Here is a 71,338-nt window from a genome sequence, read left to right on the forward strand (position 1 = left end):
AATGGTAGGGCTGAAGTTGAGCCTGGTGAGGGCCTGATTACTGGGCCGAGAGGTTTGGGCCGACTTGATTGAGGAGTCTAGGCGGAGTCCGGCCCTATGACTGAGCGGGCTGGGCTTGACTCTCGAAGGGAATATTGAAGCCTTCGGATCATGGACTGTTTTCATGGGCCTGGCCTTTTAGGCCGGGGTGAAGAAATCCAGCGATCATCAATTGCCCCTTTATCTCCTCAGCAGTTATTCCATGACTGGTGAGAGGATAAATCTTTAAACTCTATTCATGACTGTGTGGTCTGAGAACTGCTCTTGTCGAAAGTATCCCTTTCTTGCCTTTTTATTATTTTTGTCTGAGCGTTGGATTCTCGTGTATGTTTTTTACCCTTGAGTATTTATGGGTTATCTTCTCTCGAGCGTTTTGCAGGCTCTTTGTTGCTTGGACCTTTCTCTAGGTCAGCTGAGTTGGTTTGGTGTGAGTGGTCAATTCTCGAGGTCGGTGCCTCTTATAATTGCCCCTGATTCTCTGTTTGGCTTTGTATTTTGGTATGCAGTTTGCTTAGGAATCGCCTTGCCTTAACTCGGTCTGCCTATTGGGTTTACCAGTACTGCGCTCGTTTTCTTGAGATCGGCATGGTGCTTTGGTACTTTTGGCTGTTGTGTGAGATCAAAGTCTCTCTACCTGATGACTCGAGGTCCTTTGGGAGGTCGGAGTTTAGCTTTTCATTTATGATCCCGTGCCCCAATCTTTTATGTGAGATCAGAACTATGTTCTTCTGAGTTGTTTTTGCTTGTGGCACCGGACGATCTTGGGGATCCCGGCCGTTTTTGCTCCGGGAGATCTTTGAGATCTTCGCCGGTCTTCTACCTCAGTGAGGTCTTTTACCTCAGAGTGAGGTCTTCTGCCTCATTGAGGTCTTCTGCCTCAGTGAGGTCTTCTGCCTCAGAGTGAGGTCTTCTGCCTCAGTGAGGTCTTCTGCCTCAGAGTGAGGTCTTCTGCCTCAGTGAGGTCTTCTGCCTCATTGAGGTCTTCTGCCTCAGTGAGGTCTTCTGCCTCATTGAGGTCTTCTGCCTCCGTGAGGTCTTCTGCCTCAGTGAGATCTTCTGCCTCAGTGAGGTCTTCTGCCTCAGTGAGGTCTTCTGCCTCAGTGAGGTCTTCTGCCTCTCTGAGGTCTTCTGCCTCTCTGAGGTCTTCTGCCTCAGTGAGGTTTTCTGCCTCAGTGAGGTCTTTTACCTCAGAGTGAGATCTTCTGCCTCATTGAGGTCTTCTGCCTCAGTGAGGTCTTCTGCCTCAGAGTGAGGTCTTCTGCCTTAGTGAGGTCTTCTGCCTCAGAGTGAGGTCTTCTGCCTCAGTGAGGTCTTCTGCCTCATTGAGGTCTTCTGCCTCAGTGAGGTCTTCTGCCTCATTGAGGTCTTCTGCCTCTTTAAGGTCTTCTGCCTCATTGAGGTCTTCTGCCTCAGTGAGGTCTTCTGCCTCATTGAGGTCTTCTGCCTCTTTGAGGTCTTCTGCCTCAGTGAGGTCTTCTGCCTCAGTGAGGTCTTCTGCCTCAGTGAGGTCTTCTGCCTCAGTGAGGTCTTCTGCCTCAGTGAGGTCTTCTGCCTCAGTGAGGTCTTCTGCCTCAGAGTGAGGTCTTCTGCCTCAGTGAGGTCTTCTGCCTCATTGAGGTCTTCTGCCTCATTGAGGTCTTCTGCCTCAGTGAGGTCTTCTGCCTCATTGAGGTTTTCTGCCTCTTTGAGGTCTTCTGCCTCAGTGAGGTCTTCTGCCTCATTGAGGTCTTCTGCCTCTCTGAGGTCTTCTGCCTCAGAGTGAGGTCTTCTCATGCCAGGACCTCAGTAAGGTCTTCTTATGCCGGGACCTCATTGAGGTCTTCTCATGCTAGGACCTCAGTGAGGTCTTCTCATGCCAGGACCTCAGTGAGGTCTTCTCATGCCAGGACCTCAGTGAGGTCTTCTCATGCCAGGACCTCAGTGAGGTCTTCTCATGCCAGGACCTCAGTGAGGTCTTCTCTTGCCTGGACCTCATTGAGGTCTTCTCAGGGAGGTCTTCTTTTGCCAGGAGATCTTGGGGATCCTGGTCTTTGTTGCTCCGGGAGATTTTGGAGATCTTCGCCGGCCGTTTTTATTTTGTTTTCCCGGGAGTTCTAAGAAATCCCGGTCTTCTTTGTTTTCCCGGGAGTTCTAGGGGATCCCGGTCTTCATGCTCCGGGAGGTCTTTTAAGATCCCCACCGGCCGTTTTTATTTTGTTTTCCCGGGAGTTCTAAGGGATCCCGGTCTTCTTTGTTTTCCCGGGAGTTCTAGGGGATCCCGGTCTTCATGCTCCGGGAGGTCTTTTTAAGATCCTCACCGGCAATTTTTATTCCGGGGTGACCTCGGGGCCCCGCCGACTGTTTTTTGCTCCAGGAGATATTACGGGATCCTGGTCGTTTTTGTTCCGGGGTAACCTCGGGGCCCCGCCGGCTGTTTTTTGCTCCAGGAGATCTTACAAGATCCTGGTCATTTTTGTATTTCCGGGATGACCTCGGGGCCTCGCCGGCTATTTTTGCTCCAGGAGATCTTACGGGATCCTGGTCATTTTTGTATTTCCTGGATGACCTCGGGGCCTCGCCGGTTGTTTTTGCTCCAGGAGATCTTACGGGATCCTGGTCATTTTTGTTTCGGGGTGACCTCGGGGTCCCGCCGGCCTTCTTTGCTCCCTTAGGAGGTCTTGCGCAAGGTTCAGGCTCATTGGCCTTACTGTCGCTTCGTCATCTCAGCTGGTTTTGTGCCTAACTGAGGTCTTGGATAAGATTCAGGCTCATTGGCCTTACTGTCGCTTCGTCATCTCAGCTGGTTTTGTACCTAACTGAGGTCTTGTTCATTTTTTTGAATTTTTCTGTAAAATAAGAGCTTGCACAAAGCGTATATAACGAGAATGCTCGTTGTTAATTTAATAATATTCATCAATAAATAATACGTCGCACATGTCACTTAGTTTCATACTTCAGATGAACAATTTATAAAATACTATGCTTGAACATGTAAAATATTGTGAAAAGTGTAAGTATTATTTACACTTTATAATTCTGAAATCAATAATAACTGCAAAACTATAAAGTGAAAGTAAAGTAGAAGATTCTTGATCTTAAATTTTGTCTGGTTGTGACGGTGATTAGTAATTAATTATTTGCAGGAGGAGTAGATTGTGGGTAAGCTAATTTTAGAGAATCATTTACAATGGCATTGTTATAATATTTATAAAGGATTTGGGTACCTACCTCCCGGTGATCAAAAGCCACGTCGACCACTTTTGCATGGATTGTGTGGGCGCGTCACTTTACTCCGATCCCACCAAACTCAATCTTAAAAATTGACAATTTTGGTGTTTGGCCGACCTGCTGTAGTCCGATCGTCGTGCTCCACTAAACCCAAGTTCGAGACTAGCACCTGTCTTCAAGCTGCCCAATAGGGCCGAGCTCCTTTCAGTCCTGCTGCTTCGATCGGCTGACCGACCCGTTTTCCCCAACTCATTTAATGAAGGGACAGAAAAAATAAACGGAACAGGAAAGAAGGAGACAAACGGAACAGGAAAGAAGGATACTTGTATCATCCGCTTGAACTTTCATATTCACATACAGACAAAATGTCAAATCATACTTCTTATTGGAATTCTCAGCAATTTGTGGACAGAGTGAAGAAAACCCACTTCCAAAAGGAACCAAAATGAATTGTTTTTCAAATGACACATGTCCTTTATGACCCAGCTCTTCTCATTCTCATTGCCATCCTTTTCTGTGGCATATTGCGTCATGTGCCACTGTTCATCTCCAAATTCCCATCAAATAACCAAAATCCACTCACAAAAATTAACCCTCATTTCCCAGCTCTAGCCACGAAGGGTCGTAACGCTCGCTTTGCCCAGTCTTACCATCCAACGGCTCTGATTTGGGGCCGGTTTCATTGTCCTTTGATTGTTCTCGATGCTTATTCCCTTCATTCCCTTCTTCCTCCTTATTTCCATTCCTCATTCCCCGGAAGCTGCCCCATCTTCTTTCTGTCAGCAGATTCTGCGCATCCCATACCCCAGCTACCGTCGATGGCTTTGGGTCATTGGAAGATCGGGAGCAACGTCTTCACAAACCCCAATACTTTGATCAAGTCAACAAAATTTTCCCTCGAAATTGATTATTTTACCTCTCACAGTAAAATCCCCACCCTTTCAAACGGACTGCCACCAAAAATTACAAAGGGGATCACGAATCTAACTCCACCAGCGCTGTTTTCAAGTTTGTCTTCCCCCAAACATTGCATTCCTTTCCCACTCTCTTTTTTTTTTTCTTTTCTTTATATATATATATATATATATATATATATATATATATATATATATATACGGCCGACCTCAGAATTTCAACAAATACATAAATTACTCACCCTTTTTTCCTTTTACAGAAAATATTCACCAGGCTTCAAAGAAAAAATCGGCCGTAATAAAACCTTTGTGCTTCGCCGGCGTTCCTTTCCGCCGCCGACGCATACGAAGTTGAAGGCATCGCAAGGGATCCCGCGACCTCCCACAGTTGTCTTCCCCATCCTCAAGATGACCGAGCTTTCTCTGCTGTTACAACGCACGGCTTCGGGCTTCGCCGGTGACACCCATGACTGGACGCGACATTGGATCGTCACCTTCCTGTGCCGGCTGTCCCGACGCCGTTCACCAGGCACGAAGTCACTGTTATCATGAACCCAAAGCAGCAGATTCCCAATTTTTCACTCTTTATGTGGATCTCAATGGGTGGATCTGGAAACTTTAGAGATAGTAGAATCTCTTTCGTTTCCCACAGACGGCGCCATTTGATAAATCTTTTCCTCCTCCTGGTCCATGATAGATCTGGTTTTCTTCTGGGTCCCTTCTTGCTGGGCTCCCTGGTGGGTCTCTCCATGTTCTACCTGGTGAAAGGACCTGTAAAATAAGAAAGAATGGTCAGGGGCCTACCGGGGGTGCCCCGGTGGAGGCCCTCCGACGCTCGAGTCAGGTTTCATGCGTAAGAGTAATGTATTTAGGCAAGGGTTGCCGAAAGAATAAAAATGGTGTCCAGGAAGGAGAAGGAAGAAGAAGAGAACCCCCTTCTGCGTGGCCTCTACCGTGATATATATCTGTCTCTCTGCCACAATGCTAGCTGTCTTCTGCCGCCTAGCTCCGTATGTACGGATGTGTCAGGCGCCTGCTCCATGCGTAACGGCCATTGATTCTCCTCTGATACGCATGCGGAAGGACCTACCAGCGGGGCATCTTGGTCATTTTCCCCTTTCCGGACTGGGTTGGATGGTAGGGCTGAAGTTGAGCCTGGTGAGGGCCTGATTACTGGGCCGAGAGGTTTGGGCCGGCTTGATTGAGGAGTCTAGGCGGAGTCCGGCCCTATGACTGAGCGGGCTAGGCCTGACTCTCGAAGGGAATATTGAAGCCTTCGGATCATGGACTGTTTTTATGGGTCTGGCCTTTTAGGCCGGGGTGAAGAAATCCAGCGATCATCAGAACGATTGACCATTAATTTTATATTTATTCATAATGACACTAAATGTAATTTCTTGATAAAATAAAGGGTAATTGTATTTTTTCCAAGGATATTGGGATTCGGTTAAATCCTTGTTAATTTTTAAGTATTTTTACAATTATTTTATTTAGGATAAACTGCAATTTAGTCTTTCTGATTTAGTGAAATACAACCTTTCGTCCCTCTGTTTTAAAAAACCTTCAATTTAATCCTTCACATTTTAAAAAAACTGCAAAATAGTCCCTACCATTAAATTTTCAGTTAACTTTCTATTTATTTTAATGAAAATGACTAAACTACCCTTTAAGTAAAAAAACTCAACCAAACAGTATTCACTCCATCCCAACACAGAAGAAGGAGGAGGAGGAAGAGGAGGAGGAGAAAGGATCGGGAGAAGAAGAAGAAGAAAAACCAAACAATATTCACTCCATACAACACAGAAGGAGGAGGAGGAGGAGGAGGAGGAGGAGGAGAAAGGATCGGGAGAAGAAGAAGAAGAAGAAGGAGGACGAGGAGGAGGATGAGGAGAAAAGGAAGAAGAGGATCGGGATGAGGAGGAGAAGGAGAAGGAGGAGAAAGGATCGAGAAAAGAAGAAGGAGAAGAAGAAGAAGAAGGAGGAGGAGGAGCAGGAAGATGAGGAGAAAAGAAAGAAGAGGATCGGAAAAAAAAGGAGAAGGATGAGGAGAAAAGGATAATTTAGTCATTTTTATTAAAATAAATTGAAGGTTAAAATAATTTAGTAATTTTTATTAACTGAAAATTTAACGGTAGGGACTATTTTGCAGTTTTTTAAATGTGAATGGTTAAATTGAAAGTTTTTTAAAACAGAAGGACGAAATGTTATATTTCATTTAATCAGAGACTAAATTGCAGTTTACCCTTTTATTTATACTCTAATTTATTTTTATTATTAAATTTAAAATTATCAATTCAGTAATTTACCAATAAAAATAAATTTACTTATAAAAATCTTATAATCTCCCTTAAAAAGGACAATTACAATTTTATTGCATTTGTACTCATTGTAGATGTAAGTTATAATATTTGCATATATCTCTCCATATCTCTTATATTCACCATTTCACACTCACGCATGTACATATTTTCAACATTCTTTCTATTAGGTTTTTTTTTTTTCGAAGATATAGTGAGTATCATTCAAAAGATTAAAGACCTAAATTACAGACAGAAATTAGATTTTTAGAGTTCAAAAAATAAAAAATCAACTAAAAATTAAACCTAAAAAATTCACTCATGTATGACTCAATCGTAACCAAACTAAAGAAGATGTTGTTCTTTAGCCGCTGGAACAATTATGACTACTGCTACCAACCAGAAAAGATCGAATAAAAGCTCCTACACAGTAGCTAAAGCCATGCAAAGCACACAGAAGAATGGTGGAGCCTCCAGCAGCCAAGAGAAGGAAGATCCATCTTTCCAACAATAAAAAGGAGTCACTCTTCTAAAAAAAAATATGTATGTTAGTTTTTAGAGTAGCCACATAAGACTAGACACTAGAGAAAGGGAGTCAAACCTCCACAATTGAGTCTAAATCCCTGCCCCTAGAGGCATAATAATACCACTCTCCAAATCCAGACAACACCAGCAAAAAGGCATCAGCTTCACGACTACCAATATTTCCTTTTGCCATTAGCGCTTTAAAAACTCATATTTGGAGAAGTAAAAAGAAAAATATAAAAAAACACCAAGCAGGCATCACAAATATTCTCTCTGATGAAACTCAAATCCGCAAGAGACAAAATCAAAAAATTTTTCAAATGAAAAATCTATAAAACTAAGCGAGGTTGGACGAGACGTTCCCGCTCGAATAAGGCAGGGGCAACCGCAGACCGGCAAAGAGAGACTTCCGGCCTTAAACAAAAGAAACAAGAGGATTTTTTTTCTTTATTATGCATTGTTACTTTTTTATTTAATATTATTTCATTTCTTTTATTTCTTCAGATGATTTTCATATATTACTACTATATGTTATAATTTAGATTATTATCAGATAAAAAATGGTAATTTTGTATTTAATCACAACTATACTCACAACTCTTAATTTTGGATTATAAATTTTTAATTTTTAAATTTTTTGTGATTATAGTTTATTTCTAAAATAATTTGTTGAATGGAATAAAAAAAGTCTAAAATTCTATATTTAATTATTATTATAGTCAAAATTTTTAATATTATATTTAATTTTTTTATTTACAATTATAATTAATTCTTAAAATAATTTTAATCACTTTAAATTAGTGTAAAGTATTTATTTACTTTTTTAAATAATTAATTAATTCTAATTAACAACATACTCTAAACGCACTTAATTCTTATTATTCTAATTCCTAACTCTTATCATTTAATTAATCATATACCCAAACACACTTTTAACTATTATTATTCTAATGTCTAACTTCTATCATTTAATTAATCATATACCTTAGAGTTAAAGTATCAGTTACATATATTTATTTAATTAAATATTAAAAAAGTAAATATAATATTAAAATAATCTTTTCTTTAATTATAGTTTTTAGTGTAACTTTTCTAACGCTGGATTGTGCATGTCGTTTTGGTGTGTTTCTTTTCCTTTTCATTGTTCTGGATATGTTGATCGGTGTGGTTCTTCTATTAATTTTTTTTTCTTTGGCTATAACTGAGATGGAGGTGCTGATGGTATTCACGATGGTGATTGTCGATGAAACCAATCTTGGATTGCTGTTCCATGTGGGGCTGGAATTTGAGGTTGGATATGAATTACTGTTTAGTGCTTGACTATTAGATTTTTAAATGCAGTAAAATTTGTAATGTTAAAATATATATATATAATATAAAATATTTCAGGTAAAAAAAAAAGAAATATTTTAAACAATATAAAGTATAAAAATAAAATCTTAATTAAAAGATAAACCTAAATAACCAAACTCTGTTACCAAAAAAGCCGTTAAGTCCCCAACCCTAAAATCTCTCTCAACTCTCAAGCCTGAGCACTGCCGCCCTCCCCTCCCCTCCCCCCTTCGGCCTCTCCGCCGATCGTCCCTCTGCTCTTCGCGCTGTCAATGCGTTGCTGCCTCTGCTGATCCTGGTTGCTGCGTTCGCTGGTCCTGGTCCTCGTTGCTGCTTTTGCTTTTTCTTATGAAATAGTTTCATGAAGTATTTTGCAATACTAGAACTGCAATCAGAACCGTAATTTAGATCTGATTGCTGGTACTTCACCAACCAAGACGGGGTTTTTTGGAAAAATAAATTGTTCACGGAGGACAGATTGGTAAATTTTAGTGATATTGGGCCTAAATTGAAACTTGTTTACAGCGCAAGGACCTACTTGGAATTTCAATTAACTTAAACCCTAGTTAGTAATGTCAAATCGTTGAACTACCATCGTCAAACTGAACGAAGCCTCTTTTTTCCCTGACCAAGAGAAAGCACACACAGGTATTTTCGCTGCTTCCCCAGTCTGAATTTATAATTTTTTCTCCTCTTCGTTTTTGCCGTTCTTTATTTCTCGTGATGGCTCTGCTTCCCCCCCTCCTCCTCCTTCTTTGAAGTTACGACATGAACATAGATGAGCATGCCGATGCTGGTGTTACATAATGTTAAATTTGAAGCTGTAATGTTCTCCATGCTAATATTCTCAACTGTGTTCTTGAATTCGTTGTGTTTTGGTAGCTGAGTTCCTCTCTTTCCTTCACTCTCTACGTACTGTTTGCTAAATTTTAGTTCTATGTATATATCTATATATATTTGCCCTCAGCAGCTGAATGATTCTGATTGTCCCCTTTTTTCTTATAAAAGAAATTCTTCACGGCCTTCACTGCAATTTTTTATTTTTTTTATTTTTTGGTTCTGGGTTGAATTTGGCGAACTGGGTTTCAGAATTTGGCAGAGTCGCAGAAGTTTAGAGGATTTTGAATTCTTGCGCATCTAGTTAATTCATTTCTGTTAATGAAAAATTATCCACATTTAGATTTGCGAAATGAAGGTTTTTCACTTTGTTATGGTTGTTTGCTGAGAAATGGTTCTCATGAGCTGACTGTATGTGTGTAATGAAATTGATGGTCATGGTTGCAGCCTTGTGAGGTGACTTTTTAATGTTTGGTTACAGGAGTAGAGTAGCTTTTTGTTCCGCCTTCATTACAGTTCCCCTAAGTAGTTTTTCTTTATGACGTGCTTTGACTATTTCTGTCTTTCTTCCTTTTATTTATTTATTTATGTTTTTATTTATTTTTAATTATTGACTTGATGTCATCAGTGTTATTTTTGGCAGTGATACTGATTTATGCAAGAAAATCAGAGGAGGTTGAAAAAAGATTCTGTTTGGGTGATGTAAAGAAACAAGCAGATTGTTCCCTTCTGAGAGAGACCGATCCCCTTCCTGTTTAATGGTCATTCAAAGGGAAAGAGTTACTGTTGGACTTATGGTTATTATATCCTTCTAAGTTTTTATTATTTTGTAGTGGTTAGGACAGAATGAGAAGTTATACGTCTTCCCCTCAGAACTCTATAATAGAACTTCGTTGTTTTCATGGCTTGCATTCATGCTTTAAAAAGTTTGGACCCAGTTGTTCAATGGTGAAAGCATCAGTCTTCAATTTGAAAAATTCAATGAAGTGCTTTCACGGAAATGAGTCATATTTACTGCGGATAGGAGATCTTCATTCAGGAAAAACATTATTTTCTTTGCAATGTAAAGGACTGCAAAGAAGTGTGTGCATTGATAGGGTTGATGAAAATGACCAAGATGAGTGGAACTCTGAAACTCATCTGTCGGGTGTAGGTAGAAAGTCCAGGGAGCAAATAAGCACAAAGAATCATGGATCTCCAGCATTATCCATTGATGGGCCTTTTGTTGAAAATGACGAGGAAACCAACAATGAAATCCTTCAGCACTTGTGTAACAAAGGAAGACTCATGGATGCATCAAGGCTTATAGATGTTATGGCTCGTAGAAACCAAATTCCCCACTTCATTTGTTGCACAAACTTAATCAGGGGCTTTGCCAAAGTTGAACAGATAGATAAAGCTGCCAAGGTTCTTAAGATCATGGTCATGTCAGGTGGGGTTCCAGATGTTATTACATACAACATGATGATTGGAGGTTTATGCAAAAGAGGAAAACTAAGATCTGCCATTGATCTTCTTGAAGATATGAGCTTGAGTGGTTGTGCTCCTGATGTGATCACTTATAACACAATAATTCGTTCCATGTTTAATAAGGGAAATTTTGATCAAGCTGTTCAGTTCTGGAAGGAGCAATTGAGGCGGGGATGCCCTCCATATCTGATAACCTACACAGTTCTCATTGAGCTAGTCTGCAAGCATTGTGGAGCTGTTAGGGCCATGGAAGTGTTGGAGGATATGGCAATGGAAGGATGCTATCCTGATCTTGTTACCTACAATTCATTGGTCAATTTTACTTGTAAACAGGGGAAGTATGAAGATGCAGCATTGATCATTTATAACATCCTGTCTCATGGAATGGAGCCCAATGCTGTAACTTACAATACGCTTCTGCATTCTCTTTGTAGTTCTGGGTTATGGGATGAAGTAGATGAGATTGTTGAAATCATGAAAGCAACTTACCATCCTCCTACAGTAGTTACTTACAATACACTGATTAATGGATTGTGTAAGTCTGGACTTGTGGACCGCGCCATTGATTTCTTTCTTCAAATGGTTCATGAAGATTGTTCACCTGACATTGTTACTTATAATACTCTTCTTGGTGCATTATGTAAAGAAGGAAAGGTGGATGAGGCCCTTCAATTACTTGGCCTTTTAAGCTTTAGCAGCTGTTCTCCTGGGTTGATAACTTATAATACTGTTATTGATGGATTGACTAGATGGGGCTGTATGGAGAAAGCAATGATGTTATACAGTCAAATGATAGAAAATGGGATCACTCCAGATGGTATTACCCATCGTTCATTGGTATGGGGGTTTTGCTCAGCAAATCAAGTTGAGGACGCTATCGAGCTGCTGAGAGAGATGGGAAAGAGAGACCACAGGATCAATATTAGTGCTTACAAGTTGGTGATTGATGGTTTATGTAAAAAGAAGAAGGTGGATATTGCAATACAAGTTCTGGAAATTATGATCTCAAGTCGATGCAAGCCAGATGAAGAAATTTATTCTATTCTAATTAAAGGCCTGGCAGATGCTGGTATGATCAAAGAGGCTAATGAATTGCGGCAGAAGTTGATAAACAAAAAAGTTCTTAATGATCAAATTATATTGGATTAACAGTTTATGCAAGAGGGGTGGTTTGAGCTCACTTATAGCCTTGGGGTTTAATGCAGGAATGTTGTGTAGTTATTTCCTTGAACCTAGCTCAGGATCTTTATGACATGCAAAGCATGTTTGAAATGTTTTGGCACATTATAGAGTTGTATTTTGGCACATTGTTTTTGTAAGCTACAAACCAAAATATAAATTCACCACAGGAATTTGGAAAAAAAGATACTTAGTTTTTGTAGGTTTGATTGCTAGTTCCGTTCTTCTCTTATCTCTTAGTTCATGAATCTTATTCTTTGTTATTTATTTCATCAGGGTGTTATGGGTATCCAATGGAAATTCAAGCACCTTTTTCCATGGCTTTAAGATGTGCTATGCTTTTAATGCAATACTTTCTCAACATTTATCTGCCTAACATAGTTTATTGGGCTGAATTGAACATCTTTGGGTGTTTGCGCTTACCCACTATATATTAATATGTTTCTCTTGCCAAGTGTATATTAGTCTAGGCACCATGTTCTCAATGCACACGGCTGTGGTAGAAACTGATTGTGGACATGTCCTCAATGCCAAGGAACAGAAAATGTTTCATTTAAATTGTAGTTCTATGTACAGAAAATAAAGACACCATGTTCTTGTCGTATTCTGCTATTTCAGTGTTTATTTGTGCGATTTGGTCTGCTTGTTTCCTCACTTCAAATTGAGTGAGCAAGGACTATTGAAGATTGATTTATTATCTTGTTTTCAAATTTAGTTTGTTTTAATTTATTTGATATTTGAATTTGTGTCATTTTGATGGAATTTCTTTTTATTTGTTTATGTTGTAGTTTGTATTTATGTGATCTTTCTATTTACTGTCTTTTTTATTTTTTGGTGTTATTTGTATGAGTAATGACTGATAATAGATTAATGTGTTACAAAAGTTATGTTTTTGAATTTGAAATTCAAGCTCGAGCTTGAACTTGAACTTTTTGATCTCTCAAATCGAGCTTGAGCTTGGAAACATATTAATGAGACTAAATCAAACTGAGCTCGAATTAAGCTCGTTAATATGTTAAATGAGCACATTATGAGCTGAGCTGGAATCAAGCTCGAGCTTCCAAATATTTTTTGTTAATCGAGCTGGGGCTTTCCAAAAGTTGGCTCGGATGGGTTTGATTTGATTACACCCTTACTTTTTTGGTGGCAGTGAGAACTGAGAACGAGCAAAGGTGATTCAATTTTGAAAGGAAATGTTTTTGATCTACTGAATCAATTCGAGCACATTTTGGATTCCAATCCTTTGTTGTATACATGTATTGTCCTTTTTTCTTTCCTTTTCCATGCATCCTATGATCTGAAATTAGGTGCATTAATCCTTTATTATGGGTTTCTAATCCAATACAGCGATGAAGTAGGGTTTATTCGCCCCGGTCCCTGCCCAATTCGTGATTCTAAATAAAGAAGTGGAGAGTAGCGGACAAAAATCAAAAGATGAGACCTGGAGCTCAGATAAGATTCCAATTTTTGCCTTTTTGGAACAGAGATCATAAGTTGGGGATTTCAATGCATGCACTTCTTCCATTGTATAAGGCTGCCAAGGATGCTTTTATGGATGCAATTGGACAGTATAAGCCGTGCATATGGGGATGAGATGGATTTGCCTAGGTCTTCAGCTATTGAAAGTGAGGTCATGAAGCATAGCAAGGCGCTCTGATTGTTAAGCTGTGACTTTGGCCCTGCATGGAATTCCACTCCAGGCATTTTTCCTTGTTATAATCTGTTCTAGTTGACATATCTTTCATAATCTGAAAGTTAGCTACTTTCAGTTTTTGTCTTTGCATGGATATAAAAATAATGCTATTTTACATATATTGCTTGTTTGCTTGTTGCTTGTATGCATCTCCCAGGAAGTTAATTTTGTCAAAGAAGCACCCCACATCATTGTTTAGTGATGAACTTCTATTCGCAAGCCTTGTTCTTTCCTATTCACCTAAAAGTGAACAAGCCTGGTGCCATAGGTAACATCAACTGATGTATTCTCTTGCTCTTAATTTGATGTTGCTTAGTTTTATTGTTTCACATTTTAGAAGTTTCTGGGTAATTGACCTGAACAACAGTTAGGAACTTTTTCTCCCATAATAAAGGACCTAATTTTTATGCTCATATTAAATTGACAGGTGGTGGGTGATCAAGATGATTGCTGAGAAATATTCAGCTATGCAAGAGATTGTAGTAAAGAATCTGATCTAGTGGAAAAGATAGCCTAGGTATAAGTTCAGTTTAACAGTTGAAATATTCAATACTATTAATTAATGAAGGTTCATAAACTTTTCGTAGTGATAAATTATAATGTTCTTTTATCAGTTGCATTTTTAGTTAATTTCTCATTACCCTTTGCAAGGACATGCCAGTTATTTCAATGAAAGCTAAATTGATGATATTGGTTTTGCAAACAAATTTTTAGAAGCATATGTTCCAGTGGGAGCCTACTAAGTTATAACTGTAAAAGTCCATCTTGATCTTTTTTATTTTTTATTTTTTATTTTTTCTGAACCATTTTACCTTTTCCCACCAAACTAATAACTTTTGGCACCTTAGTTTTTGGGGACATCCTCTATAATAACATGTTGGCATGGGGTGAGTAGTGTCAACATGATGTTCACTTTTTGCAGAGATAAAAAATGAACTACAGAGCATATCACGACAGGTGGTTGGTTTTTTACATGACAAGAGAACAGGCTAGTGTTCAGATTGTATGAATGCTTTTAGAGATATATGTATTTGCTTCAATTCTCTCCCTTGATGTGCATGGAAGTTCATATCTTTTTATAATTGTGTTAGATTCACTCTCCTCCTGACTCTAGAAAAACCTGTCGCCTGTATTTTCTGGTTCTGATCATATTTTTCCTTTTAATGATGTTCTTACTATTCTAGAAAAATATCATTTTTAACTTATTCATGGTTCTTCTAAACTATATAAACCAAATATGTGCCTTCAGGTGCTACTTGAGTTGAACAAATCCAAAAAAAGGGCTGGGTTACATGTTGCTGACAATTCTTGCTTCCATTATCGTGCAGTGAGTTCTCATCTTAAATTCTAATCCTTTCATTGAATTATGTAGAGATAAACACAAATAAATTAGAATTAGGAAGAAGAATTGCATCACTACGTAGTGGTTTGAGGACATCTTGCATGGGGATTTGGATATTTTAATTTAGCATGACTTACCTATTGATGGCAGCAGCAGCTAAATTTTGCTTGATTTGAATTCTTGTCAAATTGCAGCGACTGATGCTCAGGATTTTAGACCAGTCATGCCACAAACAATAATATGAAACTTCAGATCTTAATGTTGAGATGTATCAAATATGGAAGGTAAATGGTGTTCCATACTATGATATAATTATCATCATTTCTCTCTTCTTTTGAAAGCCAATCTTCCAACTTGTATCATGTGTATGCATGTAGCTCTTGATGCCTTCCCAGATACTGCATCTCGTAATTGTCATTTATCAAGTTCAACAGATATGTGCATGTACATGTTGGGCCCACATATGTACAGTTGTACACATATGTTAATTTATATTTAGTCATCCTTCAAACTCTAGTTGACAGTTGTCCCTGTACGACTTTTTTTCCTTGCGGTAATCTGTTTGTTCATAAGACAAGTTGTTTCTTGCTTGTTCCGGTTCAGTTGTGTGAAAATCCTAGTGCAACTAATTAAGAAAATAGTTGCATGCCCATATTTTTTACTTGGTTTATTTGACATTTTAATAACCTGGATACATGACAGGAAGAGCTTCTATGGAATGAAGATTTAATTAAACATTATGTAGGAAGAGAGGGCTATCTCTTGCGCTCAGACCCTGAGCTCATTCTCTCTTTCTCTCTTTCTTTCTCTTTTCTTTTTAGTTTTTCTTCTTTGTGGGGTGAGGTATGACTTATCCACAGTGCTCTTCTGTAGGCAAAAACACCTTCAGTATTGCATCTTTGAAATCTGTTTGTGTATGGTATTGCTTGGTAGATCCAGGATTGCAATTCACAACTACAACAGCTGGCCTCATTTTGTGACAATATATTATTGATGCACTAGTTTTAGATATATATATTTTTTTCTCTTTGTTTTTCTTTAGTAAAAGGAAGGAAAAAAAACAGACTTTCCAGGAAATTTTCAAGTGGTCTTTCAACCACTGCAGTCAACCTATAGTTGCATTTCACTTATCCTTGAATTACAGGCTCTAGGGCTGTTTCACCGATTCAATAAACTTATAATTGATATTTTTTTTTTTTTTTGAAATGGGAATAGGGGATGGGGGAGTAAAATGTACTTATTATCATACTAAATTTTATATTATTATATTAAAAATGATAAAATATATTATAAAAATAATTAAAATTTTTTATTATTATAAAAACTTATATTATAAATATATTATTATAATATATTAATAATGAAAAATAAAAATGAAAAATAGAATTATTTGTAAAGGCTGCCTGCAGACTTTTTTTTGTAAGAAAAATAAAAGTTTCCCGTGGCTCTGTACACTCCACAAACACGTTAAATGAGAGAGGTACGGTCAAATTTTTTTTTTATTAAAGTCAAATATTTTTTTTTATCAAAATTCTAAAAAAGAAAAAAACCTATTTTCTTAACTTATTAGTTGAATGGTTTTGTTGATCCAAATCTCAGGAGAATGAACTCAAAAAGAAGCAAAATGCTGAATGAAGCTTGTCCTGCTGGATCCTCACTCTGGAGCAACTGCCTACCTCAAAGCATCTAACTGGTGGCTCAAGGAGAATATATAAATATATTTGACGTCTAAAATGTTTTTTTTTTTTTTTTTTCTTTTGTTGAATTTTGATCTAAAGAGGATAGATTCGGTGTAACACAAAAATTACTCCATTCATAATTTGGATGTCACGGGCTCGTGTCTGAACATATGGACCGCAAAACAAGTACTAAACTATTGATTAAACTCTATTTTTGTTATAGAAAATTCATACATTTTAGGTATAATAAAACTGTTAAATTTAATTTTTTTAAAAAAATAGAAAATTATTAGTAGTAATAATAGATTGTTTAAGCAATTTTTTAAAATTATTCAATTCAATCAATTTCAAAAATAGGGAAAATATTTTGTTATAGTATATGTAATTTTAAACAAACACATGGAATAAAATTGTATAATAATAAAAAAAATTAAAATATTAAATTTAAAGAGTATTGGATAAAAAAAAATTAAATATTTAAAGTAATTTATATTTATATTCAACACGTAAAATAATAAATTATAATATAATTCTTAAAATTTTATATTATTAATAAAACATATAATCCTTTAATTTAAAGTTTACATTAAAATTAAATATATCTTATATTAAATATATTATAAATATTTATTATATATTTTGTAGGTGCATGTCAAAAAAGCAAAGCAAAAGTTATTTTAATGAAATTTATTTTAATTCAATTTCAGATTAATACTAAACAAGATTTTTAATTTCAATTTCAATCCTATTTATGTGTTAAATTAATTATTGATTTTTTATTAATTCATTTTCTAATTTAACTTTTAATGTTTATAAACTTAAACATATTATTAAAATTTCAACTCAATCTTTTTTTTAAATTTTAATTAAATTTATTTTAAATTTAATTTTAATTAAAATAAATAATCATAACTGAAAAAACTAAAAGATAAAATGAATTTTAATTTAACACCTATAAATCCTTGACATAAAACGGCATAGCATTTGGAACCATCACCATTCACCACCCATTTTCCATCTTCATCCTCAAACCAAACCCACGACATCACTCCTTCCCTTCATCACAACTCCATTTTTCTCCATAACCAGAGCCCCCTCTTTACCTGCACAGCCTCATCCCTTCCTTCACCACCGACCGCCTCAGCACTCTATTCTCCCTCAACACCACCCTTCTTTCACGACAGCCCCGTTAAAACCCAGTTCCATTCAGTGCTCCAGCGACCCGCACGCAGAACCCTCAGCAAACCCATTCTGCAACAAGAAATCCCCAAAAAATCTCTGATAATTTTCATATTTCAGGTTATCTTCTCTCCGGTCACTTGCTCTTCTTCTTCTGATTTCGTCTATCTGTTGCCACCTTTATTTATCGTCGTTTTGAGAAGTTGCCAAGACATCGATAGCATCCATTTGTTCCGAAGGGTACCAACATTTCAGGCCACCCGAATGGAGTATCCTTTTGTTCCCAGACAACGGCATTACACTTAAGCAGGGATAAATTTCCCCTCAGTTACCTCACCATCAGCTTTTCAGGTCAAATTGGGTATTCTCAGTTTTTCTCACTTTATTTTATTTTATTTTTATCGTTTTATTAATTGTTTATTTTTTTAAAGATGCAAAATCATTTCCAATTAACCTTGAATGCTCCTTACTTTGAGACTTATTAACAGTAATTTGGTGGATTATAATGGAAACATTCATATTTGGCATCTTGTAGTTGAGATGATCCAACTTGGAAATCACTCTCTATTTGAGTTGTATCTGAATCATGCTTTGATACTATGGTTCCGTGTATGAGATTTATGTTGAAGTTTTAGATTTATGTTTGGTTTGCTGTTGACGCTTGGAGTTTCATTAGGCTGTTATTTCTGCTCAATCCTTACATGTTTATTACATGATAGTGAAAAGAAGTGGTTACATAGCTTTGTTGTTAAAGTTGTTTGGCCTGTGAGTTTCATTTAAAATTTTAGGGTATACTGAAAACATGGATTCATGGTTACTGGTACTGTATGTGCAGAGTATTTAATAGAATAGAAGAATTGCTCAAAGGAAAAATTGTGCATTGAAGGAAGGAGTGCAGGGGGGTTGCTTATTGGCTCTGTTCTTAACATGAGGGCCTGATTTGTTCAAGGCAGTTGTTGCAAAAGCACCTTTTGTGGATGTTCTGATTACAACTGAAGAATGGGAGGTATTCTTTTCATTTTTAAACTTCTGGAACTTCTAGTTATATAAGAAAAAGCCATTCTCTATTGCATATATCCTACAATATTTTTTAAAAATTTATCATCCAATAATTTAATATTATCAAAATTAAATTTATTTTAATAATATTATCTCAAATTTGATATTTTTTTATTAATGTGTATAACCAAAATCCTAATATTCATTAATAAATATTAATTTTTCACTTTAAAATTTAAATATAATTATTAATAATTAAAACAACAACATATTATCTAACAATTTTATATTATCAAATTATTTATATTCTTTTTCATAATTATTTAATCTTTAATTTAAAATTTAAATATATTTGTTAATAATTCAAAAAACCACTTATTTTCTAATAATTTTATATTATCGAAATTATTGTTTTACATTCTTTATTCAGAAGTATTTAATATTTAAATATGTTAGTTTAATAATCTTATCTTAAAAATTTATTTTTTTGTGTTTATGTATATCTAAAATTCAAATTTTTTAATTTAAATTAATTTAAATAATAAAATCATTATCTACCTTAAATTATAAATTCAATTGTAAATAACTGTAAAATCTGGGGGTATATGGAAAATCCCTATATTCACCTCCTGTCTTCCCACTTTTATATATAGTATAGAAGTATAGATTATAGATATCCTTTTAATAATTTTAATAATAGATGTACTTGGCAAGTGCTTATTACCAAACATGTCAACTACTTATAAGTATAAGCATTTTAACCAGATACACAATTACGTAAAATTTAAATATAAGCCCTGCGTGTAAGCTAATTTTCATAATTTAATACAAATTTTGACAGATAATGTAATGTCCATTCTGATCAGACTCCAGTTCCAGTTTCGCCCATGCAGCCCCTTATCCATAACGAATGTGCTGTAATCCTATCAAAATCTACATAGAGATTTGTCTTCTGGAGCAAAAGCTAACAGCTAAATTCTCCACTGCGAGCTCCAGCTTATCTTTCTTCCCTTGTAGATCTCCAGCTTCAGGTACTGCTTGAGTTTCTTTCTCTGGCTCCATAATCCTCTTGCAAAGTGATCATCCTTGAACTTTCAACACCACCAGAACCAGTAACATGATACTGTTTTCCATTGAGTTTGTTCCTCATAGCATCCCCTTCACCACTCTACAACTTAAGCCCACTTCAAATTCACTTCACTATACTGCAGTTAGCTTCATAAACCCTAAGCGGAACGATGCTAAAAGTCTGAGAAATCCACAAAAGGTAAGGGTTTCTGCAGAAACAAGACCAACTCATGGCTTATCTTTTGATTTCAAAGAGATTCATCTGATGAAACTGCTTAATAGATCATTCAGGGCGGGGAAGTATAATGAATCACTTTACTTTCTCGAGTGTATGATTGATAAAGGCTATAAGCCTGATCTAATCATGTGCACCAAGCTTATCAAAGGGTTTTTCAGTTCAAGAAAAATTGAGAAGGCTACCAGAGTCATGGAAATTATAGAAAGATATGGTAAGCCTGATGTTTTTGCTTATAATGCACTGATTAGTGGGTTCTGCAAGGCTAATCAGATTGAAAATGCTAAAAAAATCCTCGATAGGATGAAAAGTAAGGGATTTTCGCCTGATGTTGTTACTTACAATATAATGATTGGGACTTTTTGTAGCAGGGGAAAGCTTGATTTGGCTTTGAAGGTTTTTGAAGAATTGTTGAAAGACAATTGCAAGCCAACTGTGATTACATACACAATTTTGATAGAAGCAACCATTGTTCAAGGTGGAATTGATGATGCTATGAAGCTTTTGGATGAGATGTTATCCAGAGGGCTTGAACCTGATACTTTTACTTATAATGCAATAGTTAGAGGGATGTGCAAAGAAAGGGTAGTGGATCGTGCTTTTGACCTTGTTAAGAGCTTGAATTCAAGGGGTTGTAAGCCAGATGTAATCACCTACAATATACTGTTACGAGCACTTCTGAATCAAGGGAAATGGAATGAAGGGGAAAAATTGATGAGTGAGATGATTTCAAGAGGTTGTACACCTAATGTTGTTACTCATAGCATTTTGATTGGCACTCTATGCCGTGATGGCAAAAGTGAAGAAGCTGTGAACTTGTTGAAGTCGATGAAAGAAAAAGGTTTGAGGCCAGATGCCTATTGTTACGATCCATTGATTGCTGCTTTTTGCAGAGAGGGAAAATTAGATTTAGCAATCGAATTCTTGGATTATATGATCTCAGATGGTTGCTTGCCAGATATTGTGAACTACAATACAATAATGGCTGGTTTGTGCAGGACAGGAAATGCTGATCATGCTTTAGAAGTCTTCAAAAAGTTAGACGAAGTGGGTTGTCCTCCAAATGTTAGTTCTTACAACACAATGTTCAGTGCTTTGTGGAGCTCTGGAGATAGATATAGAGCCTTGGGAATGATATTGGAGATGCTTAACCAAGGAATTGATCCAGATGAGATAACTTATAATTCACTCATTTCATGTTTATGCAGAGATGGAATGGTGGATGAAGCTATTGGGCTGTTGATCGACATGGAAAAGGGAAGGTTCCGGCCTAATGTTGTTAGCTATAACATTATTCTTCTTGGATTGTGCAAACTACTTAGAGTCAGTGATGCCATTGAATTGCTAGCAGTAATGATTGAAAAGGGGTGCAGGCCAAATGAAACCACTTACATCTTGTTGATTGAAGGTATTGGCTTTTCAGGACTACGATCCGAGGCTATGGAGTTGGCTAATTCCATTCACACTATGAATGCTATTTCTGAAGATTCATTCAAACGTCTAAATAAGACCTTCCCTTTGCTTGATGTTTACAAAGACCTCAATTACTCCAATGCAAAAGAGTAAAGACTAGTTTCTGTTTTTTCCTCTATATGGTTTTTGGTGTCTGGAATCACCAAATGCCAAATAGGTTAATCCAAATCTGGTATAGCCTTGTTCTCTGGATGGCTCTAAAGGAAGAGAAAGCATGTGAGTAACACTTTAGATTGCTGATGTCCGTGTATTCGTTAAGAAGAATGATTTTGGTAATATGCATATGTTAAAAGCATAAGTACCAGAATGCAGAGTTCGAAAAGTAACCGGTCAGGTAGAGCATAAATACTACAAGGTGATCTTCCAATTCTCTGCTGACTAAGTATTGTTTTTGTATTAAATTTTGGATAATATGAGGAAAGAAGATTCACAACTCTGTAAAATGGCTCGGTAGAACAAAACTGTTGTACATTACAATTTGTTGTGATTTTTCCTGTAAGTGCTAACCGGAGAATTCAGAAAATGTTTAGGCATCAAGCTTCTGTATCTGTACCTTTCAGTTTGTAACTTAAGTGTATTATTGATGTGGAAATGAGCAAAACACTGGAAATTACTTATCTTTTCTCTGTCATCTAGCTGAATGGTTGTCCTTCTGTTGCCATATAGATATTTCTTATCAATTAATTCTATGTTATGCAAAAAAGTGCAGCTTAAGATTTGTGGATATTAATGGAAACACAAATGTAGCCAAGTGATAATACTGCATAATTTTAGAAGGCTAGCTGAAACGACGAGAACTTTCCAGCAGTCCTCCGAAAGTGTTTTCTCAATCTGCCCAAAGTAGGAGCTGTAGTATCCCTGTGATGGTCTTTTTTCCAAATTCCTGTGGTGTTTATATTTGGGCAATTGACCTTTTCATTGTTTTTAAGACAAATGTTTAATTTGGCTCAACAATTTTGGTTAATGTTCATACATCAAAATGTGTGGGAGTTTTAGATGTGATACTAAATGTAATTTTTTATTTTTTTTAAATATATATGAAAAATAAATGATATTAAATTATATTTAATTATAATTAACTGATATATTTAATTTTAAAATTAATAATAATCTATCCGTTAAATATATATTTTATAATTTACCGGAAGATAAATTTTATTTCATAATGATAAATATAAAGATTTTATAATAAATATATTATTTTTAATTATTTTATATATATTGTTATTTTAGATTAAATAATATGTTTATTATAAAATATTTATAATTATTTTATAAAATAAAATTTATCAATATATTTAATAATTATTTTTTTTCAATTTTAAAAATTAACTAAAATTATATTAAAAATAAATGGAGATTAATTTATTTAAAATTCAAAAATTTAAATTAAAATACAAAATAATATAAATATAATTTCTTTTTAATCAATTTAACTTTATATTTTGATTTGGTAACTTGCAAAAATTAATAAATTCGATGCGGCAAAATACAACTCAATAATGTGCCACAACACTTTTTTTATTTCTTTTATATTATGTAAAATATAATTACATTTAATGGTCAATAAGTCAATAACTAAATAGCAGTATTCACAGTACTCATAGATTTAATCTGATTGTAAGTGTATCTAAATAAAAACGAGAGATTTCATATAGAAGAGAATATCAAAATTTAAAATCCATCGATCAAAATAAATTCGAATTTACTAAATAAACAAAACCAAATTAGTCTCTCCAAAACAAACAAATTGTACATGCCTAAGAAAAAAGAGACGTGGAGGTGAAAAAAAATAAGCCGTTGACATGTTACTGACTTCTCTCGCTTCACTTGTCTCTGCCAAAACACTTCAAACATGCCTTGTATGTCATAAAGATCCTGAGCTAAGTTGAAGGAATGAGAATATAGGACCAGAAAAAGGGGTTAGATTGTGTATGCACAGAGTGTATATATACTCTTGTATGGTGTTTTTTCTTTGACCTCTTTTTTGCTTGTATTCCCAAAACTTTCACTGTGATCATCACTTTTTTAGCAAATAACTCCATCTTGGGGCCTATTCTATTACACTCATTTCCTCCAAAGATGGAAATCTTCAGCTCTGGTAGTTTAGACACCTTTACCGACATAGGAGGTACTCATCAATTCTGTAGTCACAGTTTTAGAAAAGAAATTCATTTCTTCCTAATTTTTTAAAATCACTTAATTAAAATTTCTTTTATATTTTATAAAACTAAACTATTCTATAATATTATAAATTTAATTAAAAGTAAATTATTTTGTGAAGTAATCATAAAAATACATAAAATTAACATTTATCAAATATATAAAAAACTATATTTATTTGTTTTTATTTTAATAAATATAAATAATTTATTTCATTTATATTTGTCGTTAATAACTCGAAGAATAGAGAATAGAACATGAGACTTCTGATCGAAGAATGGAGACTTCTCAGATTTATTCATGTACACATACCAATATACTAAACCTAAACCTGTGAATGCTATTTTATACTTTGATTAACATTTCAAATTAAGAATAAACCTGTGAGTGCTTCATCAGTTCACAGTGCAGATGACAATCTTCAGCCCACACCACCTCTCTCTCTCTCTCCATTGAAAAATAAAATAAGAAAACATGAGAAAATGGAAGAAGACATGAGATCAGTTTAAGACCAATCACAACTCACAAGAGGAAATCTCTGAGAACAAACCAGTTCTTAATCACAGACAAAATCCCAGCATTTATATTAAAGATAATTAGAAAAAAAAAAAAAAAAAAAAAAAAAAAAAAAAAAAAACGATACTATGCCAATGCTTTCTCAAGCATTCTACAAAATTACCTCATAGAAACAAACTACACATTTACCAAAAATAAAATAATAGGAAGGAAGTTCACAGCCTACATATCATTATATACTTACAAAAATTTTATCACCAACTTCTTCCACAGATCTCTTACTTTGCCAAAATCACTTCTTCCTGATATTCCCTCAGAATGGTTTCTTATAGAAATTACCATTTAATATACAAAATTCATCCTCTTCCTTCCCTTTCCATTCCTCCACCATTCACGATCCATCTGATAGTCGTTCCTTTGAAACCTCGAGGTTTTATACCTCGACATGTACCAGCCAGCACCCTCTTTCTTCCTCATATTCCCGTTCCATGTCTCCAATTCCCCACCGGTCGTATCGTTGTAATTACTCCCCTGGTTATACTTGTTGTTCCAGTCGTCGTAATTATTCTTGCATCCATGCGAACCATTCCAACAGTTTTCCCATTCGTTATCTATCGCTGCAACATTGGATTGAGAAACATTGCCCTTCCAAGGATTTCCATTGTTAGCCTTTTGATCACAATCTTCATACAGGGGATCCAAAACAGCAGGGGCTGCCTTCTGCTGAAAGTCCTCTTCAGCCTCCCCCCAACCAGTGCATGAAAAAGATTGATTCGGCAGTAGACAACTACCAAAAATCACAACCTCCTCCCCGTTCTCTTTGTTGTGAGGATATTTAGGCTCCCGTTCCAAATCTAAATACAGTTCGGGGTCAATATTGGAATTCCAGTCAATTTCATCAATGTAAATATCAGGATCAGGCAATGATATGTCACAAGGAAGACCATTAATCTTCGCCCAAAACCGGTTTTTAGCATTGTGAAATGCTTCTTCACCAGCAGAGTCGTTCCACTTAACTACATTCTCATAGAGGTACATAGATTTTTTGGTTTCCAATAGCTTTCGCCATGGAACTAAACCAACTGAATAGCAGAATCTTTTCTCCCATGATGGTACAGTTGGCTGCCAACTGCCTGGAAACAAAGAGAGCAAATCAGAAGCTCAAGTATTCATACATAACCGAAAAAACATAATTATTATTAGAAACAGAAACAAAAATCGGGCGTCTAAAACAAATGACAGATGACAAGTAATAGAAAACGACAACAATATTCACAGATAAATGGAAAAACATAATTACTATTACAAACAGAAACAAAAATCCGGTCTCTAAAACAAATGACAGATGACGAGTAATAGAAAACGACAACAATATTCACAGATAAAAGGAAAAACATAATTACTATTACAAACAGAAACAAAAATCCGGTCTCTAAAACAAATGACAGATGACAAGTAACAGAAAACGACAACAACACAAAACATAAGCTCAAGTATTCACAGATAAATGGAAAACCATAATTATTACTAGAAACAGAAACAAAAATCTGGTCTCTAAAACAAATGACAGATGACAAGTAATAGAAAAGGACAATGACAACGACACATTCAACCCAGAAGGAACTATTTCTGAATATATTCAGTTTCAAAGGCCTTTTTCATAATTCCGTATATATCGGAGAATGCAACTAGCTGTCTAATTTAATTCACCACTTTAAGGAACCAGATTCAAAGGAAACATTTAACTCTAGATTCCCAATTCTTAGTCCATTGTTTTCAATCATGCCTGTGAAATTGGTTCAAGGAAGTTTCATTAACAAAAATAAATTCACATCCCAAACTGACAGTCATCATGATTCAAGACAAAAAGTAAGTCTTTCTTGGGGGAAAACCATAACACAATGAAATCTTTAACAAGACAAAAAGTACAAACTCTGAAATTCACTTTCCTGATTTTCACAAATCAACAAACACAGTACATTAAGAGAGTAGAACAAGCTGAAGGTGCCAAAATGGTTCTAACAATTTCAGCCAAAAGTACAACCAATAACTACACATCTACTTGGAGGTTCTAAGATTATGTAGGCATCAGAACCATAATTAACTGTAACCCTTCAATAAAATAAGGTGTTTCATCATCAAAGCTATCAATTACACACTATAATCCCTAACTCTTGGTTTGGCATGATTAATTTTGAAAGAAAAGCATTCAAATGAATTCTTACAAAATCATACAAGAATTCAACTTCCTCTAAAATGAAAATTTTTTAAGTTAAAAATTATTGAATTCTTTAGTTCCAAACAAAAAAAATTTCAAAGAAAAGAATTGAATTCTTATAAAATCTTTGATTCCAAACAAGGGCTAAAGGAAACACCATAACCAGAAAATTTCTATTGATTATCACAAACACCACCTCATTGCCACCAAAAACTTAAAGGGAAAAGCAATAACTCGACCAAATAACAAATCGCCAATTTCCCATAATTTCAGACTAAACAAAATGTAAAAAAGTCATTGTTTTTACAAAATCCATAAACTATAGCCACGTAATAGAACAGAAAAAAAAAAAAAACAGAGGCTCTCATATAGAAATCAAAAAAGAACCCACCACAATTACCATGAAAGAAAAAAAGTTTCGAAGAAAATCACAGATTCTTCCTCTGCTTCTTTACAGAAACAAAAAGATACCTTGAGGAGGCTTTTTATGGTTTGATCTTGTCGTCCCATGAACTTCTTGGAAATGAATTTCACCTTTATGTCTCCGCCTGTTACTCATAACCAAATCAGAAAGGCCAAAACACTTACAAATAATTATATAAAAAAAAAAAGCCAAAGGAACTAAAAACCAAAAATCAAACAGACAGAAACTGGGTTAAAAAACCAAGAAAGAATGCAAGAAGTGAAAATTCTCAAGGTTTTGCAAACAAAATAGAAGAAAAAGAAAAAAGGGTATGATTGATTTGTGGAGAAAGACTTGATCAAAGAAGAATCCCAGTAAAGATTTGGCCAAAGAATTGCAGGGAATTGAGGAGCTTTGTTAGGATGATCACAAGGGCAAAGGTTCTTAATTTTTGTTACGGGTACATGGTAAGAGAAGCTCTGGCCGCCTGGGGATTAATTTTTGTGGGTATTTATAGCCCTTTCGTTTTGTTTAATTACCAAATTGGTCACCACTTCTCTTACTGGGAAAGGACCGCGTCTCTGTTTATGGTATGGATTTTAGAAGAACGTTGACTATTCTGACTCTCACTCCTAGGCCTGTGTAATCTTTTTTTTTTTTTAATTATTATTTAATTTTTTAATATTGAAAATTTTATTAATTAATATCTTATTTTTAAAAAATATATTAAAACTTTTTAATATTTTAAAAATTTTACTAATTAATTTCTTATTAATATTAATCATTAAATATTAAAAAAAATTAAAATATTCTCCGTGGATAAAACTTATGAATTTATATTTTATAAAATTAAAAAATTAATATATAAATTTTTTATATTATAAAAATTAAATAATAAAATATTTAATTTTTAAAATTAATAAAAAAATAATTAATAAATTTTTTAATATTTTAATATTTTTTAAATTAAAAAATTAATCATTAAAATTTTTTATATTATAAAATTAAATAATAATTTTTTAATTAATTAATATTCTAAATTCAATAATATATTAATTTGAATTTGCTCTGAGCAGCTCTGCTAAGGCACAAATCGTATTTTTTCCAAAATTTTAAAGCTTTTTATATCTAAGATTGTGTAATTTAAATTTTTAACACCTTATTTTGGTAATTTATTAAGAGAAAAAAGAAAATAGTATTTTTTTATTTTCATTTAAATATAAAAAGAAACTATTACCTCATTTAAATATATTTATTTAATATGTGTAATAATATAGTAAAATTATTTAATTATATTAATAAATATAACATTTAATTAATACTCTCTTTATTTCATATTTTTTATTATTTTAAAAATAAATAAAAATTATGAAATAAAAAATACATATTTTTAAAAAATTATTTAAATATTTTTCATTTACCACTCATGAACATATTAAAAAATTTTAAATAAATGGAGGTAAAATAATATAGTAATCTATTTTTTAATTTTTTTAATTAAAAATTAAAAAAATAAAATTTAAAATCTTTCAAGTTTGAATCCTTTTTAATTATTTATTGTAATATTTAAATTATTTCTCTTTTAATGTCTCTGAATTAATTATAAGTAAAATTTTGAAATTTGCATTTTAGCTATCCACCCATTAAAAGGAAATAAAAATTTATTATTTTCTTATATAAAAAATTATTATTTATTATCATATGTTACCAAACATTAATATTTTAGGTTATTTTTTTTCCTTTATGTTGATTACAATTTTTAAGCACTCGAGATCTTCAAAATCTATATTACACAAAAATATCTACCAATACATCAGATTATTATTAATTGAAAAATGTCAAAGGACAATCATGACATCTATATTTTAAAATGAAAAATTATTATTTAATTTTTGTAATATAGTAAAATTAATTAATTAATTTTTGTGTTTTCAAAAATAAATTAAAACAATTTTAAATATTTGACTAAATGCCTTCAATTTATTATACCTGTAATACCCGGCTAGACTTCGGTATCGGAATTCCTACCGTCCGGTGGGATCCCGGATGTCGGAGACCTCTAGAAGGGTAAAATCATGTTTTTGTAAAATGTTTTCATGCTTTTAATGGTTTTAAGTATGAAATTAAATGAGTTTTGCATGGAAATAGCATTGGAGGAAAACCCAGGTTCGGCCGCCGAAAGTCAAGTTCGGCCGCCGAACATGCATGCGTTTTGGAGGCACGTTAGGCCCCCGAAAGCATGAGTTAGGGAAGTTCAGGTTCGGCCGCCGAAAGTCAAGTTCGGCCGCCGAACATTGCATGGATGCGGAGGCACATTCGGCCCCCGAACGTGGCCTGGCCAGCCACTATAAATGGGGCACTTAGCCGAAATGGGCGAGCTTCCGACCTTCCTCTTGCAAATCTAGTGTTCTTCCTTCAAATCCCCACCATTTTTCTTGAGTTTTAAGCTAGCATTGAAAGTTTTGAGCATTTAAACCAAGTTTTGGAGCTTTGGGAACTCAGGAGCTCATTTTCGTGGATCTCCAAGTTTAGGTCGTCTCCCTCTCGATCTTCAAGAGGTAAGAGCCGATTTTAAGCTCCTTATGTGTTTTAAATAAGTTTTATGCAAGATCTATGGGTAGAAATGCATGTTAGGTTATATGTTGAGTCTATGGGTTAATATTGATGTTTTGAACAATGTGGCTTGTTTGACTATGTTTGAAGTGTTGTAGTTGGGGTATATGACTGTTTGAGACCCCTAGGAACTTGTATGCATGATTTGGTTGAGATATATGCTTGATTTGAAGTTTTGGGAGGCAAGGGGTTCATGTGAACCAAGTTTCTGCCCTTCTGGCAGAAACCAGGTTCGGCCGCCGAAGGGAGTTTCGGCCGCCGAACCCCCTTTGTGGAGGCAGCATTCGGCTGCCGAAGTTGCCCCCGAAAAGAGACTTTCGTCTTTGTCTGGGACTTTCGGCCGCCGAAGGTGCCGCCGAAAGTGCCTGACTTTCGGATCTGTCCAGGACTTTCGGCCGCCGAAGGTGCCGCCGAAAGTGCCCTGTTCAGCCATTTCATGCATATCTCTATGTGATATTTTCAGGATGTTTTAGGGGGTTTTTGGGGAGTAGTTTAGAGTTATGTTCTAGCATGTTTGGTCCCTCATTTGAGTCCACCTGTGTAGGTTCGGACCCGAGGACCCCAGCAGTGAGTTCAGCTGCTTCGGTGTTGTCAGAGTCAGCCAGAGGTGAGTGGAACTAAAACTTAATCTTTTAAATTAAATGCTTTATCATGTTTCATGCATTATGATTATGCAATAGGATGATTGCATTAGTTTTCACGAATATGCCGCATTGCATAAATTGTTGTTGTTGTGGGTGAATGTCGGATGACCCAGTTAGTCCATGACAGGAAGATCAGGCCCCATGCTACAGGCCTGGCACAGAGTAAGAAAGACCAGGCCCCATTCTACAGGCCTGACACAGAGTAAGGAAAGACCAGGATCCCATCCTATGGTCTAGCACGGTTACGGGACTCGAAGACCAGGAGCTCAGAGGAGACCCTGGGGAAATGGTAAGTAAAGTATGTTCTGACAAGAAAGACCAGGACCCCATTCTACAGGCCTGGCACAGAGTTAACTTGGACTAATTGGTGACAAGTTCACCCAACCCTTATGTGAATTGTTTGTGTTGTGATGCATTCCATTTGAGCATAGTGTTAATGTGTTTTACTAGCTCTACTCACTGGGCTTCTAGCTCACCCCTCTCCCTTTACCCCCCAGGCTTGCAGGTACAGTGTAGTGCGGGAGTCCGGATAGAGTAAAGAAGTCATGCTTATGTAATAGCTAGCAATGGACATGATCAAATTGTAATGTAAAAGTACAGTATAGTTATGTAATGAGGTTTATGGATGATTAGTGTGTGCTTGACCATAGATTGTTGTATCCCTTTTAATACATGATCTTAGAGATTTTGATGATGTGTATGTAAACCAACTCAACAGATGTATGTCACCCATTGAGGGTACAGATGAGATCCCACAGAGGGATCAAGGTTATGTTTATGTTATGCACAGGTTGAGTTTGGTTGATGTTCATGGAAAGAAAAGTTTTAATTTTTATGCATGTTGTTGATCATGTATGGGATTATACAGGTTTACAGGTTTTATGTCAGGCTTGCTACGGGTCCCGGCGGCCTTAAGCCGATCTGGATCCTAGCGCCGGTAGCGGTCCGATTTTCAGGTCGTTACAATACCAGTATTAATCGTTGGCATTTTTTAAGGCTCAAGTTTCTGCATTTCATTGGTGTGGTTGTTGCATCTTCATGATTTGTTTTAGTTTTTAATACCTCTTTTTGCGGATTTCAAAATTTCTCAATCAGATTTAGATAAATATTTTAATTTTTTCAAAAATAAAAAATTTATACTCGTTCTTTCATTATATTCAAGTAAACAAATGATAAATTAGAGTTAATTAGTTAAATAAATTAATTTTATAAAGATGATAATGATGAAAATTGATACTTTTAGATTAAAAAATAGAATTTTCAGTATTTTTATGAATTTAATTAGAGAAAATAATGTTTTTTTTTATTTATTTATTTATTAATAATATTTAATTGTCTCTATTGCATTATTATCTATTTCTGTCAGCCAGATCCACATATATAAATGCATTCGAGCACTCTTTCATATTAGACAATTATTTAATTCTTCTGGTGCATTTACTGTTAAATAACCGAGTCAACTATTTTCTCTCACGTTATATTATTTGATTGAGTTATCTCCTGTTGTGTTCACGCCCATAAATTATTCGGTCTGTCTCATATATCCGGATTAAAATTTGCGGTAGTGAATTAGTCTACTGGAGAATGACTTGATGAGTTTTAGATTTGTGTTATTTTTTAGGATTTGGTCTTATCTCAAATATAGAAAGGGCGATAATCATAAAAATAAATGGTAAATTAATAAATTTAAAAGGTATTTAAATTAAGGATGTTGGAGCACCCTATGGTACCTTACAATTAAATTTAAATAAAAAATTAAATAAATTAAAATTGTAAAAGATAATAAATTTATATATTACTTTTAATCAATTAAAATAAAAATAATTTATAATAAATATAAATACAAAAATTTTAGGCAATATTGCTATTCTCCGTTCCTTTCACTTTTAGATTATTATTTAATTAAATAATTTTTATTTTATTTTTAAATGTAATATATTATAAAATTTTAATTCTCAATACATTAAAATATCTTATATTTTCTTAACATATTAAAACATATTACTTTTAATTAATATTATTATAAATATTTTAATACATCTTATAAAAATAAATTAATTAAAAAATAACTTCATTTAAATTTTATTAAAATATACCGACTTAAATTTATTCAAATGATTTTTAAACTACTTTTTACACACTCTAAGTTAAAATTAAATTAAATTAATTTTAACAATTAATATAAAGATAAATAATAATTAAAATTGTGACATTATAAAGTACTCAAAAGTGATGGCTCGAATGAGTGTAAAACACGCGTTTAGCGTGTGGAGGTGATTGGATAAGTAAGCGCAAACCTTTGCCGAAGTAAAGTGGTTTTCAAACGGGACGACGACGACGTGGATTGCCTCGCAAGCTCGTTGATATAATATAAAAGTAGATTGCCTCGCAAGCTCGTTGATATAATATAAAAAATGACGAGAATGCCCTTGCTGTAAAATTTAATTATTAACTCCTTTTCTCGTCTTAAAACGTTATAGAAAGCTGGCGTTCTCACCAGAATGTTCTCTTTGTTGCATGCTCTACATGTGCAGCGTAGGTGGTGATAATCCCAAACTTTTCCTTAAATTTTAATTATTTTAATTTTTTTTTGTTGTGTTGAGCAAAACGTGCATAAATCGGATAACAATTCTTTTTATTTTTTTCTATAGAAAAATAAATTTTATTTTTTAAATTAAAATTAAAAAATAAAAAATACATTATCTTATTAAATTTTTTTTAAATATAAATTATTTTATATAAATAAACTGAGGCTTAAAAAGTAATATTTACCACGAATATAAATAACCCTTCGAAGGAAAGAAAAGGATAATAATGGAGAAAGAAGGACTCCAATATAATAGAGAGAAAATCAAATGCATTACTAATAGATATTATGTTTTTTTTTTTAAAAAAAAAAAAAGAAACACAAAATATCTTGGAAGGAAAATACAAGCTTGCCCTTTCAAAATTATGTAATTCTAATTATATATGTATCATAGAAATTTCATAAAAGTAAAGAGTTATCTATGAAAAATTAATATAAAACATTAATCAATTGAGCCCAAATGAAATGGCCTCAATCAAATTAATCAATTGAGCCCATAAGTCTTTCTTGCAAGTGCAAGACCAAGTCCATGAAGATTATGCTTTTGAACCAAAACTCTTTTAGCCCTAATTTGCGTTTTTTTTTTCTCTAAACCAAATCCATGCTCGATTAATCTATTCCCATTATCCATTTTAAATTTAGTTTCAAGTTATATTAAATCTTGCAAATTAAATTCATTAATTAATTTTAATTAATTAAGCAAATAAATATTATTTTACATGCTAAAATTCTATTTATGTGTTCATTGATCATAAAAATAAGAAGCAATTGGCTGAAAATACTCAACATTTATATATTTTACTTTTTAATATAAATATTTTAATTTTAAATAAATTGACTCATCATTCATCATTTATATTTGATGTAATTTTTGATAATTTTAAAATCAAAATAAAAAATAAATAATTAAATTGTTAAAAATACTGTTCACACTTTCAATAATTATAAATTATATTTTTCAATAAATATATTATTTAATCTAAAATAGTAATATATACATGATAGTTAATAATAATATATTTTTGGGAGATTTACAATTTAGTTCCTGAGTATTACCATTATTAACAAGTCAGTCTCTGTATTTTTAAAAACCTATTAAAACGTCATTATCTTTTCTCTCTGTCAACGAAATAATCATTCCGTCTATTTTTACCATTAAAAATATAGTAAATGACTAAATTACCCCCATTATTTTCCTCCTCCTCCCTTTTCTTCTTCATCAATTTTTCCTCCTTCTTCTGCTTCTTTTTCTGCTTCTGCTTCTTCTTTTGCTTCTGCTTCTACTTCTGCTTCTTCTTCTTCTGCTTCTTCTGCTTCTTCTTCTTCTCCTTCTTCTCCTTCTTCTTCTTCTTCTTCTTCTTCTTCTTCTCCTTCTTCTCCTTCTTCTTCTTCTTCTTCTTCTTCTCCTTCTTCTCCTTCTTCTTCTTCTTCTTATTCTTTTGCTTCTTTTTCTTCTTTTTCTTATTTTTCTTCTTTATCTTCTTCTTCTCCTTCTTCTTCTTTTTCTTTTTTTTTTTCTTCTTTTTCTTCTTTCTCTTCTTCTTCTTCTCCTTCTTTTTTTTTTCTTCTTTTTCTTCTTTTTTGGAGGAGGAGGAGGAGGAGGAAAGAAAAGATAGGGACTATTTCGTTGACAAAAAGAAATAATAAAGACATTTTAATAGATGTGAAAAAAGATAAGGACTATTTCGTTGAGAAAAAAAAACGATAATGACGTTTTAATAGATTTCTAAAAATATAGGGAGGGACGATTTCGTTGACAGAAAGAAACGATGAGGAGGGACTATTTTATTGACGGGAAGAAACGATGATGACGTTTTAATAGATATGAGAAAAAATAGAGACTATTTCATTGACGGAAAAAAATGATAAGGACGTTTTAATAGATATAAAAAAAGATAAAAACGTTTTAATAGATTTTTGAAAATATAAGAACTAACTTGTTAATAATAACAATATCCAATGACTAAATAAAAAGTTTTATTTAAGGGTAAAATTGGATTTTAAAAATTCTCTCTCTCCTCCTTTATCTAATTTTAATAGAAAAGAGGACAGAATGACTATTTCGTTGACGAAAAGAAAACATATGGACGTTTTAATAGGTTTCTAAAAATACAGAAAATGACTTGTTAATAATTGCAATACTCAGAAACTAAATTATAAATCTCCCTATATTTTTTATAAAATATTTATAGTTATTATTGTAAAATAAAATCAATCTAAGATGGCATTTTGGCAATTAAATTAATATTTTTTTAAAAGTAAAACTACTAATTGTATTAATAAAATTTCATCAAATAAAGACAGATATCATCCGAAATAGAGAGACGATCACATCTAATAGATTTTCTAGCCAAAGTATGAGCAACTAGAGTAGCACGACGACGAACCCATCTCTAACAAAGATTTACAATTATTTAAAATCAAACCCTATTCAGGAATATCTAAATGTGGAGACGGAAGAGATTGAATCACTTGCAAACGGTTCATAAGAATGTAGCCATTAAAAGGCAAAAATTTTATTGCAAAGAGAAAACAGTAACAGAGAGCTAAAACTTTTGTTTCCATAAAAAATAAAATGTCTGACTTGTAATTAATAACAAAATCTTTCAATGCATTAACTGTCCGAGAATTATCGAGTTCTCGGCAGTTCCAATACAAAACGATCATTGCTTTCGACTATCCCGACTTTTAATGGGATGAGCCGCTTCACTGTTACCTGTCAAATTAACATTCGCAGGGATGTGGTTAGAGGCATCCTGTTAAGAGGAAAGAAAACCTGTAGCATCGTTATCCTGTTGAGAGTGAGGAAAATCGACATTATTAAAAAATCGAAACAGATATCTTTTTGTCTCTAATTTTATAATAGATACCCCTCTAAAGAATGCCATAAATCTATCAAAGAGGTCTACATATTCTGAAAATTTATTGGATTGTATGTGAGAAACATCTCAGCCATACAAAAACTATAAGTGATGATTGAAATATCTGTGGGTCTCTTAATAGAGACAACAATATTTTCTTTTTCATCGATAGTCAATTGACGTAGATCGTTTTTCATGAGAAAAGGAAAAGAAGGAGTTAGGTTTAAGAAAGAGAAAAAAGTGAGAGTATCGAGCTATAGAGGGATCAAAAGGAAACTTAAGTTTGAAATTTGCCAAATACTAATTTTTTTAAATTAATATTATTTTTAGAATTAACTATATGAATTAGCTAAATTAAGTATGAATTAATATAATTTATATTTAAAAAAATAAAATATTTCATATAATAAATTACGTAAATTTTTATATTTTAATTTTTAAAAATTAATTAAAATTATATTCCAATGCAATATAAACGTTGAAATTTTTCAACCAATCGATCTAAATTCAATCTATTTGTGAGTATTTGCTTAGCTTTAAGCAACAAAGTAAAGAATGACTTTGATTTTGGCTTTTTGTTAAGGGATAATTTGAGCGTATATTTGTATTAATATCAGTTGATGTAGGACAATATAGGAGTGCTGAACGTATCTAAGATTTAAGTTTTGTTGATGTTCTTCCCTTTTCTATATTTTTATTTTAACTGCAAAATACTAAATAATTTTAATATTTAAAATACAAAATTGATATTTATCACTTAAAATTTTGAAAACCTATTATTTTAATTTTTTTTTATTAATAAAAAGGGCTAATTTGATCCTAAATGAAAAGGTTTTGGTAAATTAGAGTGAAAATTTAATTTTAATATTGATTTAGCTCAATAATTTTATTTTTTTATATTTTTTACTTAATGATAATGATTTTTTTAAAATATATTTTATTTTCCTTCCGCAATCTATACATGACAAATGACACCAGAAGCGCCGATGGGCAATTGCCATAAATTGAAGAATATCCTTTAGAGGAACGGAACCTTTGATGATTCCAAGGCCATGTTTGTCTTACTTTAAAATTGGGATTGGAGGGTAATAATTTATAAACACTATCAATAATTTATTATTTTAAAATTTAAAGTTTTAAAATTAACTGTTTGAAGATTAAATTATATCTTGTTTTAAATTGAAACTTAATTTAAAATGAAAATAAAAAATAACTCTCATGTACAATTTTTTTTCAAGTTAATTTAAAGTATAACTTATATATTAAAAAGTATATAATTACTTAAATATAAAATTTAACTTTTTAATAAAACAAAATTTGAAAGATTAAACTATTTTAAATTAAATCAGTTTAATAGTTATTTCTTTAAACTAAAATTTTAAAAATCTTTTAACAATATTGAAAGTTTATTTAAAATTGAGGAACATTCAATAACATTTTACCCATTAAACAATTATTTTAATTTTTTAAATACAGAGTGATAAATTTAAAATAAAAAAATTAAATAATTCAATTGCGAATATAAAATAGATAAGCTTAATACTATTTTTTTAAAAAAATTTATCAAATAAATAAATTTAATAAAACAATAAATAAAAGCATTGAATTCAACGAATGCCAAACATGCCTTTTATTTGCTTCCCGATAACAGCTATCTGTTTCCCGCCGTTCTCCCTCTTCTAGTTATGGAACAGCTGTTTCCTCATTTCATCGTCTTGTCCTTCATTTTTCTCTATATTCTCTTCCAGTCACCACCAACCGTCGGATTTCTTCGCGAAGCGCACTCGCCGTCGCCGATCAGGCTGAAAACGTCGCAGCCCAAGGACAATGGCCTTCGGTTCAACGGCGGTGGATCGTTCAAGGTTGCTCTGTTCGCCGACCTGCATTTCGGGGAGGACGCCTGGACTGATTGGGGGCCGCAACAGGACGTGAACTCCATCAAGGTCATGTCCACTGTACTCGACCTTGAAACACCAGGTAAGATGATGCTCTGCATTGTAGATAGAAAATTGAGTTCCATGTCAGAGAATTTCAAGTGGAGCTCGAACTCTGTGCTTACTTCGAGTTAAGTTTTGAGTTTTTTGATACCTGTTTGACTCGACTAGCTTGTGTGTAGCTTGTTCTTGCCTCACTAGCTAAGAACTCGAACTCGGCTGAATTTTGTCCGCTTCATTGCAATTATCGTGAATTTCAATTTGTACTATTAGGAATTTAGTGATTTTTTTTTCTATATATATACAAATGAAGTTTTTGTAAATACACAGAAAATTGTGATAAGATCGGATCAATCCTCGAATTCACTTGCGTCGATTGAGATCAGCAAAATGCCTTTCATTTGGATTGTTAACGATAATTGGTTGAGCTTGAGCATGAAAGGAAATCTGTGTTTTGAATCAAGTGTTGAGCTGCTATTGAGTGTGATATAAATTGTTTGAAGTAGAATGTTTTTAATTGCTTCACCTTTCTATTAATGTAAAGCTTTAGAAGTCTGTTAGCCTCTATTTTTGTCTGTTTTCCTATCACCTAGTCACAGTCCAAAAGTGCTGGTTGGTTTATATTTGAATGTTACTGTAATGTGAAACTCCCATGGTGTGCAATCTATTTTCATATCTGTTTGTGTTTAGCTTTCTTATGGTGTGCAATCTGCTCTGCCTTAGTATTTTTCTTCCACTAGGACTCTTGTTGTTTCTTCCTGATTCTAATTGACAGAGTGGTACAGCAGATTTTGTAATATATCTTGGAGATGTCATTACTGCCAACAATATTCCAATTGCAAATGCAAGTTTGTATTGGGATCAAGCACTCTCTCCAACAAGGGCCAGGGGCATACCATGGGCAAGTGTTTTTGGAAATCACGATGATGCACCATTTGAGTGGCCAATGGAGTGGTTTTCTGTCCCTGGAATTCCTCCACTTCATTGCCCTGCAACTAATTCGTCGTATTCAGGTGAGCTCAAAGTTCAGAGATATAGAATACTATGTCTATGAAGACTGGTCTTTACTAGAATGAAAGATCTGTTCTGCATTTGTTTCATCTGGTTGTCAATACTTTTCCAAGATTACTGCTCTATTTTTCTCAAGATGGTTGCTTCTTTGGGCTAGCCTGTTACATTTTTATACAACGTTTTTTCTAATGCAACAGGTGAAGCTGTGAAGGTTAGATTAGATATATTGCCATTTCCATATCAGTGTAAGAAATATCAGTTGCTTAATTGTTCTCAGCTAACAATTTCAAGTTAGAATGGAGTATGTTGGTATTCTTGGACTAGCAAACCATTTTTGGGAGTCTGTTAACCACTAATCAAACAAAGTCAGTTCACTAATTTAGCTGTGTTCATTCTGCAAAATATTGGCATCTTTTTACTGGCTGGGGTCTTTTCAATTTGTATGTTATAGGTTTCCGGTGGAGGCCATGATTCACTGCCATTGCCCTCTCTTCATGAATCCCCTCCATCTATTCCTTTCCACAGCCCTTCCATTTACAACTTAGCTTTTCCAATTAGTCATAATGTCATATAGATCTTTTTCTTTAATCCTCTTCGTTTCAAGCCTAGATTTTGAACAAAAATAAAGTTTAGCGCTGCTAAATCCTCTAATCTACTTCCCCTCCTCCCAAGAAGAAAAAGAAAAAGAAGAGAAAATCTAATTAGACCTCAAGGAGTTGACGGAGACATATGATGCCTTATGTTAAAGAGAAAACAAAAGAAAATGGATTATGCTGTAATTACCCTCTATGCTTTCTAGATCGATTTTTGTGTCCAGTGATTCTTTTATTTCAACAGGTTCTCCATTTTGAAGCTGAATTCCTTTTGTGGATGCAAAAGGAAGAATGGAAAATTTGCTTTTGAATAATTTAGAGACTGTTATTTGCTAAATTCTGAGAGAGTGATGGGCATACTGCAAGTTAATACATTTCCAATATGGGTTATACAAGTGATTGAAATGCTTTACATAACAAAATGACTAGAAAATCCAATGTTGCAACCCAACAATTTATATTCTGTGCTTTTATTTCATAGATTTCCACTATGGGATTGTCAACACTTCCCTCTCAAGTGCAAGCACATTGTTGCCACTGGACAATTAATTAATATTAATCTAATACGGTCTCAATTATATAATCTTATGGACAGTTGAAAACCAAAACTCAAATTGGACTCTAATACCATGTTAAATTCGGAGAAAAATGATGGGTGTATTAGAAATTAATTCATTTTAATGGTTTATACAAGTGATTGAGTTACTTTACATGTCAAAATAACTAACCAATTCATTATATCAATAAAACCATTTATATTTAGCCCTTTCACTTCATAGATTGCCAATGTGGGATCCCAACATTATTGATTGTTAATGCTTTTAGGTTTTTACAATGGATATTGATATTAGCTTTTGTGACATGGGGATTTAATACATTTCCAGCAGAAGAATACTGTAGCTTCAGAGGCACACAACGCATAGAGCTGATGAAAAATGAGATTGAGCATAATAACTTATCATTTTCGAAAACTGGACCTAAAGACCTATGGCCAGGTGTATCCAACTATGTTCTCCAAGTGGCATCCTCTAGTGATCCAGAATCAAGAATTCTGACAATGTACTTCCTAGATTCTGGTGGTGGTTCCTATCCAGAAGTTATATCAAGTGCTCAAGCAGAATGGTTCCAGCACAAATCTCAAGAAATTAACCCTGATTCAAGGTACAGAAAATGTGAAGCCATAACATTTTTTTGAAGTTCTTTAAGCGGAGATTTTAATGATAGGCTAAAAACTGTTGAAATGATGATTTGGAGCATTCCATATTAACTTATTTGGTATAACTGAAAATACAAAGCAGGTAAGGAAATTTATCTTCTGCCATTTTTATTTCCTTTCATTTTTTTGTTGTTCCAGGATCATCCCTTTTTCTCCTTTTTGACAGTGTTCCTGAGATTATCTTTTGGCATATACCAAGTAGAGCATATAAGAATGTGGCTCCTTGGTTTGCTATACACAAGCCTTGTGTAGGCTCTATCAACAAGGAAAAGGTTGCTGCTCAAGAAGCTGAATTTGGTATTATGAACCTTCTTGTTAAAAGGCCTTCTGTGAAGGTATGGTCTTATGCTTAATGTCATAATATACATGCATGTAGAAGGCATTTTTCTTGTGGTTAAAAACCTACATATGTAAGCATGTGTCTTTGTTCACACACACAAAAACACATGCATGCGCATGCATACACACACGTACATGCGCAATGCACAAAAACAGTTTGTGCTGTCTAGATTTTGATCTTTAAGTACCCAGTTTTCAGCTAATTTTTATAATGAAATGGTCTTGTGAGAGTATATAAAAATTGAAACCTTTTCCAATTTTGCCTGCCCTAGAAAAGGTGGATCTGTGCTTAGCCATTATGTCTCAGTGATAACTAAGCAAAGATTTTGGTGTTCTTAGTAAGGATGGTTGAATGAAAAGACAATTTACTTGTAAATCAGTCATATGGTGAAAACATAGTGAGAGTGTGAGACTACTTCCAATCAACCATGGAATTGCAGTGTTTGTAGCAACTTTTTCTTTCTTCTCTGTGTATGACTTGTTTTTTTCATGGATAAAGAATTCTATCCTTATTTCCCAATCAACTATAGGTTTTATATAATATTTGATATGAATAAACTCCAACCAGACAATTGGATACTTGTTTGGGTTGTTTCTCATGTGATTATTGCATAATATGCATACTTAATTAATGCGTGAAATTATGCTGGTCTATTTTGGTTCACTCTGTCCATTTCATGCTCTATTTTGATATAACAGCATTCCACACCTCACATGCAGAGGTTTGAAAATGTAGGGAGATCGTAGATTTGGATCCCATTTCAGAAATTATTTCCAAAAGCCAATAAATCAAAGATATCAATATTTCCAAAGAGAGAATTTTAGATGTACAAGTAGGGACCAGACAGTGAACATGCCATGTGTGGTCAACATTTTTATAGTTAAAATTCAAAGCAAGCAAATGGTTTGCCATGTTTTAAACAATGAAACTGACAAAAGGGTCCTATTGGTACTGGGTTGTATTTTGTGGCAGGCAATATTTGTGGGACACAACCATGGATTGGACTGGTGCTGCCCATACAACAAACTATGGCTTTGCTTTGCGAGGCATACTGGTTATGGTGGGTATGGAAATTGGCCCAGAGGAGCTAGAATTCTGGAGATCACTGAGCAGCCCTTTTCTATTAAGTCTTGGATAAGAATGGAAGATGGTGGTAAGCACAGTGAAGTTCTCTTGAGCTCTTGACATCTTATTTCTGTTATTCAAATGCAAAGGACAACTCACTTAAAATATGTGTGTATATGTATGGTGATTCTTCAATGGCACTACTTGTAAAATTAATAAAAGAAAGGCCATTGTTATATTCGTCAATGACACCTGTGGAAACTATTTAAAAGTTGAAATTTGAATTTACTGATTAGAGTTTAATATTTTAAAAAATAATTGTGACGAAAGAAAAAAAGAAAAGAAACAGGCTCTTATTAATTTTAATTTTCAAGTAAATATTTTATTATTTAAAAAATGTATAAATTGATAGGTTATGCAATTATATTGTAATTTTATTTAAAAAATAAATTTATTCTTATTTTTTTCAATAAATTATATTATTTTAATAATTTTAACTACTACCATGAACATACATATTCAACCGTGATATTGTATAGTTTTATATTAATATTATATTATATTAATTTTCTACTTGGATTTTTAGTAATATAAATAATTTGTTAGTATAATGTTATATACAAAACTTTACAAATATACATTAACAGAAAAAAAAACTATTTATTATAAAAAAGCGACATCAATATGCTGTTTCGCAGAATCTTGAACTCATTCCATTACATCTACGATGATTGGCGTACAGATATAATATTCTACCAATAATCATTCCAATAATAAATCAATAAAAACCAAACCTAAAGTTTATTTCTTAATATTCTTATTATTATCATCATTACTAAATTAAATATGAACTTGATTGAAATTCATGCATTTGAAGTTGGTAAATAAAATAAATAAAAACAACTTTGTATATAGATGAAATTAAAGAAACAAGAAGAAAGGAAAGAGGGAGGGGATGATGGGGATCTTCCTTTCAAAGTGGGTCAATTGTTGGGGGCCTAAGTTTGGATAGGTCTAGGTACTTCCTCTTCTATAATTTTTATTATTTTAAAATTATTATTTATTTTTTAAAATTTTAATAATATATAAAATTTTATTTTATTTTTAAGAAAATTTTTAAAATATCTCTTAATATTTAATAAAATTTTATGTATTTAAGATAATATAATAAAAAAATTATAAAATAAAGAAATTATCTTATTTAGAAATATCTTTTAATATTTAATAAAATTTAATGTATTTAAGATAATATAATTATAACATGTTATGCTTATTTTTTTTTAAATATTTTTTATTAATATCATTGACACTAATTTATTTAAAACCTTTAATTCAATTCATATTAGTATAAGTCTATTTCTAAAGAATTTTTTTTTTGAATTTTTTTATAAAAAAAGTAAATATTAATTTTAAATGTAAAATATAAAAAAAGTAATCGTCAACCTTCACTTACATGTGGCTATTTTCTTATTTTTATAGTTTATAAAATAATTTAACCGTTAAAATAAACACTTCTTAGTAGTTAATTAATAACAAAATCGAGAGGAACAAAATCCATGAATGTTGGCAAGTGGGGCCATGGGAGGATGTGAAAGTAATTATAGTGAAAGTGATCATAGTACAAATGTTTCTTTTTTTTTTTTAACTTAAATTCTAATCACAAATTGTTATTAGGAGATAGCAGCATTGAGATTAAACTGAAAAAATTCATTAAATTAATTTAAAATTTTAGTTTAATTTTTTTATTATTTTTAATTTAAAATTTTTTAATTATTTTAATTTAATTTATTTTTAATAAAAAAAATTAAAAAAATTAAATCGAATTGTTTAGTAATAATAGTATATTATTTTTAAATTTTAAAATATTAAAAATAAAGTGTTTAACTAATTAAATTAAATCGAACTAAATTAGATTAGTTTAATTAAATTTTTTTCATCTAAAATTAATTTAATTTAATTTAAAATTTTTTAATTTTGATTTATTCGATTTAATTTAACTTTACACTAATTGTTATCGGATGAGTTTCATATATAATTTTTTAACTTTTGACTAGAGAAAAAGTATATCATGGGTAGAAACGATCATTTGCTTAGGTTGAATTTAAAATTCAACTGGATTAAATAAATTGAAATTTTAGTATTTATAAAATGGAATCGAATTAATTTTGAGTATAAATCAATTTGAATCGAACTGATTTGATTCAGTTCGGTTTAATTAATATTTTTTTTTATTTTTTACATCTTATTTTTAATATTTTTAAAATTTAAATTAAATATTTAAATTTTAATTATAATATAATTTTTTTTATATTATTAAAAATAATATTTATAACTAATTAGGTCAGTTCAATTTTATTTATTTTCTATTAAAATAACTGAAATTTTTAAAAATAAAAATCGAACTAAATTAAAAGAATAAAAATTAAATTAATTCAGTTCGGTCGATTTTTATTATTTAAATCGAGTATAATTTTATTTTTTATAATAAATAATCTAAAATTTTCAATATTTTGGTAATCTAATCCAAATGTTTATAGCTATGATTGAAAATCCAATTTCATATTCTTGTTTGCATAATCAAGTCATTGTACAGCTATAAAGCCATTCTTTTTTATAAGCAAAATTCAAATAATAATAATAATAATGAGTGATTAGCTTAGAGAAATAATGCTATTGAGACCTTAACAGCTCAAAAGCCACACACATTGGCCTCTTATAGGAAAGCCAAAGATTTAAAAAAAAAAAAAAGTTGCTAATTCATTCTTAGACATTATATTCATCAAGAATTTGGTTAGCTTCACATGGGTTATCATTCAGACTGTGGGGAATTTTAAAAACTTATTATTCATTTACTTAAACTAATTAATCAATTAATTCATTTATTTTTAAAAATATATTAACTAATACATATTTTTCTAAATTATTTTATTTTAAATAAAATTGATATTTAAGTAATTAATTATTTTAATGCAATAATAATGCTTGTTTTCTTGTAATGATAACTCCTAATACTAATTAGTATAATGAATAATGTGTGTTTAGAATAATATCCATTCCACCATTAGACAAAAATCCAAAATAATAGAAAAAAAATTAGAATAAAACAATTAATATATAATAATAATATGAGATCTAGAAAATAGGATTTAAAATGCGTTCTCTAAAAAAGCGTCTATTTTGAGAGAGGTGTGTTCCTCTCTTTTTATCCTTTTTTTTTTTTTCAGTAACGTGTCCTCCTTACTGGTACAGGACCACCTTTTCTTCCGTATGGGCTAATACGTACGGATAATGCGATGATCCATCCTGTATCAGGCGGTCATTTAATGTCCTCCAGCGCGAGAACGAACGGCGTTGCAAAGCGACTGGGCTTATTGTCCTTTTTTCTCATGACAGGGTTGGGGAGAAAAAGGCTAATTCTAAGAGAGGCCGGATCTCAGGTCCGAATGGGCCGGACTGGTCCGACTGTCGGGTTTAACAGGAGTCTGTTCTTGAAGCGGAGTGGAATGGACCGGGCTCGGTCGGAAAGCCTTGAGGTCTCCAAGTTGCGGACTATCCTTATGGACCTAACCAGGGCCCGAGGTAAAGAAATCTGGTGGTTATCATATAATAATTGTATTTTGATAGTAATAAATTATAATAATTTTATGTGAATTCATTATAATTAATAGTTAAATTTTATTTGCTATAATAAAACAATTTCTAAAAAAAGGTAGGGAAGTTTTACTTATGATTGAAGTGATTTTATATACACCAACCACACACTTATTCAATTAATAATTAATAAATTAATAAATTAATAATAATATACGATTAAAAAAATAATATTCAATTCAAATTAAAATAATAATAAAAAATTACTGGATAAAAATTATTTAAATTAGATTAGAAATTTTAATTAATATTATTTGATTAAAATAATATAAAAAAAATAAAGTTAAAAATTAAAAAATTTTATTAAAAACTTTTAAAAATTAACATGTCTGTTTCTGTCAATTAAAGAAAAACTATTATAAAAAAATTTTAATATGTAAAATTATAAAAATATTTAAAAATATAATTAAAATATAAAATTAATTTCTAAACAATAAAATATTTATATCAAATTTTATTATAGACTTGTGTTTCTCGTTATATTTTTAAAAATTATAAATTTTAAAATTTTTTTAAAAAATTATCATGAATTTTCATTGAATATAAATAATAAAAATTTCATTTAATTTAAGTCTACATTAAATATAAGATTAATTATTTTATGTTAAATAATTAATTAAATTCTTTAGACTTTTAGAAAGACAATCACTCACCATAGAGGATCATGGTAGCAAAAACCAAAATTAACAAATTAAACTTATCTGATGCTCTCTTTGGAAATCGTTTAAATCACGAGAGAATTTCTCTTTCTAAAAAATCACCTAGAAAGTCATCTAAAAGCAAAAATCTTTACTCCTTGTAATTTAGGTTTTTGGAAAAGAAAAGAAGAAAAAGAAAAAGATAATTAGAAGGAAATGGAGATTAATTAGAAAAGACATTAGAAGCGGTCAGTGGCAGTTGTAGATAAATGACAGTTGGAACTGAGAAAAGAGAATGGGACCCTATTGAAGTAGAACAGATACCTCTTCAATCAATCATGTCTCTTCTTCTCTTTCCCTATATACTCTCTCTTTCTCTCACCTACACACACTTTACAATGGATTCTCTGCTTTGTGCTCCCTTGCCCATGAACTGAGGTTCAAGAATTCATAGATTTATTCCTCTTTCTTGGTATGAGATTTCATGTTTCTGTTTCTCTTTTGTGTATTTGGTTAAAGGATTTGTGGGTTCTTGAAATTTCAGGTATGTATAGACGCAGTTCTTGATCATAGAAGGAGAAGGAGAAGAATGAGGTTTCTTAAAATGGGTTGATTTGATTTTTGTAATATCTCCCATGGCAAAGAAGATTTGCTTGTTTGTTTGGTTCAAAAGGCTGTTTGATTCTGAGGGAAAACCAAGAACAGAGAAGGTTTAGTCTTTTTTATTATCTTCTGTTCTTCCTTTCAAATCAAACATTTTCTAAAATCTTTCATTTTCTTGTTCTGAAAACAGAGATCATTTAGGTGGAGATGGATTCTTAGAAGTCTAAAGTTTAAACAACGCCCTGTGCTGCCAAGCCTTCCATCACATAAGAACCAAAGGTTAATAGATGAAGCAACAGAAAAGCAAAGAAAGTTTGCTATGACTGCAGCCCTGGCGACGAAAGCTGCGGCTGAGGCTGCGGTTGCTGCAGCTCAGGCTGCTGCTGAGGTTGTCAGGCTCACTGGTTCTTCTCAATCTCGTTTTCATTTCACCAAGAAAGATGAACACTTCGCTGCCATTAAAATACAGAGTGCTTTCCGTGGATTTCTTGTAAGCTTACAGCAATCCTTAATCTTCTCTGTACCTAAATATTTTATTTTCTCACTGCACAAGCACTCTGCACAAGCACAATGCCATTTCAGAAATGGAATTTTGCAACTACTTGTGCCAAAATGTAAGCATGCATTAGCCTATTGAAAATTTGAAAGCTATTGAAGCAGGCTAGGAAAGCTTTGCGAGCATTGAAGGGACTGGTGACGCTTCAAGCCATTGTCCGAGGGCAAGCTGTTAGAGAACAAGTAGTCGTGAAACTGAAGCGTTCGCCATCAGATGCAAAGATGCTGTCACGGGTCCGAGCGAAAAGCATTCTTGATATAGATAACATTGGTAATGAAGGGGGAAATAAACAATTATCCAAGTTGAAGGAGTTGGGAGACATGGACAATATGGTATGCTGACTTCATTCTTGAACTTCTGTTTTCTGGAAATGCAATTGAAATTGGAGAGAAGGTTTCGTGCAATTTAACGATTATTTTTCAAAATCTGGTACTTTTATGGACAGCTTGAATGCAAAAGCCAAAGAAGTTGGGATTACAGCAAGCTTTCAAAGGAAGACATGGAAAGCCTATGGTTCAAAAAGCAAGAGGCTAGCATTAAAAGAGACAGAATGATGAAATTCTCTTTTTCGCAAAGGGTAATTTTATCTCATAAGCTATACCTTGGTTTTTTCTTTTTTACTTTTTTCGTCTTCGTTCTCATGTTCTAATTCTGTAACATTTTCAGGAGAGGAGAAACACTCGCAGGCTGGAAGAATCAATATCCGACAAGGAAACTGGTAGGCAGAACCGCTGGTTAGAACAGTTGACGGACAAAGATGCATTCGTTACACAATGGACGGAGAATCTAAAGTCAAGTGCCATTTCTAGTCTGTCCACTGGTGAAATATTTGGTGAAGTACAAGTTAAAACAAAAGGTACTAGAAAGCAAGATTCTGTAGAAGGATTCAATTCACCAGTGTCATTTCCAAGAAGATCATTTTGTCATACACAGAGAAATGCTGCAGAGGATGAAAGTTCTGCCCTGAATTCTCCAGTTTTTCCTACTTACATGGCTGCAACCGAGTCTGCAAAGGCAAAGGCAAGGTCGATGAGCACTCCGAGGCAACGAATAGGAATTCAAGATACTTGCTTTGATCACAGCTTATCATACAAGAACAGACAATTTCTTTGGTCTTCTTACGATGGCGAATTGTTTGGCAGTTATGGAAGTAGTAGCTGTGCTTCTCAGGGTGTCTCTCTAAGCATAAACCGCCATTGTTGAAATGCCGAGCTTGCTTTCAGCTAAATGGCTACTAAAGGATTACTTGGTGAGAGCTGCTAACCAGACATTGAAGTAACAATACACAGTGGCTCAAATGATCCTTCTGTGCCTGAATTTTTTCTCTTTTTTTTTGTGGGGTGATTTGCAAGGTAAAATTTTCTGTTAGTTCATATCTCAATCTTTGATTTCCATAATCAATCACTTGATTGCTTATATTTTGTTTTGAAGGGAAGGAAGGGAGAAGAGGTTTTTTGTTTGTTGAGAGTTGATCTGTTTGGGCATGGTGTTATGGAGCAAAATACTTAGAATTAGCATTGTGGAGTTTTGCTTGCATTTTAAAGAGCTTAGCTAGAAATTCTTCATCCTGTGTTTCCACCACTAGGATAGTTAAATTTTTATAGTTTTAATTATCATGATTTTAATATATATGTCATGTTTTAATTGGTTAGATGTATATATTTGATGCGGGTTAAAATATACGGTTGAGTATACTGTATTTGAGTGTATTGTATTGATATTTTTTCATATTTTTTACATTTAAACATTTAAAAAATTTAATCAATTTAAAATATATTTTTGATTAAAAAAATTATTTCTTCTGAAAAAAAAATTTTTCACTGATATTTTTATTAAGAAATAAATTTATTAATAAATTTATTTTTTTAAAAAATAAATTATTTTATATTTTTATAAAAAAGAAAATATTCATAAACTTATTTTTAAAAAATATTTTCTATAAAAAATGATTTTTAATAAAATAATTTATTTTATATTATTTATTTTTAATTTAAAAAATAAAATATATTAGTAAATTTATATATAAAAATCTTAATAAGATTTTTAAAATATGAAAAATGATTTAATTTTTTTATAATAAAATATTTTTTATTAATTAATTTATAATATATATAAATGTGTGAAAGAGAAGAACATGCTAAATATTATGTGAATTAGAATTTAAAAAATAATAATTTTATTAAATAGATAATTCCAAATTTTTTAAAAAATTCAAAATAATTTAATTTAAATTTTATCAATTGAATTAATTGTAGAGTTTATACAAATTTCAAGTTAGTGATCCTTTTCTGTTTAAATTCTTATAATAAATTATATTATAATTTAATTTTTTTTCAAAAAAAAATAGTTCTGACGATTAAAACTATAACAATTTCATAGAAAAAAAAATCATTTTCCTTTAAATTGAATGGGTTTTGTAAAAAAAATTAAAATATTTATAGTAATATTAATAAAAGGTTACGTGGATTAATATGTTAAAGAAAAAGTAAAATTTTATAATATATTACAATAAAATAAAAATTATTTAATTAAATTATTATATATAATAAATCATATTTTTTATTTTTTTTCACATATAATTTATAGTTTATATCAAAATGAGAGTAGTAGTAAATGAGATCATCTAAAATAATCATATTTACATTTATTATAATTTACTTTTATTTTGATTAATTAAAAAGTAATAAATAAATTTACTATTATGTAAAATTTATAATTTAAAATTAATTGTAAAATATGATAATTTTAATTTAAAATTAAATAATATTATTATTATTTTTATATCAATAAATTTTTATTTTTATATCACTCTATAAATACCGTTAAAAGAAAATGAAACGAGTTGTTAAGAATGAGATAATTATAATACTTTTTGAAATAATTAATTTAAAAAAAATAATATCATCATTGAAAATATTTTAAAAAAAGTTATGTATCGCTTCATTCTATATTTTTATTGATTTTTTATTAGTTATTTTTTTCAGGAATTAGAGTAAAAATATAATTATTTTTTTCTATTTTTATTTATATTTTTATAAATTATTATAAATTAATTTATATATGTACAAGTAACAAATTATAGATTGATTGAGTTAATTATATAATTAAAGTTTTTATATAATATTATAATATTACAATTTGATGCTTTATTATATAATTTAAATTATAAAAAATATATATATATATTATGAGCATTATAATAAAAATATAAATATTGAAGTGTTTTTTATAATATATTTTTATATTATATTTAAAATATTTTTTTCTATTTTAATTTATATTTTTTTAAATCTTATTATTATAAATTAATTTATATATCTATAAATAATAAAATAGAGATTAATTGAATTAATTATATATTAAATTTTCATATATAATATTATAATTTTAATATCTTATTTTATAATTAAATTATTAAATATATATTATAAAATTTATAATACAAATATAAATATTAAAATATTTTTATAATATAATTTTATATTATATTTAAAAATAATTTTATAATATAATTTTATATTAAAGAATTATATTAAGATGATGTTTGATTCTTATTTTTCATTAAAAATCATACTGAAATTATTTTAAAGCTGTATCGGATTCGCATATATTATAAATATAATTATATTTATCATTATGAATTAATTTCATAATATATATATATTCTACAAGTAAATATTATATAATAGAAAAGTAATTAAAATGTATATCAATTGATATACTTATATTATTATTTTCATAATTAATTTTGTATTATATATAATTTAAATGTGTATTATATGAAAAATATAATTTATATTAATAATTAATTTTAAAAATTAAGTGATATTTCAAGTATCATTTTTCATAAAAAAAGTTACATATTTTAAAAATTAAAATTAAAATTAAAATCATACTGAATTAATTCAGAATCGAAAATTAAAAAATTGATAACTATATTTAACTAAAACTGAAATAGTAAAAAATTAAATTGGAATCGATACCAAAACCACACACTTCTATCATTTGGCCGCACTTTCGTTGACCAAGAGATGTTGAAACTGCATAGATTATTTGCATTACGCCTACTAATGTGTCTTTCTCCTAAAATTTGAAGCGGTAAATAAAAAAATCAAATCACACCATCTCGGTAATAAGTAAATGCCTCTTTTTCTTCTGAAATTGTCGGAATTATTCGAACAGACTCGGCCACCAAATTTAAAACAGCAGACAAAATAAATAAAGAAAATCGTGTCTACACCTTTTGGATTAAATTTATTAAGGGAATTGAATTCGTTAGAGTTATGGATGGAGGAACTTCACTACGGATAAACTACCAAACATATTGAAGAACAAGGAAGAACCACATGCAAAGAATTGCCACAATAAATCGAGTCCAAAGAAGCCGACCCAATCTAGCTGAGGAAGATTCTAACAACCGGAGTCCTATATTGGGGCTAATGGAAGAATGGTCAAAGCCTTGACTGCTTTAATCTTTGAGGTTTGTTATAAATTATAATAATTAAATATGTTAATATGAAAAATAAATATTGATAAATGAGTCAGTTACTTAATTTTAAAAATTGATAATTATAGGTTTGATTTTTCTTCCTGTATCGTCTCTCATGTATAATTATGTTGTAATATCTATTGTGAAATACAATAAATATTATCATTTTACATGATATCAGAGCCATTCTCAGAGAGATTTGAGCCTCCCATAGAGATTTAAATTTTATTTGGAGATTTAAGGTTTTGTTCATTTGGATTACCCATAAAAGATAATATACGAAGATTTAGGGCATTTAAATCTTATTTGGAGATTTAGGGTTCTGTTCATTTGAGTTACCCATAAAGGATAATATTTGAAGATTTAGGCCTATGTTCACTGTTCATTCGGATTACCAATAAAGGGTAATATTTAGAGATTTAGAACTATGTTCATTTGGATTACCAATAAAGGGTAACATTTGAAGACTTAAAACTCTATTTATTTGGGTTATCAATAAATGATAACATTCGAAGACTTAGGATATGTTCATTTGGATTACCCATAAAGGATAACGTTTGAAGATTTAGGACTCTGTTCACCGGATATTTTTCATCGGATACTGTTCACGAGTATTGTTCTTCTTATTCTTTATTTATTTTGATTGTTTTGGGTTGGTTGTCCTTATACTGAAGTCAAAACCACTATAACTGATATGATTTTTGTGATGACTAAAATTACGAAATACAAATTAAATAGATCTAATTTTTTTAGGTTGGAGTAACACTATCCGTATTTATTTACGAAATATTGAAATGGATGATCATCTTACCAAGAATCCTCCAACTGATGAAACTCATAGAGATTGAATGAGGGATGATGCTCGTTTGTTTTTGCAGATTCGAAATTTTATTTATAGTGAGGTGATTAGTCTTATTAATCAGTGTAAATTTGTGGAGTAATTGAAATTTCTATATTTTGATAAAGTGAATATTTTCTGTATTTATGATGTGTGTAAGGCGTTTTACAAAGCTGAGAAAATATGGTTTTCCGTTCTAGTGCTGAACCTGAATATCGAGCTATAGCATAAACCGTTTGTGAAGTCTTGTGGGTACGTCAACTATTAGAAAAAGTTGGGTTCACAAATTCGGTGCCTACTAAGTTGTGGTGTGATAATCAAGCAGCTAGCCACATTATCTCCAATCCAGTATTTCACGAGAGAACTAAACACATTGAGATTGATTGTCATTTTGTTCGTGAAAAAATCCAACAAAAGATAATATCAACAGGACATATTCAAACTGGAGAACAATTAGAAGATATATTCACTAAATCTCTAAATGTGAATCGAGTTGATTATATATGTAACAAGTTGGGCATGATTAACATTTCTGCACCAACTTGAGGGGGAGTGTTATAGATTATAGGAAGTAAATAGGTTAATATAGGAAGTAAATATTGATAGATAGATCAGTTGCTTAATCTTAGAGATTGTATAATTATAGGCTTGATTTTCTTATTTAGATATCGTCTCCTATATATAAATAGATTGTAATCTCTATTGTGAAATATAATAAATATTATCATTTTATAAGAGTCGATTGTTTAAAAAATAGCAGCTTTATAACCTAAGGATGCTTAAAGCCCAAAAATAATTAAGAAAACCCTTTTACAGCATAATAGTTAAATTAATCATTTAGAGTTAGGGGTATAATCGAATCGAGTCGAACCGAGTTTTGTAAAACTCAGACTCGTTTATTAAAAAAATTTATAAGCTCGAGTCATGAAAAATTTATTTAAACTAATAACGAGTCTAATTGAAATTCAAGTTTAAAAACTCAATTAAAAAGCTCGTTTAAACTAATAACGAATTTAATTTAAAGTCGAACTCGAAAACTCGATTAAAAAACTTGATAATAAAACTTAATTAATTTAAATTTTTAAATATTAAAATTTTAAATTAAAAGGTTAAAAGAGATTTTAATAAAATTAAATATAATTTAATTAAAGTCTACTCTAATCAAATCTTTAATTTAAAATACAACAGAGAGTGACACATTTATTTATAGAGGAGTTTTATCCCTTTATCTCTATAAATTTTTGATGTGGGATGGGAATAATATATTATTTCAGGAACTTTAATACCTCATATGTAAAATATCGCATAGTGATTTTATGAAAGTGGGTTTATAGTTTAGTAATTAATGATTTTGAGAAATACCACATAGTGATTTTATGAAAGTCGATTTATAGTTTAGTGATTAATGGTTTTGAGTTCTTGGACATTTACAATAAATAATTAATTTTTTTTATTATTTAGATTTTAATATTTAAATTTTAATATTTAAACATTTATTTATTTATAACATCAAATAATATTTATTATTTAAATATTAATTATTTAAATATTAATTATAAACTTTTAATTAATTATATAAAACATATTTAATATAAAATTAATGATATAATACTAAATTTAATAATTATTTATTTAAATATTTATATTATATAAAAAAATTAATTGAAATATATATAATAAATATATAAATTTATATATAAACAACCAATACATTTAAAAGAGAGATTCTTTTTAAATTATATAATTTTTTTTTAAATTATATAATTTTAATTAAATCTTTATAATTTTATTGTAAATATTAATAGATGTTTTTATATAAAATTTATTAATATATTATCATTAATTATTATATGTTATTATTTCATTATTCATATATTATTATTTGTTTTTATTTAAATATATAATTTATATTAAATTATTTTATTGTATAAAAAATACTATACATATAATATAAATATAAATATTACATAAAATAAATATATTAATATAAGTATAATCAATTTAAATTATGTAATTATATATATACATTATACTCAAATTTGAATCATATTGATTTATATTTAAATTATATAAAAATTTTAATTTATAAAATTAAATGAATAATATTAAATAGAAAAATAATCATATAATATACATATAAACATATAAAAATAATTGTGTTTATTAAGAAATTCAATAGTTTAAAAAGAGTGTATTTGTATAGTGGTAAATAAATATATAAATTAATAATATAGTTATATAATTAAGGGATAAAAATATAAAAATTAACAATATATATGATAAATAGATTAAGTGGTTTAGGAATGTAATCGAATCGAGCTGAGTCTTTTAATGAGCTTGTTCGATAAGTATCTTAATAAGTCTGTTTACAAATCTCTTAATAAGTTTATTTACGAGTATCTTAACGAGATTTTTCACGAGTTTCTTAATAAGTCTGTTCACGAGTTTTTTAATGAGTTCGTTCACAAACCTTTTAACGAGTTTGTTCACGAGTTTCTTAACGAATCAGTTCACGAATTTTAACGAGTCGAATACTACGGAATTTAAGTTTGACTCATTTAATAAACAAGTCTAAAAATTAATTTAAATTTAATTTATTTAACAATTAAATCAAAATCGATCGAATTTTTATCAAGTTAAAACTCGAATAACTCACAAATAAATTAGTTCGTTCACCGTCCAATTTGGAGCTGCTCACCAACGAGGATAAAGCTAAGAAAACCGTAGAGGGAAAATCCATATTTCGATAAAGGGATTGGACGCCTCTCTTATTCCAAAAGAACAAGAAAAGCCGACGACGTTTGATGGCCACCAGGCCAAGTCAACCGATGATTATGGAATTTTCATTGGAAATTTGCACCTATCACGGATCCTTGAGGAATAATATTCCACTACAAATTTTCATATTCTATATGGGTTTGAAAAATCTCTTTTATGGACATTTAAGCAAAGGCCTAAATCAGTTACGGGTCAAGACTTGAATTTTGACTTCCAATAATTTCATTTAATTGAAAATAAAGAATACCCCTCTTTCTATTCATTTTTAGCAGTCAGTTTTGTAAAAACTATTTTATTTAAAATTATCTTTCTTTCCGAGATTAAAGAATATTAACTTTTTTTAAAAATAAGATAAATTACTATCAATTTCCAGTATTTTATCACAATTAATTATTTTACTTATTATTTTAAACCCAATTAAAAAGTTCTTTGTCTTATAAATTTAAGGCTTTTAATATTTTTTTTAAAAAATAATTAACTTATTTTAGATTTTAAAAATTAAATAATATAAATAATTAAAATTACGACAACTCAATAATTAAAATAATTAAAACACAATGATCAAATAATATAAAACTTCAATACTAAAGTAAATTGATTAATTTTATAAAAAAGGAGATGTTCTAATTTTTTTAAAATAAAAATTAAATAATTAATTTTATCAAAATGTGATATTTATCCAAAAAAAAAAATATCTCTGATTGTATAATCCACTAATTATTAACTTCCATTGAATAAAAAAAATTAGGCTTAATTGTATTAAGTCTATATTATAGGAGAATTTTCTTTTATGTTTTAGACTAATATGATAAGTATTAATTCTATTTGACTACAAAACTTAAAAAGTTGGGTACGATGTACTTGACTAGGCAATAAGCCATCATGCTCTATTTCAAAGAAAAATTAAGTATTTAATTTTATATAGATTTATAATTTAGTTTCTGTCGGTCTCTACATTTTTAAAAATTTATTAAAATATTTTTATTTTTTTTTCGTCAATAAAATAGTTCTTTTATCTATTTTTATTTTTACCGTTAAAAATATAACAAAAGACTAAATTACCCTCTATCTTCTCTTCCTCTTTCTCCTTCTCCTTCTCCTTCTCCTTCTCCTTCTCCTTCTTCCTCTTCTTCTTCGATTTTTCTTTTTCTTTTTCTTTTTCTTCTTTTTTGAAAAAGAGGAGGAAGGAGGCATTGTTTCGTTAACAGGAAAAACAATAAGGATGTTGTAATAGATCTGAGAAAAAAAAAAGAACGTTTTAATAGATCTGAAAAAAGATAACGACGTTTTAATAGATTTTTAAAAATGTAGAAACTGACTTGTTAATAATGACAATACCAAAAAATTAAATAAGAGGTTTTATTTGAGGTTAAAATTAGATTTTAAAAATTTTCTCCTTCATCCTTTATTTATTTTTAACGGAAAAGAGGATGGAATGAAAAAAATAAAAATATTTTAATAGATTTCTGAAAATATGAGATTGACTTGTTAATAATAATAATATTCAGAAACTGAATAATAAATCTTCCTTAGAAAAAATAGATTATGTGAGCTAATTTTTAATATAAACGTCATTATTAACAGATGGATTCACTTATGATATCCACATTAATACAAAGAGTGCACTTATCAAATTCAGAAAATTTTACTAAAGTAATTGAAGAACTACTCTTTAACTTTTTATTAGCATACATAAATACAGCTTCCCCGATCTTTTAAATTAGGGAGTTGTTTGACACGTAGCCTTAATAATTTGTTTGAATAAGTCTTGTGTTAGTTTTTTATTATTATTCTTATTTGTTTTAGTTGCTGCATAATAGGTGGGTTGTTTCCTTGTAATTAGCTTAAACTGTTAATTATTATTGCTATTTAAGCTCATGAATAAAATAACTAAAAGCATGATAGAAAATATAACAATTACGTTTCAATTGAACGTAGAGGCCTTGGTTTCCTCCATTAAACCTTGTTCTTGTTCTTTATTTCCTTAACCTTCTGATTTTCTAGAATAGGTTCTAAAAGCAAGAGGCAGTTCGTACCAAAGTGGTATCAGAGCTCTGGGATGGACCAGAGAGTGGAGAAATTGGAGCAGACAGTTCAGTCCCTTTCTGGAGGACAGGAAGGAATTGCGAAGAGATTAGAAGAACTCTTTTCCCAATTGAATGTAAGAATGGATCAGCTGGCTACCCACTCTTCTCCAGGGAAGCGCACTGAGCCTGAACCACGGACTCCGGAATCCAGGATTAAATCCAACGATTCGGTCGCTACCTCTTCATATGCGCCGAAAATGGTCAAACTGGATTTTCCATGTTTTGATGAAAAAGAGGACGCCACAAGCTGGATTTGTAGGGCGGAGCAATTTTTCCAATTTCATCATACCCCCGATGAGGATCGAGTGGGCATCGCCTCCTTCCACATGGTTGGGGATGCTCAACTATGGTACTAATTACTGAAGCAAGAGAATCCTGTGGTCACATGGGCAGAATTCAAAGATGGATTTTATGCACGATACGGGCCCAATCAGCTGATTGATTTCTTTGGGGAGCTTTCAAAATTGCAACAGCAGGGTACAGTTCACACTTATCAGACGCAATTCGAAAAGCTTTTGGCCAAAGTGGGGGGATTGGTGCAATATAGACAAGTTAGCTGTTTGTCAGCGGGTTAACACCATTAATTCACACTGATGTTCAGGCCAATCGGCAAAAAACATTAGCAGAAGCCATTTCTCTTGCCCGGTTGTATGAAGCACGAAACGCAGCTTCGGGGAAAGGGCTGCCAACACAAACCCGACCAGCACCTCAGGTGGTTCGATCTCCATCTCGGCCAGCATCTGATTCCATCAAAAGGCTGACATGGGATGAGCTCAATGAAAGAAAATGGCTAGGGCTATGTTTTAAATGTAATGATGTCACACCCAATCCCCAACTGTAGAGACTGATATGACCCGGAAAATTGACAGAACTGGGCCTAACAAATGATAAATTTGGCCCTGGGCATAGGTGCAAGAAGCTCTTTTCAATTCAAGCGGTTCTTGAGGACAGTGATGATGACATTGAAATGGAGATAGAAGAGCAGGATTCAGTAGAGGATGTTCCGGCTATATCCCTACATGCAATTGCTGGTTTTGAAGGACCAGAAACAATGCGGCTATGTGGAAGGGTAGTCAGATTAGATGGAACGGTCTTGGTAGACTCTGGCAGTACTCATAATTTCATAAATGCAGAGTTCGCTAGAAAAGCTGGTTTGGAGCCAACAATAAGGAAAAAATTAAAAGTACAGGTAGCTTCCGGTGAGGAATTATCAAGCCCAGGTATTTGTACCCAGACTCAAATTTTAATTCAAGGAGAGTCTATAACAGTTGATTTATATATACTGCCATTAGAGGGCTATGATGTTGTGTTGGGAACTCAGTGGTTGCGTACTTTGGGTCCTATTGTATGGGATTTTTCTAAGCTTTTAATGGCATTCAACTTAGATGGGAAACAGATACTCTTACAGGGCTCTCAAATTCCTCCAAATCAAGCCATTTCAGCAATTCAGATGCAGCAGATGCTCAAACACATAAAAAAGGGGTTCCTGTTGCAAATTATGAAATCAGACTCAACCATCCCACAAATTCCAAACCTGCACTCTGAAATCCAAGATCTTTTAACCAAATTCAGCATGACCATGACCGAACCAGTGGGATTGCCACCACAACGCTTCCATGATCATAAAATTCCCTTAAAAAACCCAGAACCTATTTCAGTGAGGCCATACCAATATCCCTATTACCAAAAAATAGAAATTGAGAAAATAGTGACAGAAATGCTTGCGATAGGAATAATTCAACCCAGCCAAAGCTCCTATTCTGCTCCTGTTCTGTTGGTCAAAAAAGCGGACGGTTCTTGGCGAATGTGTATCGATTACAGGGAATTAAATAAAAACACGGTGAAGGATAAATTTCCAATACCTGTTATCGAAGAACTTCTGGATGAGCTTTCGGGTGTCCAATATTTCACCAAGCTGGATCTCCGTTCAGGATACCATCAAGTAAGAGTTCATCCTTCAAACATTGAAAAAACAACCTTCCGCACTCATGAGGGCCATTACGAATTCCTGGTAATGCCCTTCGGCCTCACCAACGCACCATCAACCTTCCAATCACTTATGAATGAGGTATTCAAAAAACATTTAAGGAAATTTGTGCTTGTCTTCTTCGATGACATACTCATCTACAGCAAGTCTTGGAAGGAACACATCCAGCATTTAGAAACTGTGTTTTCAATTTTACAAACTCATCAATTATTTGTTAAAATTGAGAAATGTCAGTTTGGCACCAGGGAAGTTAAGTACCTCGGCCATATTGTCTCTAATGGTGGAGTCTCTGTAGATCCGGAAAAAATTGCAGCAATACAGAGTTGGCCAAAGCCTACATCGCCAAAAGCTTTACGGGGATTCCTGGGACTTTGCGGGTATTACCGGAAATTCATACAGCATTTTGGAAAAATTGCAGGGCCCCTAACCAGAATGTTAAAGAAAGATGGCTTTAACTGGTCACTCATGGCAGAAACAACATTTGCTAGTTTGAAGGAAGCAATGACAAAAGCAACAGTTTTGGCTTTACCGGACTTCTCAAAAAAATTTATTGTGGAATGTGATGCTTCCGGCTCAGGAATTGGCGCGGTACTGATGCAGGAACGGCCAATTGTATTTTTCAGTCAAACTCTGCATGGTAAACATCTTCTTTTGTCAACTTATGAGAAAGAAATGTTAGCTCTTGTAATTGCAGTACAGAAGTGGAGAGCTTACCTTCTTGGGCAAACCTTTGTGGTCAAGACTGACCATCAAAGTTTGAAGCATCTCTGGACTCAAAGAATTACCACGGCAGCTCAGCAAAAATGGTTGTTTAAGCTGATGGGCTTTGACTTTGTTATTCAATATAAAGGGGGAAAAGAAAACGTGGTGGCTGATGCTTTGTCCAGAAGAGATGAGAAAGATGATGGGGAGGGGCAAATTTCAGCAATCTCTTGCCCAATCCCAAATTGGATTGATTCAATTAAAGAAGAGGTACAATCCTTACCATTTTTATAGGAGAAGGTGAAGCAAGTTCAAGATGGAGAGGCTCTTGGACCATGGGAATATAGAAATGGCATCTTGTTGTTTAAAGGGCGGATTTATCTGTCAAAGGAATCAGCTTTGGTCCAAGAAATCATTAACCAGTTCCATTCCAGCACCCATGAAGGATTCTTTAAAACTCTTCAATGAATCCGGTCCAACTTCTACTCACCAAATCTCAAGGAGCGAGTGAGAAGATTTGTGCGAGAATGTGATGTCTGCCAAAGACATAAAGCAGAACACACTGCTTCAGCTGGTCTCCTTCAACCTCTCCCAGTTCCTAGCCGAATTTGGGAAGACATTTCAATGGACTTCATAGATGGGCTGCCGAAATCAAACAGTAAGACAATAATATTTGTGGTGGTGGATAGACTGTCGAAGTATGCTCATTTTGTGCCCATCTCTCATCCTTATACTGCGGCCTCTGTTGCACAATTATTTTTTGAAAATATTTTTAAGCTGCATGGGATGCCAAAAACAATTGTTTGTGATCGGGACCCGGCTTTTACTAGCCAATTCTGGAGAGAACTATTTGATTTAAATGGAACTCGGTTCAACTTTAGCTCTGCTTACCACCCTCAAACCGATGGCCAGACGGAGGTGCTGAATAGAACACTAGAAATGTATCTCAGATGCTTTACTAGCTCCAAACCCAAACAATGGATGAAGTGGATACCTTGGACAGAGTATTGTTACAATACAAGTATCCATTCGGTTACTGGAAAATCTCCCTTTGAAGTTGTATATGGTAGGCCGCCTCCTACTTTGCTAACTTGCATACCAGATACTGCCAAGGTAGTAGCAGTGGAAAAGGAATTGGGAGATCGTGATGTCATGTTGAGGGAACTCAAAAAAAGAATTCAGCAGGCACAAAGCAGAATGAAGCAAATATACGACTTAAAGCACCAAGAACATGAATTTGCCATAGGAGACTTAGTCTATCTTAAGCTGCATCCTTACAAGCAGTGGACTCTTGCAGTGCGAAGGAACTTCAAACTGTCTCCTAAGTATTATGGGCCGTTCAAAGTCCTACGAAAAATTGGTGCGGTCGCTTATAAGTTGGAGCTGCCAGCAACAGCGAAAGTGCATCCTGTATTTCATGTCTCACTCCTTAAGAAGTATATTGGAGCTGGAAGTGGAGTACAGACGCAATTACCACAGTTTAACGAAGATGATGAATCGGATCCATAGCCTGAAGCTATTCTAGACAGCAGAGTAAGAAGAAAAAGAAGTGAAGTTTTGATTCATTGGCGTGGTTCATCTCCCATGGAAGCAACTTGTGAAGAGCTTGAGCAGGTGAAAAAGCAGTTTTCAGATGTCTCTCTTGAGGACAAGAGAATTGTTTAAGGGGAGGGGAAATGACACGTAGCCTTAATAATTTGTTTGAATAAGTCTTGTGTTAGTTTTTTATTATTATTCTTATTTGTTTTAGTTGCTGTATAATAGGTGGGTTGTTTCCTTGTAATTAGCTTAAGCTGTTAATTATTACTGCTATTTAAGCTCATAAATAAAATAACCAAAGGCATAACAGAAAATATAACAATTACGTTTCAATTGAACGTAGAGGCCTTGGTTTCTTCCATTAAACCTTATTCTTGTTCTTTATTTCCTTAACCTTCTGATTTTCCAGAATAGGTTCTAAAAGCAAGAGGCAGTTCGTACCATTGTTACAAAACTCTTATTTAGTTATACATAAGATTGCCCTCAGAAGAAATTTATAGGGAATATTTCAATTGAAATTGACTGGGTACTTAGGCTGCTTGTTTGGAGAAAAGAGTCCCCAATGTTTCTCCAGCTCTTCACCTCCTTTGTTGCTTTCATCAAACATGGCAAAAATGTATGTTTCAGTGGGTTTTCCAGGCTTCTTTGGAGTCCCATTTTTCACTTTTTGAATCAAGTTGTTATTATAAGTTCTTGCATTTTCAACTGAAGTTCCAAATCCTCCAGCAGTAGGCCAACCACTTTCTGATACAACAATCTCCAAAGCTCCTCCGCCAGCCTTCTCCACCGCAGCATACACAGTATCAAGTATGGCATCGAAAAGGTTTTGGTAAGTACGTCCGACGTCGGGATCTTGGACTGGTGGCGCCGGTCTGAAAAGAGCATAATCAAGATTGATAGTTCCCTGACTATCTCTGTAACTGAAGTATGGATACAAGTTAACCAGCAATGGAGATTGATTGTTCACTAGAAATTGTATTACAGGATCAAGAAGTTGACGATATTCTGGCTTGAAAGAGCCCTTAGAGGGAGGAAAGGAATCTGCAGTAAGGCCTATAGTATCAATAGCAGTGGAAACTTTGATACCTCCAAGACCAGCAGAATTGAGTGCGTTGCGAATATTTCTCATAGCAGGGAACAGAGATCCTGCTTCTGCAGCTGAGGGCTTTACCTCATTTCCAACTGCGATGTAACGAAACTTGACATTTCCATGGTTTTTTACGTTGTTTTGAACCCATGAATCTGCTTCAGCTTGGTTGGAAGCAATACTCTGAAGTTTATCATTTGGAAGGCCAAGAATGAGCTCTATATTAGAGCCTCCAAGGGCTCGGAGAGCATCTGGATTTGGGTCGTAGATTCGCATTCTGCGGATGCCGTTCTGGTTGTAGAGGCTTACGACTTCTGCTGGTGGTGGCAGGTTACCAAGCATTCCATAGCAAACACCTATTTGAGCACCTGTGTTAAGAGTTAACGACTATCAATTAGGGTCGAAAATTCTGCTTTTCAGGTTAAATCATATACATCATATACGTCAAACAGACTCATTAAAAAAATATTATTTAAATTTGAGACATTTAATTAATTAATGATTAATTTTTTTTATTATATATTTTGAAATTTATAATACCCATTCATATGAATTAACTTAATATTTGTAATTTTAACAAAATAAAATGGAAAGAAATTAAGAAAAGAGATGGATTATACCTGTAGTGTCCAGGGCAGAGAGCAACAACCCAAGGAAGAGAAGTGTGGAGAGTGTGGAAGGGCATTTGCCCAGTGAAGATAACCTAATTGCCATATTAATTGAAGGAAGTTTAAATTGCTGATACATAGAATCTATGGTTGGTATTTATAGAGAAAAAGAGAAATATATTTCCATAGACGGGTCAATTACTCCATAGAAACTGCAACACAAGACAAGAGAATGAATTTTCCACACATTAATTTCTACATTTTTAATTCATTGCCCATCTCAATTCTAATACGTATGTGCACCTTGGAAAAGTCCTCCTTTCTCATCTACACAAACTAAGTATTATTATTATTATTAAAAAAATTATCATTCATTTTAAAATGATATTTTAAATATTATTGTTAATAATTTTAAAAGCAATATATATATATATAATTCTAATTTTATAAATTTAAACATTTTATTAAATAATTAGAATTATAATAATATTTTAATATTTTCATTAAAAATTTAAATTTTTATATATTATCGTTTATTATTCCACAATCATTTTTCAATTTAAAATTTTATTTAATAATTTAATATTATCAAAGTTAAATTTATTTCAATAATATTATCTTAATTTTGATATTTTTATTTATTAATGTATATAACTAAAATTTAAATATTTATTTATAATAAATATTAATTTTTTATTTTAATATTCAAATATAATTATTGATAATTAAAAGAACAACATATTATCTAATATTTGATAAATATTTATTTAAATATTTTTAAAATATTTTTAATCTCAGTTTCAAATTCATGTATTTATCTCATCTATTTATTAAAATAAATTAATATAAATGTAATTATTTTAATTTAGTTTATATTAACTTATAATTTATCCTTTCAACGATTTCCAATTCTTATTAAATATATAATTATATTTTTAAAATACTTTACATGATAATTAAAGGTAATTTTGAAATTATTAAATTTATTATTATTACTAAATAATAGTCCAATTGAAATTTTTAAATGTTATTATTCATTCAAGTTTAATAACTTACTATCATAATTAAAAAAAATAAAATTTTTAAATAAAAATAATAATAATAGATATTTATATCACTTTTATTTATATTATAAATATATTCTACTCTAAATAAATATAATAAATCATTGACAAATTGAAAATAAATATTAAATACATTAATTTCATAAGTATTAACTATTATAATTTATAAAATAATATCAACAAAAGTTTTTATATAGAAATTCTTTAAATTGTTAATCGTATATATTTTTAATATTTTTAAAATTTATATGATAAGATAATTAATGAAAAATACGTTTTTTTAATTTTAAAAGAGAAAATGTTTTATTTAGAATTTTAATTAAAAAGATTTTTTAATAATAAATTTATATATTTAAATAATCAAAATTATATTATTTTATAAAATAAAATTTATATTGAAATACAAAATACTTTAACCAATTAAAATTAAAGATCTAATTACAATTATTAAATTTAACTACATTCATTAGAAATTTCATTATTCTCTCTTCTTCCATTTTTATAAAGTCATTCCATTTCATTTTTTTATTAATTATATTTTATTAGATAAAATAATTTAAATCTAAAATAAAAATATTATTTCAAATAAATATTCAAAATAATTTACTCAATTATTATATTAAATAATATATATGATAAAAAAAATTAATCTTGTATGAGAAATTATCACATTTGTATAAAAAATTAATATCATGAATTATAAATTTAATATATTATAATATATAATTTTTAAATATTATAAATATTTAATATATTATAATATAATAATAGATATTTATATCACTTTTATTTATATTATAAATATATTCTACTCTAAATAAATATAATAAATCATTGACAAATTGAAAGTAAATATTAAATACATTAATTTCATAAATATTAACTATTATAATTTATAAAATAATATCAACAAAAGTTTTTATATAGAAATTCTTTAAATTGTTAATCGTATATATTTTTAATATTTTTTAAATTTATATGATAAGATAATTAATGAAAAATACATTTTTTAAAATTTTAAAAGAGAAAATGTTTTATTTAGAATTTTAATTAAAAAAGATTTTTCAATAATAAAGTTATATATTTAATTAATTAAAATTATATTATTTTATAAAATAAAATTTATATTGAAATAGAATATTTAAAATTAAAGATCTAATTGTAATTATTAAATTTAACTACATTCATTATTAGAAATTTCATTATCCTTTCTCCTATTTTTATAAAGTCATTCCATTTTATTTTTTTATTAATTATATTTTATTGAATAAAATAATTTAAATTTAAAATAAAAATATTATTTCAAATAAATATTTAAAATAATTTACTCAATTATTATATTAGTATAATATATATGGTCAAAAAATAAAATTTTAGCACTTTTGATATTTATAAAGGTTTTCATTTTTAAATTTAAAAAAAAAATTATCTTTTTTTTTCTTTAGTTACCTTTTTGATTTAATAAGATGTTTATATAAAAAAAATTATATATTTGAACTAAAAAATTATATGTATTTTTTTAGAATTACAGTTTGGATAAATATTGCATACAATATCTGAAAAATTAAATTAGATATAAATAAAAATAAAATCAATCTAATAATAAAAAAAATTATAAATTTGTATATTGACTAAATTTTATGAATTTGTATAATATGAATAATATCATGAATTTGTATATTGATTAAATTTTATGAAAATTCATCACATTTTTAATGAATAACCTATTAAATTTATTATTTAATATTGATTCTAAATTTAAAATATTAAAATATTTTAATTTTTAATATTATAAATATTATGATAATATTTATTTTTTTTTAAAAAAAGGATTAAGTTTACATCAATTTAAATATTTTAATTTGTAAAGTTGAAATGATAGAAGTTTTCATTTTTAATTTAATAGATCTATATTTAAAATATATAACCGGCTCGAAAATATACTTAAAAATTTAATTATTCTCTCATTTTTTCATTAAAAAATATAAAATTTATTATTACCATAACTTATAATTTTATAAATAAATAAAAAAATATTTTTAAATTTGATACACTATGATCTATTAATAAATTTTTTTATATCAATTAAAAATAATAATACAAATTTATCTAATCATACAGTGGCATTTTTTTATTAAAAAAATCAATTCACATCAATCGTTAATTTAAAATTATTTATATATTTTTATATATAATTTATTTTTAATTTATTTATTGATTTTTTTCCATTTCAAAAAAAATTATTATTATTTTAAAAAATAATTTAATTTATGATAAAATTTCAATAAATAGAATTTAAATGTAAAAAAAAAATCTTTTATAATAAAATTTAATGAAGAATATTTTCAATAATTTAAATTTAAATAGATTAATAATATAATTAAATTATTAAATTATAATTTAACTTAAGATAAAATTTGAATACAAATGATTTAAATATTAAAAGAATTATTTGTTGATAAAATTTAATTGAGTATAATTTAAATGTTAAGAGATTTCATCAATCAATTTGAATTTAAATAAAATATTAATATAATAAATAATTAAATTAAAATTTTTTAAATAATAATAAATTTATAATTAATAAAATATAATAGAAGTGTTTTAGAAAATTTCAATATTTCCGTCTTCTCACTTTTATATATAATATAAATAAAAGTCGTTAATTGATCAGATGTGTATACTCAATTACAAATAAAAATTACTGGAGATGTCATTGGGACATCAAAGTGAAAATTAGAATGTCTTCCTAGTGAAATAATGAGTTTATTATTAAAAAATAACTGAAAAGTTTAAAATAATTTATTTGTAAAAAATATTTTTAAGAAAATAATTTATTTTTCATTATTTAATTATAACTTAAACAATAAAAGATATTAATAAATAAATAAATAAATAAATATATATATATATATATATATATATATAGAAAGTTTAATAGTTTTATTAATAACATCTTTAAAATCTAAAAATTACTTTATTTTTTGAAAAATAAATTATTATTTTTTAAATATTGAATATTTTTAAATTCTTCTAAATGTTAAAAAATATTAAAAAGTGAGATTTTTTTTTCTACGTAATTAAAGAGTGGTTGTTCAACTTAATAAATGCATAGACGAGGTCAAAGTAATGGATTTTAAAATCTCTAAGAAGGGCAATACAAGTATTTAATTTCTTTTTCTTTTTTAGGTGGGGAGGGCTTTTCACGTTAAACACATTACTCCTTTTTTTTGTGAGAAATTTTTTCCCTCTGTGATTCCTCTACGACTCGATACTCTCGCATTTTTCTTTTTCTTAAATTTAACTTCTTTTTTTCTTTTTCTCTATGGAAGATGATCTGCGTTCCGTCAAAAGTCGAGATAGCCGAAAGCTTTGATCGTCCTGTGTTGGAACTGCCGAGAACTCGGCAATTCTCGGACAGTTAATACATTAAAGGATTTGGGTACTAGTTACAAGTCGGATATTTTATTTTTGATGGAAATAAAAACTCTTAGTTCTCATATGAATTTTTTTCGTAGTTTTTTACATTTTAATGGTTGCTTCTCTGTCAATAGACAAAAATTAGGAGGAGGCCTTTCGCTACTGTGAAAGAGTCATGTGTCGGTTTCTGTGGTTAGTTTTTCTTCAAATTTTATTGATTCGGTTGTTTCGGAAGGTAATGCTCAATGGAGGTTTACTGGTTATTATGGATTTTCGCAATCGCCACGGCGACGTCAGTTTTAGAACATTATTCGAGTTTTATTTCGTGGAAGCTCTCTTCCATGACTTTGTTCGAGAGACTTTAATGATTTATGCTCGAGAGATGAGAAAGAAGGAAGAGCAACTTTGCCAAATTATCTCATGCAGGGGTTTAGACAGGCACTTGAGGACAGTAATCTTGTTCAAATACCCAATGTTGGCTCTTTCTTCACATGGGAGAAGGGCAGGGAGTCGAATAATTTGGTTAGAGAGAAGCTTGATAGAGCCCTTGCTACTGAGGATTGAGCTCATAAATTCACTAATGTTGTCTGCTCGGTTGTTCATGTTCCTAGATCGGATCACAAACCGTTGGTGATTAGTACAGCTCCTAAGGATAACAAGGGAGATAGAAGGATATTTCGATTTGATAATGCATGGTTATGTGATGAGGTCTGGCTGAGGTTGTTAAAGGAGCTTGGGTTAATTCTATACCACGCAACCTTTGATGAAACGTGATGATTTAGTTTCTGCTCTTTCGTTTTGGGGTAGGAGTAGAAATAGGGAGTTTTGGCAAAAGAAGAAGACTATACAAAGATTATTGGATAATGGGCCCAGTACTGTTTCTCACGCCTCTTTAAAGGAAGATTGGAATCGTCTCCTTGAGCAGGAAGAAGCTAGACTTAAACAGCAGGCAAAGTGCTTTTGGCTTAAAAATGGGGACCGAAATACAAAATTTTTTCATGCACAAATTAAGGGTAGACGAAGAATGAGCCGTATTACTAAATTAAAGGAGTCGTCGGGGACCTGGATTGAGGATGAGTAGGAAATTAAAAATCATGTTCTGCATTATTTTTAGTCTATTTTTGATGACGGTGCTGTGGATTGTGAACGGGTTTTTGAGTTGGTGCTGCCCTTAATTAGTGATGTCGATAATGGTGATCTTTGTGCTCACTTTTCGAATGAGGAATTTAGAGTTACTCTTTTTCAGATGCATCCAGACAAGGCACCTGGGCCGGATGGGTTAAATCCTACATTTTACTAGAGATATTGGCACTTGATTGGCAATGATGTTTCCGATGGTTGTCGCCTATGGCTTCAACAAGGTACTTTTCCTCCTTCTCTTACTGAAACATTGATTGTTTTGATCCTTAAAGTGGATAGTCCTGAAACTGTTAAAGACTTTCGTCCAATTGCGTTATGTAATGTGTTATATAAGATTGTGGCTAAAGTTTTAGCGAATAGATTTAAAAGGGTCCTTCCTATGATTATCTCTGAGAATCAGTCTGCCTTTATCCCTCATCGATTGATTTCCGATAATGTTATGGTTGCGTTTGAAATGATTCACAATATAAAAATTAATAAGGGCAGAAATGATGGTAATTGTGCACTTAAAATTGATATTTCTAAGGCTTATGATATGGTAGAGTGGGAGTTTTTAAAAGGCATGCTGGAACAATTTGATTTTTCTACTCAATGGATTTGGTGGTTGACTATGTGCTTTTTGGAAGTTTCTTACAATATCAATTTTAATGGTAATTGGATTGGTCCTATTGTGCCTGGTAGAGGTCTTCGACAGGAGGATTCTATTTCTTCGTATCTCTATTTAGTGTGTGCAGAAGGCTTATCGTTACTACTTAAAGATGCTGAATCTAGGAGCTGGTTGCAGGGATGTAGGGCAGGTGTTAGATACCCAAAGATCTCACATTCATTTTTTGTAGATGATTATCTACTATTTTTTAATGTTAGACTGGAGGAAGCAGATAATATTAAATCTATTCTCAATACCTATGCGGCTGCTTCTAGACAAGTGGTGAACTTTAACAAATCTGGCATTTTTTTAAGTCCTAATGTGACCTCCTCTGTAAGGTCTAATATCAGTAATATCCTGGATGTTCATTCACCACTGAGTCATAGTGCCTACTTGGGGTTACCTTTTCTTATTGAGAGGAACAAAAAAGCAATTTTTGGTTTTGTGAAAGAAAGAATGTGGAAGAGGATTAATTCATGGAGCAGCAGATTCCTATCTAGAACAGGCAGGGAGGTTCTCATAAAATCTGTGTTGCAGGCTATATCTGCATATTGCATGAATATTTTTTTAATTCCCATTACAATTTTGAATGAATTGCATTGAATGGTCAATGGCTTTTGGTGGGGGGTAAAAGAGAATGGCGGAGGGCTATTAATTAGCTAGCGTGGGAGAAGATGTGTAGTAGGAAGAAGGAGGGGGGTATGGGGTTTTGGGACTTTAGGAGTTTTAATTTGTCTTTACTTGGCAAACAACTGTGGAGGTTCTTAAAAATTCTAATACTCTTTGTTATAGAGTGTTTAAAGCAAAGTACTTCCCAAATGGTGATTTATTTTCTGCCAATGTAAGTAATGGTGCTAGCTTTGTTTGGAAAAGTGTGATGGCATCAAGGGAGTTGATTCGAAGGGGTACAAGGTGGAGAGTGGGTAATGGAGATAAGATTTTAGTGGCTTTAGCTCCCTGGATTCCTAAGGAGGATGCCTTTTTTGCGGATGATAGCTCCGATTTTATTGAACCACATTTGCGTGTTTATGATCTTTTCGAAGGTAATGGGAGGGTTTGGAATATTGTTCTTTTAATGGAGCTTTTTTCTCCAAGAGATATCATGACTATTATTAGTATTTCCATTAGTATTACCAATAAGGAAGATTCCTTCTTGTGACACTTTGATAAAAGAGGTGTGTATACGGTGAAGTCCGCATACTCTGTGTGTATGGACTTGCTAGGAGGATCATCTTTTAATGTGGGGGGTGAATTGTGGACTAATTTGTAGAATATTTCGGTCCCTCCAAAAGTAAAGGATTTTTGTTGGAGAGCTTGTAGGAATATATTACCTACAAAGGATAACTTAAGATAAAGGGGTATGGATGTGGATGCTAGATGTCCTTGGTGCCATGAAGATGAAAGTGTCAATCATATTTTGTTGCATTGTCCTGTGCCTAAGGAAGTTTGGAGGTTAGGGGTGGGAGATTTGCAGCCTAATGATAATTTTTTTTAATTTTTTATTACAGATTTTGATATCCCAAGACAAAGTTTGAAAAACCTTTATAATGGTCTGTGTATAGAGATTATAGTCAGCAAGAAACTCATTATTATGGAACCAGGTGCAAAATTCAGCAACTCGCCTTGTGGAAGACGTCATGCATCATATCTTGGATTGGGAAGCTGTTCAACGTGCTGGTGCTTTGCATGGAAATGCCATCTTCTAACGCTGCTCGTGATCCTAAAACCATTCCTCTCCAAATTCGTACGTCATCTTCAAGTTTGGACAATTTTAGTTGGCTTAGTCAAGTTGATGGGGCTTTGTTTCAAGCTCAAGATTTTATTGGCTGTGGTTTTGTTATGGAAAACTCTAAGAGTATATTTTAACATGGTG

At 31.3% G+C, this 71,338-nt stretch overlaps 6 protein-coding genes and 1 pseudogene across 18 annotated transcripts; 5 read left to right on the forward strand and 2 right to left on the reverse strand.

The window, feature by feature from the left end:
• Positions 1–8,473: 8,473 nt before the first annotated feature.
• On the forward strand, positions 8,474–12,006 carry LOC110621267 (pentatricopeptide repeat-containing protein At1g08610). Of its 4 annotated transcripts, none has more exons than XM_021765474.2 (2): positions 8,474–8,962; positions 9,780–12,006. In XM_021765474.2, exon 2 carries the CDS (start codon positions 9,998–10,000, stop codon positions 11,768–11,770), a length of 1,773 nt encoding a protein of 590 aa, XP_021621166.1. In that variant the 5' UTR covers positions 8,474–8,962; positions 9,780–9,997; the 3' UTR covers positions 11,771–12,006. The 4 variants fall into 4 exon arrangements, with proteins under 4 accessions (XP_021621166.1, XP_021621167.1, XP_043815203.1 ...); XM_021765475.2 differs by having other exon boundaries at positions 9,795–12,006; XM_043959268.1 differs by lacking the exon at positions 8,474–8,962 and adding an exon at positions 8,969–9,137.
• A 671-nt stretch (positions 12,007–12,677) lies between these two features.
• LOC110621270 lies at positions 12,678–16,607 on the forward strand (annotated as a pseudogene).
• An 885-nt stretch (positions 16,608–17,492) lies between these two features.
• On the forward strand, positions 17,493–22,085 carry LOC110621269 (pentatricopeptide repeat-containing protein At3g04760, chloroplastic). Of its 4 annotated transcripts, none has more exons than XM_021765478.2 (3): positions 17,493–18,054; positions 18,529–18,699; positions 19,534–22,085. In XM_021765478.2, the coding sequence occupies exon 3, from the start codon at positions 19,810–19,812 to the stop codon at positions 21,559–21,561; it is 1,752 nt and encodes a 583-aa protein (XP_021621170.1). In that variant the 5' UTR covers positions 17,493–18,054; positions 18,529–18,699; positions 19,534–19,809; the 3' UTR covers positions 21,562–22,085. The 4 variants fall into 4 exon arrangements, with proteins under 4 accessions (XP_021621170.1, XP_021621169.1, XP_021621171.1 ...); XM_021765477.2 differs by having other exon boundaries at positions 17,493–18,044; XM_021765479.2 differs by having other exon boundaries at positions 17,493–18,044; positions 19,559–22,085.
• A 1,067-nt stretch (positions 22,086–23,152) lies between these two features.
• Positions 23,153–27,266, reverse strand: LOC110619953. Its single transcript, XM_021763473.2, has 2 exons — positions 26,837–27,266; positions 23,153–25,280 (listed from the first exon to the last, which is right to left on the reverse strand). The coding sequence occupies exons 1-2, from the start codon at positions 26,922–26,924 to the stop codon at positions 24,490–24,492; spliced, it is 879 nt and encodes a 292-aa protein (XP_021619165.1). The 5' UTR covers positions 26,925–27,266; the 3' UTR covers positions 23,153–24,489.
• A 9,831-nt stretch (positions 27,267–37,097) lies between these two features.
• LOC110620478 (probable inactive purple acid phosphatase 16) lies at positions 37,098–42,373 on the forward strand. Of its 4 annotated transcripts, XM_043958819.1 has the most exons (6): positions 37,098–37,450; positions 38,193–38,420; positions 39,896–40,172; positions 40,394–40,562; positions 41,540–41,800; positions 42,319–42,373. In XM_043958819.1, exons 1-5 carry the CDS (start codon positions 37,159–37,161, stop codon positions 41,750–41,752), a joined length of 1,179 nt encoding a protein of 392 aa, XP_043814754.1. In that variant the 5' UTR covers positions 37,098–37,158; the 3' UTR covers positions 41,753–41,800; positions 42,319–42,373. The 4 variants fall into 4 exon arrangements, with proteins under 4 accessions (XP_043814754.1, XP_021619923.1, XP_021619925.1 ...); XM_021764231.2 differs by lacking the exon at positions 42,319–42,373 and having other exon boundaries at positions 41,540–41,920; XM_021764233.2 differs by lacking the exon at positions 42,319–42,373 and having other exon boundaries at positions 39,899–40,172; positions 41,540–41,920.
• Positions 42,374–46,209: 3,836 nt separating this feature from the next.
• On the forward strand, positions 46,210–48,645 carry LOC110620551 (protein IQ-DOMAIN 12). 4 transcript variants are annotated; one of them, XR_002488839.2, is made up of 7 exons: positions 46,210–46,359; positions 46,466–46,631; positions 46,715–47,014; positions 47,182–47,412; positions 47,526–47,657; positions 47,747–48,432; positions 48,512–48,645. XR_002488839.2 is itself a non-coding variant. In XM_021764339.2 (6 exons), exons 2-6 carry the CDS (start codon positions 46,557–46,559, stop codon positions 48,281–48,283), a joined length of 1,275 nt encoding a protein of 424 aa, XP_021620031.1. In that variant the 5' UTR covers positions 46,210–46,359; positions 46,466–46,556; the 3' UTR covers positions 48,284–48,645. The 4 variants fall into 4 exon arrangements, 3 of the variants coding, with proteins under 3 accessions (XP_021620031.1, XP_021620033.1, XP_021620032.1); XM_021764339.2 differs by having other exon boundaries at positions 47,747–48,645; XM_021764341.2 differs by having other exon boundaries at positions 47,185–47,412; positions 47,747–48,645.
• Positions 48,646–61,852: 13,207 nt separating this feature from the next.
• Positions 61,853–63,342, reverse strand: LOC110620265 (glucan endo-1,3-beta-glucosidase, basic isoform). The gene is made up of 2 exons (XM_021763929.2): positions 63,208–63,342; positions 61,853–62,955 (listed from the first exon to the last, which is right to left on the reverse strand). The coding sequence occupies exons 1-2, from the start codon at positions 63,332–63,334 to the stop codon at positions 62,009–62,011; spliced, it is 1,074 nt and encodes a 357-aa protein (XP_021619621.1). The 5' UTR covers positions 63,335–63,342; the 3' UTR covers positions 61,853–62,008.
• Between the last annotated feature and the right edge of the window lie 7,996 nt (positions 63,343–71,338).

Source organism: Manihot esculenta, chromosome 8, assembly GCF_001659605.2.
Source record: "Manihot esculenta cultivar AM560-2 chromosome 8, M.esculenta_v8, whole genome shotgun sequence".
In the NCBI taxonomy this organism is placed as follows: Eukaryota; Viridiplantae; Streptophyta; class Magnoliopsida; order Malpighiales; family Euphorbiaceae; genus Manihot; species Manihot esculenta.

Bases quoted from the DNA above. Each gene is read 5' to 3' on its own strand.
- LOC110620551 (XM_021764339.2), top strand. From the start codon at position 46,557: ATGGCAAAGAAGATTTGCTTGTTTGTTTGGTTCAAAAGGCTGTTTGAT. The intron at 47,015-47,181 runs GTAAGCTTACAG...AAGCTATTGAAG, and splicing joins GTGCTTTCCGTGGATTTCTT to CAGGCTAGGAAAGCTTTGCG. The intron at 47,413-47,525 runs GTATGCTGACTT...TTTTATGGACAG, and splicing joins TGGGAGACATGGACAATATG to CTTGAATGCAAAAGCCAAAG.
- LOC110621267 (XM_021765474.2), top strand. From the start codon at position 9,998: ATGAGAAGTTATACGTCTTCCCCTCAGAACTCTATAATAGAACTTCGT.
- LOC110621269 (XM_021765478.2), top strand. From the start codon at position 19,810: ATGATACTGTTTTCCATTGAGTTTGTTCCTCATAGCATCCCCTTCACC.
- LOC110620265 (XM_021763929.2), bottom strand. From the start codon at position 63,334: ATGTATCAGCAATTTAAACTTCCTTCAATTAATATGGCAATTAGGTTA. The intron at 62,956-63,207 runs GTATAATCCATC...CTCTTAACACAG, and splicing joins CTCTGCCCTGGACACTACAG to GTGCTCAAATAGGTGTTTGC.
- LOC110620478 (XM_043958819.1), top strand. From the start codon at position 37,159: ATGGAACAGCTGTTTCCTCATTTCATCGTCTTGTCCTTCATTTTTCTC. The intron at 40,173-40,393 runs GTACAGAAAATG...CCTTTTTGACAG, and splicing joins GAAATTAACCCTGATTCAAG to TGTTCCTGAGATTATCTTTT. The intron at 40,563-41,539 runs GTATGGTCTTAT...ATTTTGTGGCAG, and splicing joins TTAAAAGGCCTTCTGTGAAG to GCAATATTTGTGGGACACAA.
- LOC110619953 (XM_021763473.2), bottom strand. From the start codon at position 26,924: ATGAGTAACAGGCGGAGACATAAAGGTGAAATTCATTTCCAAGAAGTT. The intron at 25,281-26,836 runs GTATCTTTTTGT...CTTTGTTTCCAG, and splicing joins CCATAAAAAGCCTCCTCAAG to GCAGTTGGCAGCCAACTGTA.